The sequence below is a fragment of the Erpetoichthys calabaricus genome, chromosome 3 (genome assembly GCF_900747795.2).
Source record: "Erpetoichthys calabaricus chromosome 3, fErpCal1.3, whole genome shotgun sequence".
Classification (NCBI taxonomy): domain Eukaryota; kingdom Metazoa; phylum Chordata; class Cladistia; order Polypteriformes; family Polypteridae; genus Erpetoichthys; species Erpetoichthys calabaricus.
Genome location: NC_041396.2, coordinates 252,632,788 through 252,704,876, shown reverse-complemented (window position 1 = coordinate 252,704,876; position 72,089 = coordinate 252,632,788). Strand labels below are relative to the sequence as shown.

The window sequence follows — 72,089 nt, the reverse complement described above, 5'->3', positions numbered from 1 at the left end:
TGACAGTAAACTATTTTCAACCATTCTATGATCTGCTTCTCACAACTGAGGGCACCGAGGCAGATGTTAGCTGACTTGCTGGCCAACCATAAGCGTTACCTGGTAGATAACCACCCATACAATCAGATTGTGATTCAGACTACGAATGCCATGAATATATATATATATATATATCCATCCATCCATTTTCCAACCCGCTGAATCCGAACACAGGGTCACGGGGGTCTGCTGGAGCCAATCCCAGCCAACACAGGGCACAAGGTAGGGACTAATCCCGGGCAGGGTGCCAACCCACCGCAGGACACACACAAACACACCCACACACCAAGCACACACTAGGGCCAATTTAGAATCACCAATCCACCTAACCTGCATGTCTTTGGAATGTGGGAGGAAACCGGAGTGCCCGGAGGAAACCCACGCAGACACGGGGAGAACATGCAAACTCCACGCAGGGAGGACCCGGGAATCGAACCCAGGTCCCCAGATCTCCCAACTCCGAGGCAGCAGCGCTATCCACTGCACCACCGTGCCGCCCTATATATATATACTAGCAAAATACCCGCGCTTCGCAGCGGAGAAGTAGTGTGTTAAAGAGGTTATGAAAAAAAAAGGAAACATTTTAAAAATAACATAACATGATTGTCAATGTAATTGTGTTGTCATTGTTATGAGTGTTGCTGTGTTTTATATATATAAAATACACACACACACATATAAACATATATATACATATACATATACACATATATATACATATCTACATATATATATATATATATATATATATATATATATACATATACACATCCACATATCAACATATATATATATACACATATATACACACACACACGCTTTATGGGTGATGATTGTTTTACTGTTTTAATCTTTATTTTATTTTATTGTAGAATCAACTCCTATCTGCGCACAGCAGGGCAGCCGTGGGCGGATGCGTATGGTGTATTCACTCCATGTTATCGTGCATTGCGCTGTCAGTGGTATTTTGATAAAAGAATTTGAACAACATATAAGAAGCGTATAAATTATTAAACAGTAAAACATTAACATTTAAGAAGTAAAGTTACATGAAGTACTACTGCAGTGCCTTCGGGTATACCTCATTTTTTGTTTGCCCATTACATGCTTAAATGTATAAATTTTTTGGTGCACCTACCCGAGAACACGCGACATATAACCGAGCGTGGGAGAAGCATGGATTTTAAACACGCGTTGAGTTCATCTGCTGGTCTCCCTCGTGGAATAACTGGTAATGTTTGACTAAAATCTACAGCGAGTAAAACGACATTAGCTCCTATTTTTTTTTTTTACGATCTCTGAGATCTTGCTTTTTTCGGTTCAAGGCTTCATAAGCTCTTTTATGTTGTATGGTGTACTTATCCCAAACCATCATCTTTGAATGTTGCAAGACTTTCGCCTTGTATGTAGATCGGGGTAATTACATTCATTGCATTCCTAGTCTGAATCACAATCTGATTGTATGGGTGGTTACCTGGCACTGTAGGGTTGCCACCCGTCCTTTAAAATACGGAATCGTGCCGCGTTTGAGAATGAAATTGCGCGTCCCGTTTTGAATCAATACTGGATGGGATTTATCCCGTATTTTTTTTATCATTTTTTTTTTAAAGCAGCGTCTCATGCAAATCATCCCACACGCATTTTATGAAGATGCCTCCTTTCCTACTTTGGATTGGGTAATACTTGATGTCATCGTTAGTTTGATTGGTGTTTTTAACTGTCCAGTGAGTAGGGCGTGTCTTTTAAGTACAGTCTGCAAAGTGTTGGCACTGAGATGTGGCGTCAGCGCCATAGTTGAAGCCCCTAACGTTGCGGTCAGCAAGTCGGCAAACATCCGCCATGTGCCGTCTTTCAGTTGCGAGAAGCAGATCATAGAATGGTTGAAACTGTTGCCCCTAACGTTGCGCCACGGCGTGTGGTTCGTTTATACCTCGTGTCTTCTCATTAAAGTTTTATCTCGCGAATATGTTATTGCAATCCGCAGCGGGAGCGTTTCTATAAACTTAATTGAAACTTACGTTTTACACCGTGCTTTGTTTCCCTTATGAACATGCTTGTATGCTTAACTCGCTCCGTTCTCAATTGTTTAATTAATTTTTTGCTCTTAGCTGTTCGCGGCTCTTCCTCCATTTCCCCCTACTTCGTTCTTTTATCTCGCGAATATGTTATTGCAATCCTTAACGGGAGCGTTTCAATAAACCGATTGAAAATAGTTTTGCATTTACCTTTTTAGTAAAAGGCGAGCTTTTAAGCCTGAGAAATCACCCCGTAAATGCACACGTTTAATTGCACATGTGTTAATATGTATGGTTACACAGTATTAAAAGACAGTGAACAACGTCAGTTACCTTTGTTCCCGCGTTTGATAAAAGGTGAGCTTTTAAGCCTGAGAAATCACCCCGTAAATGCACACGTTTAATTGCACATGTGTTAATATGTATGCTTACACAGTATTAAAAGACAGTCAAAAATTAACGTCATTTACCTTCGTTCCCGCGTGTGACTCGTGCTGTAAATCTCTTCCTTGTTTTTAGTTCACGTGATTACGTAGGAGGCGTGATGACGCGATACGTGACTCCGCCTCCTCCATTACAGTGTATGGACAAAAAATATGTTCCAGTTATGACCATTACGCTTTGAATTTCGAAATGAAACCTGCCTAACTTTTGTAAGTAAGCTGTAAGGAATGAGCCTGCCAAATTTCAGCCTTCCACCTACACGGGAAGTTGGAGAATTAGTGATGAGTGAGTCAGTGAGTCAGTCAGTCAGTCAGTGAGGGCTTTGCCTTTTATTATTATAGATATATATGTGAATGTATGTATGTATGTATATATGTATGTCTATATTTATATATATATATGTGCATATGTATATATATGTGTATATATATGTAGATATGTATATATTTATGTGTATATATATGTACATATGTATACAGTATATATATGTAGATATGTAAATTTGTATATGTATATATAAATGTATATGTGGATGTGTATATGTATGTATATATATGTATATGTAGATATGTGTATATGTAGATATGTATATATATGTATATATGTATATATATGTTTACATAACCTCTTTAATACACTACTTCTCCGCTGCGAAGCGCGGGTATTTTGCTAGTTATATATATAGATTGTTGCTAAAGACCAAAGAGATAATTGATTGGTCGACCAGCATCCATCATTTCTTCTTATCTGCACTATTCCTACGACTCTTATTTCTTTTGAACTTAAAGAGCTGCCTGTGCTGTCACAGAACCACCATGGAGCCAATGATTTCACTGGTCTACAATATGTTTTGTTTGCTACTGGAAACTTCAGAGCAGCTCTCTATTAAGTTTTTTACACTGATTTCATAAATGAAGTCGGAATTAAGCTAGCACGTCAGGTTCTTGAGATACACATCATTGCTGTTTTGACACTTTTGAATATCAATATATCAACACAATATCTAGATTTTGAACTCTGTCCCACCAAAATTGTTTGAATGTGTTTATTCTGAAAATAAACCAGAAGACGATACCAGAGACACTTTAAAACATATTTATGTCAATTTACCTCAATATAAAAAGGTCAGTGCACTCAAAATTGTCTGAGGCACTCGCTTTTGCGCTTGTACTGCACATCCATCTCTCTTAGAATGAACCAACAGTTCAACAACCCATCATGCTCAGAGTGAATTTTTCCCAATATCAGTTTTCTATCACCTTTAATCTTGATGAAATCTTTCATCATCCTCTGACATCGCTTAGATTTGGTGGAAAAAGTCGAGATGAGAATGTTAAAAATGCGTCTTCAGTGACGTTCTGGCTCCCGTAAGCTAATATACTTTCAGCAAGCTCAGTATTATTCTCTGCTCTGTGACTGTCAAGAAAATTCTGGACAACCTGCACGAATGAGGGTGCTGATTCAGTTGGCTTCAGTTTCCATTTGAACTCATCGCCAAGCATCAGTTCACGAATTTCAGGGCCAACAAAAACACTTTCCTTAATTTTGGCTTCACTTTTCTCCCGACCAAACTTATTTCTTAAATGCTGAAACGCATCGCCTTTACTGTCCAGTCGCCCTAGTTGTCCAAGAACATCTGGAACATCATAACTAAAAAATAGGACGTGCTGGACAAAAACGGTTTTCAGATTTGGAGTCAGCAAGTGAAACTTGTTAAAGTACAGCTGAAAGAATCCCAGTAGCAAAATGCTTGTTGACCAGTGTTTACATCTCAAGCTCTCACTAGAATGGAACAGAAATATTCAGTGGAGGAGTGTGAGGTCCTAGCACGCACATGAGAGCTACCATTTGATCGACCTTTCGTGTTACAAACCGACCATTAGGTGCTCATTAACTTGCTCTCATTATGTGTCACCAGCCGCAGACTATTGAGATTATACCGTGGACATGAGCACTTCTTTACTCTCCCGTTCAATGCTTGAGTCTTCTTTATACATACTGTATATGTTGCACTTTATGCATGACTAGCTGTCCCCCGCGGCTCTGCCCGCGTAGTAGTGAAACATGACAAACTTTAAAAATCAATAAAAAAATGTAATAATTTGTATTGAGAGGAATTTATATTGATAGCGTTTGTATCTGAAGGCGTCTTGATATACAATATTTTTGGTTTTGCTATCAGGGATGAGAAAGTAGCTGTGATCTCTTTGCCAAAAATGTAAAAAGTTGGCAGGGTATCTCTGGCCAAGCGGAAGTAGGTTCATTCCAACATCAAGCGTTGCCACCATATCTGATCGTGTTCAGCACTGATGGGAGAGTGTCCCCTGTGTGGGGAGAAAAGCATGTGGCCGTGATATCTCTGCCAATGAGCAGGTACCCTCTAAAACACATGTAGCTCTGATCTCTCTCAAAAACGATACTCTTTAACAATCTGTAGATGATAATGTCTGCTGAACAAACAGGTATTGCTAGCTAAACGGAAGCAAATACGCTCCAACATGTGGCGAGAGGTAGAGCGACTCGAATGGAGGCTGGTGCGTGAGTGAGGAGGGCTCCCTACTCCTGAGGTCCCACCTTACCCGCCCCTCAGCCCACAGCCTGTCTCTTGGATTCATGCAAATAAATCGGTGCTGCAACCGAACTATGATATTAAGCGTGATGAGACAAGTTGCAAAAATAAACCGGAATGTTCAAACAAATTATAGAAAAAAAACTGATCTAAATCCATTAAGTAGTTCACTCGTGAAAAGTGGACAGACAGACAGACTTTATATATAAATATATATATATATATATATATATATAGAGAGAGAGAGAGAGAGAGAGATGTTAATGTTGTCTGTGGGAAATGTGCAAGTAAAAATGTCATTGTGCTGTTTTGTTTTTTTACAATCTATTTTTTTGTTGAAGGGAATAAATAAAAAAAACACAAAGGAACAGGACCTGTGCAAAAAGATCTAAACAGCTTGCCCTGGTTTTGGTTCTCACTCCCCACATCCTGACCTGTGGGGAAAATTATTATGCAGAAGCAAGATAAAGGACTCTGAAAGAGCCTACAAGACAAATCAAATAGAACATCAGTCCATAGGCAGACCAAGAAAGACACGGCAACGGGAGGATCAGTTTCAGTTGTCACCAACCACCAGCCACCCACAAGATTGTCAACCGAAAGCCATTTCCTGAAGTTGGGGCCAGGCAATCTAATGATCTTCAACAGTGAACACACAAAAAGAATCAGATTATAGATAGAAAGATTTTCAAATATCAAGCAAGGAAGTAAGTGGGGCTTTCCAACAAGATGCCAGTGCCAACATATTGGTGATGATACCCAGAGAAGAAAAAAAAAACAGCCTGAACTGGATTAGATCTAAAGAAAGTGTGGAAGGAAAATGGAAGTTGAAAGAGGGATTTGGACAGAGAGGATAAATAACAGACAGCTTGAGTCAAAAGAACATTAGGAAGTAACAGAGAGAGAAAGACAATCTCAAAATGTGTGTTCAACTGACCAAAAGGCCGCTTTTGGGGGGGGGGGGGGGGGTTGGGGGGGCGGTCAGTGAACAGACCCACTACAAAAAGTGTACAAGGGCTAAGATATAAATTATTTGCAAAATTGAATGGAGTACACTGGTGATTGGGGTTCCTGGAGAACATAAAAGATATTTTTAAAGATGGAGGATCATATTACCACATTGAACACAACGGTAAGGACTGGTAGGTGGCTTTGTGCAGAGCAGAAAACAAAGTGACAACTGTTTTTTGATATGTAACAAGAAGAAATGAGAAAGTACAAAATGATATGGAGGAATACGGGTGGAAAGTGACATACCATATACAGTATCCCACAAACTGATCTGAGATGAAGACAGAAGAAAAAACTACAAGAAAGCAGAGAGAACCTGTACCTTAGTGTCTGGATCCTTCACAGCTCAAAATCATCAAAGACATCACCTAGAGTGTTAACAGCTAAAAGGAATGGAGACGGGGCATCCATTGATACACAAAGTTTCATTGTGAAAAATGGAGGAATCTAAGGGCCAGTTGCATCTTTACTGGTGCCAAGGCTCCAAATTATAACGGATGAACAAACCAGAGTTTGAAAAAAGAAGCTTTAATCTTAAAGGGGTACTTTGAAGTGGTGGTCAAGAAAATGTTTTAACCTCATGTTTTCAGGCAGAAAGAAGAAAAAAATAAGTTTAGGATATATTGGACACCAATAGCGACCAATGCTATATGATGGCAAATTATAATAGGAAAAATGCTCGTGGAAAAAACAGACAAAAATCTCCCGTTACTCGTGTTACATAATCCATATCTGTTATACAGACACTGACTCTGTTGGCATGCTGCATGCTCGCAACACACAGGAAATATGAAACTGTGTTGGAAAGTCGTCATGGATTCATGTAATTTGTCATCCCTTGCAATTCTGAGTCGTGCAATTTGACATCTTCAAGGCAATGAGATCAGCAGCTAGAGTAATCAAGCAGGACATTTTGACATCTCCTCTGACTAGAGGTCGTGTAATACACTGCTGGCTTTAGTCAGTCAGTGACATGTTGTTTTGTACATATACATGCATAACAAGAAGGATGGGGCCCCTTGAAAAGATCTGCGCAAGGAAGGGCACGTGGTCTCACAGAAAAGAATGTATTGTGAGAGGGATGGGCCTTGAGTGGTACGAGCGTCACTGAGAAGTTGTATACAGGACATGGTGTAGGGCCTCATCATATACATAGGCAGCATAAGTACAAGTGAAGGCCTGGGGCCTCTCAGAGACCTTTATACAAAAAGACGAATGGGGCCAGGAGCAGAATATGCGACAAAGTGGAAGGGCCCTGAAAAGTGTGACTGAGAGCATCTCACCGAGGAGAGATTCTAGAAGGACGATTACATAGAAAGAGCAAAAGAATTGAGAATGAAAAGAAACAATAAGGACTCCTCGATACATCTGTACAGCCAAATGGCTTGGGACAATCAGAGAGTGATGGGACATGGCAGACTAATCTACATAATTAGAGAGATATTGTTCATTTCGTGTAGCTGGAGTACAGTGAGAGCTCTGTACAGGGAGGTGTGTAGGAGCAGAGTGTTGGGTCTTCAGGATGGGATTCTAGTGTGGAACACACTGTGGTGCTTTCATGTCAAGGGCCGTACCCCATAATAAAAACAGAGTTTCCATCACCAGTTTAATTCCTACAGTTAATACAAGTGCCCCAAAGGCAGTAACCCATAGGGAGGACTCACTCAGAACGTGAAGGCAGTTCAGCACAAAGTGTACGAGAGAGATGCAGATGCACAGGCAGCCTTGAGGAAGTGGAGCCGAGCCAATGCACCTGGCAGCCTGCCTTCAGAATATGTGGGACTTTGGGGAGTCGAAGCCCTCAGAGGAAACCCACAGACTTCAGTGATTTATGAGTTGACACCTTTATCTTTGTATCTAAATCACGCTGTTGTTAGGTTTCATTTCAATTTCAAAGCTTAGCCTGCAACAATAAAAGCACCTTTGAACAGAACAGAAAGGGCCTCATGGGGGCAAGCGTATGGGGAAAGGAAAGCCACAAAGTTGAATAACATCTCGTCAATATGTCTGAAATAAATGTGAGGACAGCTTTGAACTGATGGCCTCATTTTCAAAAAGAAAAAAACCTGTCGCTTTACAAACTAACCCAGTCCTCCTCCTCCTCCTCCTCCTCCTTAAAAGTCCACCCCAGCCCTTTTCCCTAATGGCTCAGCCTGCTGGTCAATACTAGAACTTGGCCTCCTTGGTTGGTTCCACTACATGGCTAAGCCATATGGACTGCTATCCAGAAGCACAGGCCCTGCAAAATCCTTAGGTCTAATGCTGTTTTCCATTTGGACTGGGAAGTCTTATTTTCCAAGTTCCTAGTGGAATTTTCAACTGGAACACCCCCACAAGTCAGATTTCCTACTCAGAAACTCAGGGCTTTTCTGCCAAGTCAGAGTTTTTCCAACTTATCATTATGACATTGCGATATACACCACGAATGTTAGCGAAAGCTGTAGTTTTATACTGTTTCTTAGCACTCTTGTCTATTTGTGTCTCATTAAATCAGGCGTACACACAGTGCAGTCCAACCTCTATCTGTGGACACATTGCTTGGACATGCAAAATACTGCGTAATGTGTTGATATCAACTGATATTTATTCCAATGGAGCAAGCATAACAGAGGTCTTCCTGGCGGCGTCCGTATTGTTTTTCTGAATACTTTACTAGAACCCGATCAACCTGGTTGTGACATCAATCCTAGCTCCGACTTCTGAGGTAAATGGAACGCAGCACAACATTCCAAGCAGTGGCGTCAATGGGGTTGCTGTCATCCATTGCGGTAACCGAGGCCAGATTAAGATCCCCCTCATGCCCCTGAGAGACTTGATGAATACAGCTCCTTAACAGAGAGTTGATCAGACCCTAAACAATGTAGCGCAGACACCCGGCTGTTCAGTAACTCACATTGTTAATGGCATGTGAACACCTCAGTCCCCCTTTCGTGATTTCAGCCTGAAACACTGCACACACATTTTATATAAAGTCATTTGAGTGTCACCCTCTCTGATGGTGATGGAGTCTCCGGGTGCGGTCAAAACCCCCCTAGTGTTGCCACCGACTCCAAGCCCTGCTTTGTCACATCATTCATTTGGGAAGTCTCTTTTTCGGCTGTTCGCAAGGGAAGCTTTTTTTGCAAACTGGGACAATTTTTAGAAATTTTGTTTTGTGTCAAATATATTTTTTTCCATTGCTGTGCTGTAGATCAATCGAGAGTCCTAACCACAAGGAATGTTTCTACGTCTGGGTTTTGTATTAATGATTTTGCTTGGGATAACTAAAATTAAATGTCAAAAATATTTTTTAAAGCATCATTTTGTAGCTTTAGCACTTTGTTACTGGGTTGCTTGGGCACACGGCACTGTCGTAAGGGGTCTCCTCCCAGGAGGCACTATGAACCTCATCACAGTGCTCTGCTTTATAGCCTACCTGAGCAAACAGTACAGTGTCTGAGATTACGGATTAACACCTCAATCAATGAATTAGTCTTGTGCTCATACTGTTAATGACTCACAGCATTTCCTTTTCTCAGTTTGGTTAACGGTTTTAGCAACTTGGTTCTGGAGAAAACTCAACCTTTGATAGACGACATTTCACAATTCACCTTCAGCTTTACTAACAGTTTTGCACTCTGCTTTTAGATAACGACATTTTACTGATTTTTCCAATACACCCGCATCTCTTGGCGCATTTAAAATCATTTTTGTAGTTGCTCCCTAACTCCAGCTGGACGGGGTCTATGCTGCAGTCCCGCCGAGCCTTTTTTGGCACTCGTGACAAGCAAAACATCTTTACTGCCTGCTCAAGACAAAACCATATATTTAAAAAAAAATGGGCATGCCATGCTGCTTAATTGTTTGCTGTCGTCCAAAATGAACGCATTCCTGAATGTGCTAACAAAGGGCTTGCTGGAGAGCTGCAAGGTGTTTAAACCAATTAAAGAAGCCAACTTCTTTTTAAAGGATAAGATTGGTATTTTTCAAGTTAAAGTTATTTCTTCACCATCATGGTATATATTAGTTTATCACTGTGCCCCAGTGAAATATATTTTTAAAAATAATTAGCCCACTCTTGCATTTCATAATGGAGCTTATGGATACTGGGATCCTACAATAAAGAAAACTTACGTAATACATCCATTTTTCAAGCCAAAAATGTAATCGATTACTGAAGTGCATCATTACACACATATTAAAAAACAGCATATCCATGTTGTAAAAAGTATCCAAGATAAGAAAGGAAAAAGCAAACCATTGTTGTGAGATGCAGCCATTTTAAAAGCTGACCAGCTCACTTTACAAGCCACCATGTTTTAGCTTTTTCCAGGTGGATTTACCTTGAAACGTAATTACCAAACACAGTTATTGACATTTTTGAATGTTGATGCGCAGGTGTGAATTGAGGTCACTGTCCTGTAGACAACTAGACAACCGTAATTAGAAAAAGGCACACTTACGATTGCTTTCACTACACAAACAGTTCATCTCTTTAGTTCACAAAAATGCGGCCTGCTGCTCCTGGTTTGGTAAAGCATGCGTGTGCTTCAGTGAGAGACGACACACACTTACAATACAATCAAGTGCCAAGGAATGAACAGACAATACAGGTATCCATCCATCTTCGTAACCCTGCTTATCCAGAGGGTAGCTGCAGCTGACCCCAGAAAGCACTGGAACAACTCCTGGATAGGGTACCCACATACACACAGGCCAATTTACAACCCCAATTCAAGCCAATTAAACTTAGGAGAAGTTTAGTAAATTTAATAAAAATGTTTTAGCATAGACAGAGTGATAACGCAAAGCTGTCATCCCTACCTAACAGCACCAGGGTCTTCATGGAGTCTGCACATTCACCCCATGTATTTATGGATCGTTTGGCATCAGTAATTTATTAACTCTAAAATGTAGTCCTCGGTTTTTTTATTACTATATGTTCAGCAAGACCAGCTTATCATGTATTAAAAAATCCAATGCTTCAGTCTGCTCTGGTCGCAAATTTCTGATTTTTCGTATTCTAATTTTTTTTTATTGTGCTTGTGTAATCAAGCCATGGAAAAGGTGATTTGACTTGTTCAAAAATTGAAGGCTTTTATTAAAAGTACAATGCAGTGTAATCAGTTCTGTTCCAATGTATTCTTATTTGTACAAAATACAATGAAACTCCTTTCAGTAGGCTACCACTCAGCATACATCTGGCTCTGTAAGCGACGTAAAATAAGACTATGGGGACAAGGCTTGGCATTGGGTTGTCATACCTCCACTGACTACAGCAGCTGCAAACACAAAAGTAAGCAAGAAATGTATCCTTACCTCGAGAAAACAGGACCTGTGAATCTGTGATTAAATGACTATTTCTAGTTTCCTTCCATTTTTAGAAAAATGCTTCAAACGCGGAGGAGTGTTTTCTTAAATCGAAAACTGAGCCACTTCAAAGTGGACATACTAGTTTTAAGGTTCTCTCCTTTATGTTTGGACCCTGGTAACCTACAGCACATTATAAACTGCAAAAACTGATAAGGTACTTTTAAAATTTATAAAAAGCATTTCACTTTAGAACACAATTTCAAGTAGCAAGTTAATCTATACCACGATTCTGAATAAGTAACTTAAACTTAAAGAAAACTTAGACAGGACTTGCTATTTAATTATATGCCATTGCTATTGTTGTGAAATTGCAACACAATCATGGTGAAAAGAGTGAAAGGAGACCCACAGATCAGACCAGAGCATTCACTGGCCTGCTTGGAGATAGGCCTCGCCATGGACAGCCTGATTCCAAACTCAAGCCTGCACAGGCCCACCATGAAGTTCAGAAAGTTCAAAGTCCAAAAATATGATTTACATGTTCAAAATACACAACATACCCTTCAAAAGTGGGGATATACTTTTAATCTCCGGCTTGAGAGACAAGATAAATAAGGAATCTTTGTAAAATAATGAATTGATTTAAATAAGAAAATGAGACATGAAAAGAAACAAGAATAACAGGAAAGAAGGAAAAAAAGTAAAGTCTTGGTGTTCTAAAAAGATAACCCAAGGCTAGCAGGTCCAAATCAAGATCCAAACAATGAATCCAAAAAACAAGGCAAAAAATAAAATAAAATAAAAACTCAACAAAAACTCTAGACGTACTTACACAATGAAAAACACTCCACAACTTCTCGATGAACTTCTGCAGGCACCATCTCCTCCATCTGAATATAAAGGCAGGGGGTATCCCAGCCGCAGTGACATCATGGTGGCCCTGCCTCTTGTGACTCCACTCACAAAATACAAGGCATGATACACAAACCATAAATAATATTTCAGTAAAACAATATTAACAAAATGACCATAACAACCAAAATCACATGAAACACAATAATTCAAAATGACAAACATGTACATAAGTCAGGGAAAAACTAAAAGCCAGGCTTGCCCTCAGCTCTAACACAGTAGGCCTCACCACCTCAGGCAGCCTGACCCCAAAATCAGCAGGTGGGCCCAGAAATGAGGCTAAATAAGGCTTATAAAGTTTAAAAATATATATATATCAGAATGTCTACAAATATCCAAAGGAATATAGGGCGGAGTGGTGGCTCTGAGGCTAAGGATCTGTGCTGGTATCCAGAAGGTTGCTGGTTTGAATTCCCGTCACTGCTAAAAGAGATCCTACTCTGCTGGGCCCTTGAGCAAGACCCTTAACCTGTAATTGCTCCAGGGGCGCTGTACAATGGCTGACCATGCGCTCTGACCCCAAGGGGTATGTGAAAACTAACAAATTCCTAATACAAGAAATTGCATAAGACGAAATAAAGAACACAAAAATAAAAAAGAAAAGAGGTAAAGACATGAAAACCTCTGGCCATGCTCAATGGAAGTTTCTGAAATAATTAAAAATGTATTGACAAAATCTACACGAGGAAAACATTTACTTAGCTGATGCCTTTGTCTTGCAATATCTGAGCTATAATTGGTTACGTTTATTTTGGTTTTCCAATTTGATCACAGACAGGTGAAGCAACATGCTTGTGGTCATACGGTGTCAGCAGCAGAAATTAAACCCACAACCTCATGGTTTCAAATTTAAAGCCTTAACCACTATGCCACACAAAAGACAGGGAAAGACACAGGACAAAAAATACGAGGAAACAAATCCAATAGCAAGATCAGAATCAGTACCTTTCATGACAGAAGGGTCCAAACCAGAAATCCAAAAACAGAAGCACAGAATGACAAGCAGGAGTCAAAGGACAAAAGCACAATGGCAAAGTTCCCTTAAACACTAGGCTGGGGTCAGGGATCAGATTTATAAAATTTGCGTTCACACAAAAAGAGGCCTGAAATGTTGGTTTAAATCTGTAATGGAACAGGAATTGTGCGATTTCTGCGTGATGGTCTTTGTAATGTAGGCTCCAAATCAGCACACAACTCTGAGAGGCCGGCCCTAGGAAGTCCGTCTGGCTCCTAACTCAGTCATAGTCATGAAAAATAACACACATACCATTAACAATATTTACTGTAAATGACAGAAAATGTTGTTTTTAAGTTTGTCTGTGTATTTGAATAATGCCAAAACAATCACTTTCTTAATTTAAGAAGTTAGAAAGTACACGCGTAGATTAACATGCAGTTGCGACTTAGTCAACAGATTTGAAAATTTGAGCGTGTTCTGTTATTTAACTGCTTCATCAAAAATACAGATATCACATTTTTGTTTTTTTAAAATATTTTGCAACAGGAGTGTGAGTGACGTGTGATGCAGAGTTGCTCAACCGAGAATGCCGCAGTTTGTACAGGCAGGCATAAGCGTCGAGCACCCGCACACTGCTGTTGAATCACTCGGGCTGACTACCGAGGATCTGTTTGCTGTGAAGAACGACTATCAGGCATGTAAAAGAGGGAAATACTGAAGACAAAACATTCAAGATGAAATAACCCCTCTCAGGCTAAATCTGAAGCAGTGAAGTCACCCGTAATTAAAATTACTCAGTGTCTGTTTTAATGATTAGCACCATGCAAGTTTGAGTTGCTTTGGGCAGGACATATTGTAGCATTCGTTGATTCACCCATTCATCCACACTCTAAATCAGTTCATCCAGGGCAGGGGGCGGCTATAGCCTATCCCAGTAAGCAATAAGCACAGGCAGGGACAACCCCTGGACAGGACGCCAGCCTATTGCATGTACACACACACACACACACACACACACACACACACACTAATTCATCTAACCTGCATGTCTTTACTCGGGAGGTTTGTTTCAGTTTCCACAGTCCAAACTCCACACAGGAGAGCACCAGGGATGTGAACCCCCTGACTCTTTACTACGAGGTGACACTACATTACCATGCACCTAATTTATTTATTAACATATTTACATTAGACTGTGGCCTTAAAAATTAAGGAAAAAATGCCCTATTGTAGTAACATATTGCAACCATTGGGGGTCATGCAGGCCCCCCCAGCCACTCCTTAAATGTTGACAAATGTCAATAATACCTTAAGTTCACATTCACTGAGTTTTCGGTGTTCTCTAGCAGTTTCAAAGGAAAGACATTAGTCAGGAACATGACCAAATGTATATGGTGTTTGGGTCATGAATATTCAAATAGGCATTTTTTAAGCCATATATGGTGGCTGGTGGGAGGAGACAAGGAGTGGCTGAAAACGTGTGTGAGCTCATAGTTTAACGTTCATTTGAGATTTATAAAGGAACGTCGCATTGGACCTGGCATATGTGCAGTTTATAAATACATTTTAGTTGTATGTGCGCCATTTTCCTTTCTTGCATAAGCAAAATTTTAGCATGGAATCTAAGCAAAATTTTACACAAGAGGACCCTGGTCTCTAGCTGCATGCTCAGGTGACTTTGCCTCCTTTGGCTCTACATGAAGGGGACAAGGCAGATAAAAAAGTACTATTAACACAATTCTACAATAATTAGTAAATGTCACAATACTTGATACCATAAAGACAAAACAAAACCAAAAACACAATTAACTGCAAAATATACCAAATATTTGTGTTGTATATTTACAAAATAAAATTCAAAAACAGCAAAAAAAACAACAACTTTAAAATGCAAGAGAACATACACGAGTCAGAGCTGACACCCTGGTGGTCATCTAACAGGCATTTCTCAGCTCTCAGTGGCGTTACTAATTCTCGTTTTCATATTTCTTACATTTGTGATGATTACAAAAATAGCAAGGAATTATTAATCTGGAAAATGCATTTGAGAGAAGGCCACACACAACTGTGAGGTGTAATGGGATGATGTGAAAGGTCAAATGAAAAGAGAGGACTTCACTACTGATGGAGGTGAGGGTGACCAGACGTGGATGGCAGAGTCGGTCACAACAGCTACAGAAGGCTAGTGATCTTGTAGCAATGGTAGAAAGCAAAGTGGAATCGAATGAGGAGACACAGCAGGTATGGATTTGGAAGGCCTGAAGCAGGATGTGATACTGATGCATTTTTCATGTGTTTTTGATTGTCGTTGTAGCAGGTTTTGTTTATTATTAGGATTATTTTTTGCTTATGGAAGCATCAAATAACTGCAATCATCTTATTTCTGACATCAGGGATGTGATGATATAAATATAGTGATGTCATCTGCTCACATTATTCCCTCAGTGGATAAAAAGTCCTTTGTAAAGACCTTTAGTGTGGTCAATTTGAATGCAAGAAGGCCCTAGTGTTAAGTTTGGTTTCAACTTTCACTTCTCATTGCATCCTTTTGTTCTTGGTTGCCAGTTTCCATCGATTTCCCAGTTCTGACCTTTTGCCTGTCCCGACTTCATTACTGCTCAATTTACATCTCCTACCTTTTTCTTCCCCTCACAATAATCCACGGCAGGCCGTGCCTTAACAATAAAGGGAAGGTGATGTGGATTGGCAGAGACTGTCCTGGAATAGGTGTCTGAAATTGGTGAGCACAACCTTGACGTGAGAAGCTGGTTGTGTAAACTTGGGAAAGCCCGTCTGTTCGGTCCTTCATGAACGTCTTATTGATAGTTTCTGATCTGTACACAAGGTTATCTAAAGCAGGTCCTGCTTGAGGGAGAAGGAACAAAACTAAAGATGGAAGTAGCATGAGAGTGGACAGCCACATGTGCCTTATTGATCTGAGCACCAAGACTGAACTCCAACCATGAGGCCAGAGGCTCAATAGTGCAGGCAAGTGGTCCAGTTTAATGGCACACTGTTGACATTGTTGACAATCAAACAGTTTATTCGCAGTAACAAGAGAACCCACTTAAAAATGAACAGTATTCCATGCTACAAGTTTTAGGTAAACCCTGGAATTCAGGCCACCGCACTCCATATCTGAGATAGAAGGAGCTATCCAGAGTAGAAAGACCACCTCTGCCAACTCTCAGATATACTGGAGTCAGCAAAGGCAACAACTTCAGTGCTACACTTCTGCTACCTTGCCGAGTACATAGCCCAGCAATTTCAGACAGCAAATGGGGGGACCTCTTATCATGGTGGTGGACTACACAGTGCCAATGGTGGAAATGGAGAGGTTGTTATACAGTCAGGTCCATACGTATTTGGACCGTGACACGATTTTCATAATTTTTAATTAAAGCGTAATGTCTGCACTTCAATCACATCTCAATTGCTTTGTTTCAAATCCATTGTGGTGGCGTACAGAGCCAAAATTAAGAAAATTGTGTCACTGTCCAAATATTATGGACCTGATTGTAGAAAGGAGGTGAAGTGTGTAACTTCTATGATGCAAGGGAGCAAGATGTGACCTGTGAAGGTAAAACATTGAAGAGAGATACAAAAGAGCAAAAGGATAGTCAGCAGGCAGATATTCCGAATTTCATGTGTGGTTGAGCTTAAGGATGAATCAGCAAGGAGGAGAGAAGTCACAACACCCAATGAAGCCCAAGACAAAATTTTCACCTACTGTTCAACTTTGATCCAGGATGCCCTTCTCTAGCTCAAGTGTAAAGTTGTCATCCTCAGGAACCATCGAAGTTCCTCCTTTTGCAAGATTTAGATGTGAAATTAGCAGACTGTCCACAAGAGGGAAGCAGAACATTCTGTAAAAAGGAAATCCTCCAAGAGGACTTTGGTAGCCGAGTGCATGCGTCACAACTGGATGAGTGACAAGAAATGTAAATGTGATCTTTAAGGGCAGACGCTGTGGTGCACCGATTAGCACTGCAAACTCACAGGTCCCAAGATCAAAGCAGGAGGCAGTCATCAGCTCCCGGAGTTTGTGTCCCACTGCTCAACAATGCACTGGCTAAGTTAATGGGGACCTGTGAATGGGAGTTAAGTGCCCTCTGCCAAGGACTGGCACACCCTCCTGTGTTGGCTCCTGTCCTGCAACTGATGGTGCCAGGATAGGATTGTGAGAAGCCATAGCTCAAAACTGGCTGAAGTACAAAGAGAATATAAAAGTGTCCATAAAAAGTTTAAGAAGTTTTCACATCGCTTGTTAAACAACATACAATCACAGTGGCTATAATTTGCTTTTGACACGGATCAACCGAAAGAGGCTCTTTAATATCAATGTGCAAATCGGTATACATTATGAATATAAAGCATAAGATCACACGAGTATTTATCCCCTTTAATAACTTCTTCTTTTGGCTGCTCCCGTTAGGAGTTGCCACAGCAGATCATCTTCTTCCATATCTTCCTGTCCTCTGCATCTTGTTCTGTTACACCCATCACCTGCATGTCCTCTCTCACCACATCCATAAACCTTCTCTTAGGCCTTCCTCTTTTCCTCTTGCCTGGCAGCTCTATCGTTAACATCCTTCTCCCAATATACTCGGCGTCTCTCCTCTGCACATGTCCAAACCAAAGCAATCCTGCCTCTCTGACTTTGTCTTCCAACCGTGGAACTTGAGCTGACCCTCTAATGTACTCATTTCTAAATGTATCCCCTTTAATATGATTCATCTAAATCATCGCTGGAGCAGCCAATTAGTTTTAGAAGTCCCAGGATGGTTTCATTGGAGATGACGTGTCATGGGGGGGTCAGTTGTGTGTTGTTCAAAGCACCTTATCTGGAAGGTCCGACTTGTAGTGAGTCAGTCTGGTAGCCTAACCTCCTAGAACACTCCAAGTCAGGGAACCGAATATGCCTTGAAGCTAAACCAGTCATTAAGTACTGAAAATCTGTCTAGAGAAAGCCATTCACAAAAAGGGAGTGATCGTGCAAGACGGCGAGGAGTGAGGGAGGTTACCAAGAGATCTATGGCGGAGTTACAAACTGCAGTTGAAAGGATTGGAGAGGCTGTGCAGATGTGATGTTGCGGGTTAGCTCCATGCTCCCACCCTTGTTTGGGGGCCTCTTGAACCCGCCACCGTCAATACCGTAACTGACGTGAGCCTAGCAGGTGAGGACACATACAGTACATCCAGACTAGGGGTGGGTGCATAAAGTGCTCAGTGCTTTTATTCAAAACCAAAGAAGACAGTGTTCAGAATTGTAGTGCAGCAAATGTTCATTCAATAAATAATCCATAAAACAAAAGTGCCATTGGAGGTTAAAAACAGTCAATAAATATTCCATAAGACAAAGTTAAAAACCATGCAAGGAGCTGTCCTTTAAAATCCCCAAGCCCTGGTGCAGCTCTCCGGCTTATCCTATTCAGATCTTGCAGCTTGGCAAGATGTCATCCAACGGGCACAGACAACCTTCTGATCCTGCGTGTGTCCCCGCTGCCCATCCCATGGCGTTTCACGGGGCACCACGAGCCTCCACTTCTTTGACTCCTGCTGCCTTTCCCTGCCCTTGTAGGGGAGTGCCTCCCATGCTCAGTAGGAGCCCCCTTTTCAGTGCCAGCCACTCCCTCCATCCCTGGGGCTTCATTCCCAATCCGCCTGCTGCCTTTCCACCACACTGGCTCTCTCCCGTTCCTGCCCTTCTTTTTTGTTAACCTTCATCCTTTGTCTGCCCGTCTGTCTCACCTTTCATCTCCCCCTTCTCTTTATCGCCCTGCCTAACTGGATGCAGGTGCGTCACACCAGCTCCACCCAAGGCACAATTGAGGCACCCGACTGATCTGCCTGTCTCCGCACGTGGCGCAGTCGACCAAGTATCCCATTTAACCACCGAGTGAAATGCACTCACACACACACCCACACCCGCTTCTGAGCATGCAAGCTACGCAGCACAAAATGATTTATTTAAAGAGTCTCCCAGCGCCACAAACCGCTCATCACAACAAACAACAACTGTTGTCCAGGCGCTTCACCAGTCAATGCATTATGGGGGAAATGGTGAAGAGAAAAAACAGCTATGACATTTTGGCTGGAGTTTACCAGAAGGCCCACAGGAGACTCTGAAGTCCACTGAAAGAGGCCTCAGTTGCCTGAAGAGACCAAAACTGAACTTTGTTATCTATCAGACTGAATGCCATTTTGCTGTAAAACAGGGATGTCCAACTCCGGTCCTGGTGGGCCGCAGTGGCTGCAGGTTTTCATTCTAACCATCTTCTTCATTTATGAGCCGTTTTTTTTGCTGCTGATTAATGTGTTTTGCCTTAGTTTCAATTGACGTGACTCAGACCCCTTAGTTGTTTCTTTTTCCTTACAAACAATAATGAGACACAAAACAAGCCGCCACATGACCAGATAACCTGAAAATAAAGAAAGGTGAAGGTCTCGGTCATGTTGGTCTGCTCTTGATGGTGGTCTTAGAAAAAACAGCTGAAAGAAACAGATACATTATGTGCCTCTTAAGAAAAAACTGAGCGGTGTGAAAGAGAGGCATTTAGTCTTCCCTAAACTGCTGAAACATTAAAGTACGGGTGTCGAACTCCAGTCCTGGTGGGCCGCAGTGGCTTCAGGTTTTCATTCTAACCATCTTCTTCATTAGCGACCAGTTTTTTGCTGCTGATTAACTTCTTTGCCTAGTTTTAATTAACTTGACTCGGGCCCCTTTGTCGTCTCTTTTTCCTTAATTGAGAAGCCAAACAATAATGAGACATAAAACAAGCTGTCACATGACCAGCTCCCCTGTGCCCATCACACAATATCTTTATATACAATATGCTACCGTGGCTGTCCGTTTGTATGTCCAGGATTTTAAATCACCTGTAGCTTGCAAACCATTTAAACTATTGACATGAATTTTGGTTCACATATACTATGTGACGTCTACTATCCACTTTCGGGCTGATGATTTTTATTCCTCTTCTTATTTTATTGTAGAATCAACTCTCGGCAGCAGCCAGCTGGGCGGCCATGCGGCACATGTGTACGGGCACCGTTCTCATCCCTAGCACCTTTGCCATCACTTCCCCTACCTCTTCATATCTTAAATCATTCTTGAGGCAGATTGAAGACTTAAGTGCCAGCTTAAGTGAAAATTTAAAGAAAACATACTAAGTAATTGCAACACGAACACTGACTTAATCAGTTTTAACGTGAAAAGATGCTGATGAAGGAAGAGAAGAAGAGGCGGCTAGGGTGGAGAAAAGACGAGCTGCTCAGGAAACAGCAAGCGCATCAACCTCTGAACAAACGAATGCCAAACATACAGAGAAAGAAAGAGGATGAAAACTAGGAATGCTCAAGTCAAGCAAAACATGCTTTGCGCCATTACTGGTCTGAAAATAAAGAAAGGTGATGGTCTTGGTAAGGTTGATCTCTCAGGTCACCAAAACATCTTGATGGTGGTCTTAGAAAAAAACAGAAAATCAACAGTCTGCTGTGGCAGAATGAGAGCAGCAACAAGTCCCGATATTCAATAACGGCTTTAATTAACAGCAAGAAATGGCTTCTTATTAAGAAACTGGTTGGAGTTCGACATTCCAGTTTAGCTGGTCATCTGTTGGCTCATTTCACGTCTCATTTCTGTTTGGCTGCCATTTAATGAAGAATCAATTCAGAGGACTGAATCCTTAAAAACAGGGCTTTTAAAATGAAGGGAAAAGGAGTTCATTAGCAGTGAAAACTGCTCACTGATTAGGAAAAGGGTTAGAATGAAAACCTGCAACCACTGCGGCCCACCAGGACTGGAGTTGGACACCACTGGTGTAAAACAAACACTGCACATTATCAAAAACACACCATCCCCGCCATGAAGCTTGGTTTTGACAGCGTCATGCTGTGTGGATTCCTCCCTGCAGTAGGAGGGTACAATGGGTGCAGCAGAATAGAGAGAAATTCAGGAGGAAAACCTGGGGAGGTTTGTAAGGGAGAAGATCTGGTTTTGAGAAAGACAATGACAAAAAGCATAAAGCCAAAGCTACACAGGAATGGCTTAAAAACAGCAATGTTAATTAATGCCGTGAAGTAGAAAGAGTAGAATCGACACCTCGGCACAACTGAGAATCTGTGGCTGCACTGATCCCTCGCAATCCTCGTGCCATCTAAACAGAACTTGAGCAGTTCTGCAAAGAGGAATGAATGGGGGAAAATGTCCAGATGTGCAAAGCTGATTGAAACGTGGGCTGCCAAAGGTGCACCTACTGCATACTGACTACTACACAATCAATTTTTTTCTGTTTTAGATTTGTAACAAATTTGGATCAATCTTTTGACATTTGTTTTCATTCTGACACCTAACCATTTTCAATGGATTGGTGTCAAAAAGCCTAATTGTTGTAAAGTCTGTGTGATTCAGTGCTGTAAAACATGAAGTCCAAAGGGTTGACACCTTTTTATAGGTGCTGTATACTCGCTAATCAGGCTGCCAGACAGTGGACTGTACTCTGAACCCCTGACGATGATGGCTCTATAAACCTGTAGGTCGGCAGGATTTACATCAATTCATTATCACTTTGACACTAAATAGTCTTTTTTTCTGATGATCGGGTCAAAATGGCTAATTAAATCCACTGGGAATCAAGTTTGTAAAGCAATAAAACATGAAAATGTGGCACCCTCTACAGGCCACGTACTTTTAAGCAGCACAGTCTTTGTCCAGGTCGGCCACGGCACCCATCTTTTATTTTTTATTCACATTATGTTCTTAATCAGAAAGCTGAAAATGGAGCCTGTCACTTAGATGGCTAATTCTTGCCCAGTGTCTCTTCTATGTTGACATCTACAGAAGTTTGTACCTGTAAAATGAAGTCTTTGGAGACTCAACAAACAGACACAAAACATAAAGAGAACATGGAAACTGTTCATGGAGGTAAGTGGAGCCTCATTTCATGTCTATTTGGTGAAATTCACAGAATAAGCCATTAGAAGCCGAGTAAGTTTACAATGTTATGAAAGGGTGACAATGCACAAGGGCAGTAAGAAGAACTAAAATGGCACCCGAGTCGGGTAACGTGGGTTTAAAATTGAAAGTAAAAGAGTCCTCATCACAACCTCGACAACGCAGTCACATAACGAGTACCACAATGTCACAAAAATAATGAAAAAGACAGTGAAAGGCTTAATTTCAATTCAAATCTTAAAATATAACTGAATTGCACCCAATAGAATGCAGAAAGACAGCCAGAGAACTGCACGTGTGAGGTAACCCAGAAGACACAGGGGGATATTCAAAGCAGAAGTTACAGTCAGTGAGGAAATGGACTCCACACAGCTTGTGAGGTCAGAAAGCATCCATCTAGTAGGCAGCACTGGGCGGACTGTGCTTATCACGTTAAAGGAGCAAACATAAGGAGAATGAAGAGAGAGAATTATACAATCACCACAGGGGTGTCTTCAAATAAAACAAAATTTGGAATATTCTCCAATCTGCTGAACTCTGTTTAGGGTCACAGGGGACCGAGGCATACAACCCAGAAACACAGAGAGTAAGGCATTATAACCTATCATGGACAATCTAATGGACAGCCCACCCACCAATCACCAATCAACCTAACTGAACATCTTCAGGGATGTGCAAGAAAACCTATGGAGATAACCACAAACATTTTCATAAAATATGAAGGAGTAGCTTGTCCTTTGTGTCAGTTTTCAAGTCTTAGAGTCTAGAAGTGCAAACTGATGGAAGGTGCAATCCAAACTGAAAAGGAAAGGAAATGGAAAATCTACACTAGGAATCTGAGAAGAAACAGAGCCACCTTGAATCATCAAGAGTAACACGTAATGAAGGAACTGCAGGCATGGTGACCCTTGGGGATGAGGACTAAGGTACCCTGCAGTACACTTTACTGTCACATGTACACAGTACAGACATTTTCACTTGCAAGTCTTCTGTAAAGAGTGCAGGCAAATGAAGTCACATCTGCAACAAACCACAAAACACTCCTCTGTGTGACAAATGTTTTATTACAAGATTTTAAACATACAATATTAGTATATTACTTCCATGTAAATCAGCAGCAAAAAGGTTATACAAAACAAACCTGTACAACAAATAATTTAATATATTAAAAATACATACACAGCTTTGATCAAACAGTTTACAAGTTAATTGTAGAAGGCAGATAAAACTATAAAAGCATCTGCGGAATTGACAGCAGCAGCAACTACTCAAGGAGCTCGGCCACCGGGGCTTGATAAAGATGGGAGGATGACAGGGCTTGAAAGCGAATATAACAGTATGGTTTGGTTGCAGTTTTACAACAGAGACCGAGGTAAAGACTAACTGACATTTAAAGCTACACACATTGTAAGCACACTTGTGGAAGAACACCAGACACTGTCCAAACTCTGCCAAGTCACTTAAAGGAATACTTCCACCAAGAGAACCATGTGGTTTGTACTGATGGCTGAGAAAACATTTTGAGGTCATGCTTTCATGAGAAAAACTTTGATAGAAAAGGTGACTATGGTGACCAACACAAACAATACCAAGAAGTCCACGGAGAGAAAAAAAAAAATCAACCATTATTCGTGTTGCATAATCCACATATGAAGTTATAATGTCATGTGCTCACAACATCCCAAACATGAGCCTTTCCTAAAATATTGTTAAATATGTCTTTCCATAAAATGATCTTGTGAACGAAAATGCAAAGCGCTCAGAGCATTTGAATTGAAAACCCGCCTCCCAGCTCATTCATTGGACAGGAGGCCAGCCCAGTAACAGCTTATTGGCTAACACTGCACTTCGCACTATAGCAACAAAAAATGTGCACTGAGAGACATGAAAAACTAAAAATTAAACATATCAGGAAGAGAACGTGCATTTCCAAGCTGAAGGACGACTCCACCATGCAGTTTCACAGACTGCCACTAAATAACCTAAGGATGAACACAAATGTACTGGAGACAGGTCTAGAATTCAAATGCTTGGTTGCATTTTTGATATTGTTCGCCGTTTGTCTCCATTCTGCATAAAATCATGAGTTACAAATTGTTCTCTCCCCTCACTACAAACGGTGAGTAACAGATTAAAAATATATATATATATATAAAATATTTTTTAATCTGTTACTCACCGTTTGTAGTGAGGGAAGAGAACAATTTGTAATATATATATATATATATATATATATATATATATATATATATATATATATATATATATATATATATACATATATATATATATATACATACACTGTATACACACACACACACATATGTGGGTGAAGTGTTCCTTTAAAATGGACAAGAGAGTTGAACAGCAGAGAGGTTAGTCTGCTCTTAGTGTTTACATAATATTGTCAAAAAGACTTCAGTCTATTTAATTTGACATGGTTACATCATTTTGTTTAAATGTAATGCTGTTGTATGATTTGTGCCTGCTGTGTCACAGGACCAGATACTTCATATTGTATTGTAGGTAATTAAAAGAGAACGGTGTTAGAGCACTATTAAGTCTTAAAATCTTTTTATATAGGAGAATGCAGCAATTACACCCAAACCCAGTCATCCCCAAACACAAACATACCAAATAATTGCCCGCTTTTAAGATGTGCGTATTAATACAAGTATCGGCAAAGGAAAAGTCAATTAACACCACTCATAAAACTGGCAAAAAATGTTCAAGTAGCATTAATAATGGCTGGTGGAAGGTGCTCTTTAAGAATATAATGCAGCAAGAGCAAGATGAGTTAGTAAATAAACCCCTTTAGTTAGCCAATAAAAGGTGTCATTTTGCTTGACTTTTCACTAAATAAACCCTGTGTTAAACATTAGAACCAACGTTAGAAGAGTGGCACACCAGGTTTGTGTTCATGTGGTGGAGCTGATGACATGAAAAGCAGTACGAGTGGAATGAGAGTTAATAAAATGAGGATAACTGGAAGCATGCTGACTAATGGAAATGAGGTGACAATCAAAGGTGGGGGTTTATTTGGACCTCTGGTGCTCATTTCCTCATGATGCCTGTCCAAAGGAAATATTTTTGATGTCACTTAGAGCTATGTGCTCTCAGCAGAATTTATTGAAATTTATTGTGAAAGCAGACACTGACCCAAGTGACATCCTGGCTACCTATTTAGAGGTTAAGATAGGCAATACAACACATTATTTTTTCTAATACATTTTCTGAATATTAATCTTGATGGGAACTTAGACTATCACTTTTTCTGTAAAACTTACTTTATATTATATATATATATACATATACTGTATACTGCTCTTTGCTTTTCTCAGAGGGGAAAAAAAAACATCAGCCCAAGCTAACATCCCATTCTCTTGGTTTAAAGGGCCAAAGAATTTGTCAAAATCTTCAGTATTTAAGAATGTTGCAGAAATTTTGGCCTTTTACAGTTTCTTATTGTAGATCTGCTAGAAGCTATTTTAATCCCTGAACTGTCAAAACAAAATATTTGTCCATATCTTATATACAGTACATAGTTCAGTAGAAACGTTGAGCTACCGGTTAGCTATGTTTAATTAGATTGTTATTTGTGAGAACAATGAGCTCCACGTTTTTTGACTCATATTTCTAGCTGCTGTGTGTTATTAATTTCTGCCTGTTCTCCAGACCCAGTTTACTATCACGGGGTCATGGGTACCCCAGTCTAGCATGGGAGGACTGGGCACAAGCTCTGGATGGGATGGCTGCTGATTAAGAGGAGCTTCATTTGATCATAGCAGGTCAATTTAGAGTCACCGATTAGCCTAACAGGCATATTTTTGGAGTAAGGAAAATACTGAAGCAGCCATAAAAACACCACATGAAATGCACAGAGACACTGACCTCCCAGCGAGTGGCTGAACAGAGACCACTGGAGCTGTGAGACAGCGGCACTAATGCTGCGACACCACATTTCCTCTTTTGTAACCTACTAGCAGTTTTTAAGGTTTAGCCATTTTAATCTTTTCTCAATATTAAAGGAGTTTCCTTTCCTTGCCTTGCTGTCTCTTTACAAATACTGTACTTTAACATTGATAGTCAAATATTAAATTCTGGAACACCTGCTTATGAATAATCATTCCATCCATAGTGTTATTTTATGGAATGGATAAATTACACAAATTGAAACAGATATTTTAAACAGAATAAATATTGCTTTACTTAGTGCTCTCTCCATTCGAAGAGGAAAAAATATACTGTAGTTCTTAGTTATTTGGATGGCTTTAAAACATACTGTAATGACCTCAGCCACCCCTTAATGTGCTGGGCAACTAACAACAAGTCAATTCTTCTTTTCTTTAAATCACTAGGCCACACACCTGACCCTTTAAACCCATATTAAATGTGTTTTAGACATTAGGCTGCAAACCACAATATTGTGAGCTAATTTCTATCCAGCGGCTCTGTGAATAAGCTACTACTCAGCCTGCCAGTGCTCCTGCTACAGAAACATCCGAAGAGTTGTACCATTGTGATATTTGGGTTACTCATGATCAAAATGGTTAAGTAAATAAATAAATAAATAAACAAACAGATGGGTGTAGATATCCCATAGCTACAGTATATATTATTACACATTGTGGAAAAAAAAAGAGCATTGTGACTACATAATGAAAATCCAAGTTTTCAAAGTTTTTTTTTTCTTTTCTTCCACAGAAACATAGAAATGAACCAGTGCTACTATAATATCTCTATAAACACAAATTCATTACTACAAAATCAGCACATGAATCTTAAGGTCACTTTAATACACGTAAGTCAACTTCCTGGACAGTATTAAATAGGTACTAAGAAATCACAGTTGTTTGGATGTTAAGGATTGTGAAAATGTAGTTTCACAGTGCAATTGAGTTTTGCCTAGGATTCAAATCAGTATTACCTCAGAACATTCAGATGAAAATGTATTTAGACATGGATTACCTGCAGTATTTTCAAAATCAGTTTTGATGTGTTAATTCAATGAAAGTACCAGCAAAACAATTTAAAAGTGTGTAAAGTAATTCTGCATAAAATACCTCTCTACTTTTCAATCTTGAAAAATCTTTTAGATTCTTGTCATGAAAAAAAACCCAAAAAGTATTCTATATCTTAAATCTAAATGTAAAAAATTACAATTCTGTGACAAACATCTACTCAGTTCTTAGAGATGGTTGCCTTTTACAAAATATATATAAAAATAAATTTACTAGCAACACTTGGTGTTCAGAAATTCACTTAAGGTCACTGGATTTTAATATAAAATAACCACTTTAAACTGAATTAGTTTACAGCCCCATGTTTGCCTTGCTAAAAGCATTCCAAAGCAAATGGAGAATCACATTGCAAGCTGATATGATTTCCATCCAAATTTCTAATCAAAAGAAAACAATCGATTTAAATTAAACTTCCTCTCTATACATTCTCACAAGAAAGCAATCGTGTCTTTTGTTAATTTGGACTTTATATATTATTGCAAAAGGATGTGAACTAAACTACAAAAGCAATCCATATGATACTGCTACTGTTCCCTCCAATCACTTACTTTGCTTATTTAATAACTTTAGTATATTTATTGTAGAATGTTGTAAGTGCAAATAAAAATACTGTGCATAAGGGCAGCTGTTTTCTTTTGAAGTTATTTATGTATTACCTTCTTATACATCAAAGCCTACATAAAACAGTTGTTTATCATATGTATGTTGCTATCAATATATTAATAAACAGATGCAAAATCTTGCAGATAAGGTCAAACAAATATACCTACTGTATGTAAACTACACAATTTACAAAGTCTCTTGCAAAATATAAAATTCTAGTACTAAACTTAATTGAATAATTTTAGTTAAACAGACACATTAAAATGTCTAAGAATAAGTTTCATATTTCCACCAGGATAACAAGGGGAATTTTTAATGCTCAATATCTGAAAATACTTATCTGGAAAAAAAAAAAAAAATCCTATTATATGACTTTTTGTCATATTGTACTGCAACACTTTAAGGCAAATATAACATGAAATGCATTATAAAAAAAGAAATTGAATTATGAAATTGGTGGCCTATCCCAGCAGCAACATATGAAAGCAGTGACAAAAAAATGAATAAAGTGCCAATCTATGATGTGACACCGTCACACATACATGTCCCTTTAGGATATGGAAGGTACAGTAATCCCTCACCTATCGCGGGGGTTACGTTCCAGAGCCCCCCGCGATAGGTGAAAATCCGCGAAGTAGCGACCTATATTTATTTTATTATTTATACATATTTTAAGGCTTTATAAACCCTTCCCACACTCTTATAAACCTTTCTCACTCTCTTGTTAACCTTTCCCACACTCTTATAAACACTTCCTATGCTCTTAAACACTTTCTACATTCTTAAACACCTCAGACCAACACTGCACACTACACGCAGCGATCAGACGTCAATGTGTCTGCACTCGCTTTGTGAAGGGGGACAGCTGAACTCACGCTGAGCAGAAATGGACTTTGTGCTGCTTCTGCCAAAATGCCTGCTTGTCGCTCTGCGTGTTCGGAAGGAGGAGGAGTGTGTGTGTGGTTTTGTGAGGGCTGAAAACACGTTCGCTCAAACCCCCCTCCCCGGAGGCGCAGTTCGCATTGTCAAGGGGGTGGGGAGCTGAATGAACGCTAAGGAGAAGTGGACTTTGTGCTGGCTTTGTGCTGCTTGTCGCTCTGCCTGTCAATAATTTAAAAGCCTGTACATCACCAATTTTCCTGTCTCACTGTCTTGTCTTGCGTGAAGTTAAAATGTTTTATAATAGTGAGATGTTACTCATATCCTTAGCCCGACATCCACATATCATATGTGTTAACAAAGTGTGTTTTATAAGTTTACATGTGTTTAAAGCATGTGGGATGGGTATTTTAAGGCTTAAACTATAAAAATGTTTATTTATATGGTCTTTCTATATCGCGGATTTTCTCCTGTTGCTGATGGGTCTGGAACATAACTTCCGCGATAGGCGGGCAATCACTTGTATTTAAAAACCCGCGAAGTCGTGAATCCGCGAAAAGTGAACCGCGAAGTAGCGAGGGATTACTGTAAATGAAGGAAAATATTTCACATTTAGAAAATTAAGGAAAAATGACAGAGTGGATTACTAGACATTAAATTGGGAATCTGTCAAGAGTATGATGATAGGCATATGCATACTTAATGTGCATGAGGGAAAACAAGTTAGTGATCTATTCATGGTTTTTAAGCTGGATTAAATGAGACAGAAAGATTCCCCTCTAACCCAAGTCCCACCCACTTCCCACGTTGTGAGTGGAATGATCATACTCCAGACGTTTGTCCTACATGGCTTCAGGGTGGGTAAACACATCTGTAAATGGACTTTATTTTACCCATACGTAGCAGTTTATCATGACCTACAAAATTTTGCTTTCTGAAGTTTTCAGTTTAATAATAATCACTGAAAATGAAAATCTTCTCAGGTTTTCTCATATGTCAGGGTTAAATACAACACCAACAGATCTACCTTCTCAAAGCAGAGTAAATTCTATTTTAACTGCTGCCATACTATTACAATTGTCTAACTTGCCCTCAACCCCCAGTACATTTCTGTACCATCCCAAAAAGAAAAATGAGAAGTGTAGTGCACAGCCACAAAGACATCATCTCTTCCCACTTCAGATGTGCCAAACTGTCCTAATCATTTGGCCTGGCCTGCCAGGTTGCTCGTGCAGCTGTAGTTCAAGTGCTGTATGATGTGTCGCTAAGCAATGATCAACGCTGGAACCATCATCTGTTATCTCCATTACAACTAGCTACATTTCCATGTTATTACAAAGTTTTTTGCTCAAACATCTATTCAAGTTGTGGTGATCAAGAAAATTAAGGATAGCAAAAGTTTCTTCCTTTAATTTGAGATCTCCAGCCTAAACAGTAAACCATGAAAGTACTGAATTTACAGAATGATGCCAGACAACATGACCCAGGGAGAAATCCACCAAATCCACCTTTTGCTACACCTGACTGACAATTTCAGCATCTTCTTCCTCATACCACTGGATTGGTGTGCCATCTGGGGCTCTGTGCAAGATTAATCTCTGTGGAACCTGCAACAAAAGAAAAATCAGAACTGTTAAGCATCACCAGCTCGTACAGGTTTGACAAGAGAAACCTAGAGCATTATTGTAATGTACATTGTTCACCTAGTAAAAATAAATGAGAAAACAAAACTGCACTAAAATCATTTTACCACATTACATAATTTCAGCTACCTTTTGCACAAACCATTCTTACAGCTAGTCGTCTGGTAGATGGTATCAAAGTATCAAAACCCAGAAAAGGAGGTTAAAGAGGGACGTGTCACAAATATGCAGGGCATTCTAATTGTGTGGCTAGTCATCCAACAGCGGTTCCATCATATTTTATACTTTAAAATATAGGTGGTGCTGAAGATGACAAATAAGTTTTATGACAGTTTAAAACATTTTTGGTCAAATATTAAATATTGATATCATTTTTTTAACAGAGTTAGAATGGTAAGTAAAGTAGGTGCCACCACCTCTGTTGAATGGACTCCAATAAAAGAACTGAAGTCAATAGAGGATTTGGTCTTTTTTATAGGTAAGCTTAAGAAAAATGAGTTTGAAAGGGAACTGAACTAAAAGTGACTGGTAAATCCTACTCTATGGTACATGGTAATATGCTCCATTACAAAGATGGCTGCTACAGCCTCCAAGTCCAAAATGGTGTTAACATAACACTACACAAATGCTGACTTAAAATTTAAAAAGTCAACCATGTACGCAAATCTCCTGTACTCTCCAAACTTTTGACTGCAGATGAGGAGATGGGCTTTAGTACTAAAAGATATTTAGTACAGGACTACCTTCACTGCAAACTACACTGAAATGGGTGTTTCTTTGCTTTCAATCTTGCAAGTAGTACAATTATTATAATGCTTGTGGCTATTAATTTAAAATGTGTTTGAAAAAACATGTGCCATGACAACCTGGCTCAGTTGATTACTGCCTATTTGATAATTACTTATTATGCAAGACAGCTGCTGCAACATTTTGTCTAGCTGCTTAACATGAATTTTTGGAAATACTGAGAGATGGACACAAATGGATAATGTTAAAGAATTTCCTTGGAAAGGATGCATTTACAGTTATTGGTTTCGAATACTTCACATTGTTTCTCAAAACAAATAAATGAATCCACTAGTCAACTGTCATAATCACCAAGTGGCATAAAGAAGTATGCATTACATTTACATTTCAGATTTGCATTTACATTTAATTTATTTGGCTGACGTCTTTATCCAAGGCGACTTACAACATTTATGATACAACTGGTTACATTTCTTTTGGTTTTTCCACTGTGTGACTTGCTCATGGTCACACAACATCAGTAGCAGGATTTGAACCCAGGATTAACTTTAGCCTTTGAAAAATCAAGAGTGAGCAGGTTGGGATTTTTATTTTAAACCAGCAACCACGACCCTGTATTACTTTAACCAGATTTGAAATACATTTTTACCCTTAAAAATTAAGATCTGAAACACACTTTAAAACCTACCCTTTTAACTAGGATATTTTGTGAAGTCAAATAGAATTTTACTTTTAATTTAAGAGATTACAATTTGAACAACTGTGTTCCTCACAAAGAAAAGTTAAAGAACTCAAGCATGACTGTGTGCATATCCTTTAGATGTGCCATCAATTAATTCACTCTGAAAAGAAATCACACAACAACTGCCAAAACTCCCGCTAAACAAACATCTCCAGCTGCTATGCAGTCAACCAGCCTGAGGCTAAATGAGAAACAAACAGAACAAGGGAGGCATGAAGCGGTTAGTCACTGCTGTGACCTCAAAGCGAGTCACTTGCACCATTCACTTAATGGGTCATTGATAGGCCAGCAGCAAAGCCAACCAGTCCACTGACGTGTTTATTCCTTATAAAGTGTTGGTCCCCAATCAGCTGCAAATGTTGAAAGATGTCTACCATGTCAAATTTGGAGTTTACACCTACATGAGACTTTGATTAATGTCTTAGTTAACTTCATCACATAATAAAGGAGGTGGTAGAAAGCTACTTCCTTATCATTCATTCATTCTTAAATAAAGCACTGCATTTCAATTCATTCTTTTAAAATCATACTTCTCTCTACTTCCTGTCTTATAAACTTCTGTCTCCATGAATAAAGCAATAACTACATACAAAAAACACCTTTTCAAAGGGTATCCCATAACAGCCTGGGGAAGGATCTCAGAAATAAATATTAGATGATCCGCCTTTTATTAAAAAAAAAGTTCCACTTTTATTTGAAATACATGGAGAAATAAAAACTAGAAACCTGTACACAACTCTAACTATGACCAAGCTGCTATGATAAAACCAACATTAACATCTAGTCATACACTTAGTGTACTTAATCTAATTTTAGGGAGTCCCTTAGTAACAAAGGACAATATATAGATTAGAACTTTGAATACAGACTCCAGAAAATGTTTATTTTACATGAGACAATAAAATATTGACATTATAAAGGAATATGGCTAGATATAGAAGTTTGGACAGCTGAAATGGAGGATTGCAATATTAAGTGAGAAATGCAACTGAATGCTTAGAACACAACAGCTATGGGGGAAAAGCAGAATAAACACAACCAGTGCAACAAACAAATTTAAACAGTTATAATAAAAGAAAATTAGAAAATGTCAGATGAGAAAGGGCAGTGTGGCCCAGCAAAGCTCACCAATCATATCCACCTAATTTCTCTGAAGTTTTGTTGTGTTTTGAAGATCCCTAAAGTCCTGCTCTTTACCACACTCTTTTATAGAATTTTGTGTGTCGTTTAGTTCTTTGTGTGAAGAAAAGCTCATGACATCTGTGCAAAATTTACCTTAAAGATGTTCTCAACTTTCTCCCTTTCTCTTGCTGAACTCAGTTTAAAGTAACATCTTGGATGCACTGTACCAGGTCTTTCGTAATTTTAAAAATTCTGTTTGCTTAAACTGGAAAGGCTCCGCTCCTTCAGTCTCTCCTTAGAGCTCATGCCTTTCAATCCTTGAATTGGCCTAACTGCTGTTCTCCAGACTTTTTCTAGTGTTGCTGTTTATTTTGGTAGACTGCAGACCAAAACTGTACACAGTACTCGAGATTAAGCCTCACCAGTTCATTATAATGTGTAAGCATAACATCCTTTGAATTACACTCTACACAATGTACAATATAACTTTCTGTTAGCCTTCTTAATGTACACTGTTTGGAAGTTGATAATGATTAGTCCAACACGACTCCCAGGACCTTCTCTAGAGAGAACTTTACATGCCCCAAGGAAGACGTGTGGCTTTTTACAAATCTCTTTAAATAAAATTACATTTTATATATTTATAGCATACATACATACATATATATTATATATATATATATATAATATATTATATATAATATATATATATATATATATATATATATATACATATATACATACACACAGGGTATATATATCTGGATACTGACCACATGGAACCATCACCTAACTAAGCTCAAATCTTGATTTAGTCTCCTTAATTAACCAACTCTTACCATGTACTGAGATGCTAATCTCTTAGCTGTCAAGGTCACAATATCCTATTCTAAAGTACCATAAGTCTTATTAAGAGCATTGAAGGTTTATTTTTACCCTTGCCTGTAAGACTCCAGAACTATACACTCCTAAACTGAAGTATTCCCCACCCCCGAGTTTCTCTTAATTATAATTCACTGCTGAACTGTATCCTTCAGTATGCAATTTTGTTATAGTTCATAATTTACCATGAATTAGCACCTTAATTTCCTACACAGTTTTTAAAGCAATTCCCTTTTCTGAAGAGAATGAAATTGTCACTTTGTGCAACAATGGTGGCTAGTAACCCCTTCAACTCACCAGCTGTAGTACAGTATATATTTATTGTTAGAGAAAAGGTGAAAACTTTATATTTAAAAAAAAAAATAAAAAAAAACAAACACACCACATGAATGTTGCAAAGTACCATGCTGCACGCCTAAACAGAATAAATCTATAATTTCTCTTACCACCTGGTAAAGTGCAACACAATGTGGAGGTTATGGTAATCCTGTTTTTTTTTTTTTTTTTTTTTTTTAACGATTGTTATTCATGCTAGTGTCTCCATCATAAAATGAAAAAATGAAGTTCCACTGTTTCCATAGTATTTTATACAAATAAGAGACAGACCCAACTCTCATGGTAAGAACACAACAAGTGACTGCAGCCGCCACACCTTTGGAAGTTTCTATGACTATTGGAAGGATGCCAGCAAGATTAGCAAAACCGAAACACATCTGTCACATTATAATACTCTGGGTTCACCACAGGGTTATATGATGTGCACTTCAAGCTCAGACTAGCAGTCCCTTTCTTCCTAGCAGATGCGAGCCTCTGCTTGTTTGAATTGCGTGTCCCTGCCCAAATGCCTGAAAGGTAAAAACAAAGGACTACGCACAGACAAGAAGAATCTTGCAAGTCATAGCAGAGGGATACATAACCCTTGAACTGGGAGCTGCTGATGGGGTTTTTGTTCGGGCAGAGCCTGACAGGCAGTAACATTCAAAGATTAGAGTTTTTCCTGAGAGAGAGAGAGAGAGAAAGGCAGAGGGAAAATATAGACAAGTCACAAGAGTAGGGGAAAGAGAGACTTGGAAATAATTTTAAAATACTGTAATGCTCTCAAACCCATTAACCACCAATTCAGGATCCCAGGGTAGAGCCATCAGTGGACATAAAGGCAGGAAACAGCCACTAGTCCAATGCAGTGTTAGTTTAGAGACAACACTTAACCAAACCTATACATCTTTACTCTTTAGGTATGGTGGAGTAGGAAACCCCAAACAGGAACAGGGAGAATATTCAAACTCCAGGCTCCAGGAATACTGAACAAATGAAAGAATTGTGTTTACCTTCACTACTGGACAGGGGTGAGATGAAAAAGTAAATTGAGGAATTAAGGATATCATCTTGCTGTCCACTGCATGCTGCGGTTTTCTGATTTTGACCCACTACAGATAATTACTTTAGCTTTAAGGGTAAACTGCACCTTTAATAAAATGAAAAGGGAACTTAAATCTGGTTATCAGACACTTTTGGTTTGCCTTCCATGAAAGAGATACTTCTCATTTACAGTGAAAAGTGCTGCTTTTTCTGCTAAATCAGCAAAGAATGACTGTGTGAAAACTTAAGTTTTCACATATGCCGACTGTTCAGACTCACTCAGATTAGATGGAGACAGTAAGTGAATCACAATATTCATCTCCTACCATATATATTCCAAAAGGAACTTGCTCAAAAACACACTTAATTGGATATTTATTTGGATGTTTTATAAATAATTCTGTGTTAAGCTTGTACAAGAAAGAGCATAGTGTGGAGGTCAGAAGATGCATAGTGGTAAAATAAGACACCCTGGAGAATCCATTATACTTTTTTTCACACAGCGTGGTCAATATTAAGTGTTAGCCACTATATGGGCAGCACGGTGGTAGCACTGCTGCCTCGCAATAAGGAGACCTGGGTTAGCTTCCCGGGTCCTCCCACAGTCGAGTTTGCATGTTCTCCCCATGTCTGCATGGGTTTCCTCCGGGTGCTCCGGTTTCCTCCCACAGTCCAAAGACATGCAGGTTAGGTGCATTGGTAATCCTAAATTGTCCCTAGTGTGTGCTTGGTGTGTGGGTGTGTGTGCCCTGTGGTGGGCTGGCGCCCTGCCCGGGGTTTGTTCCTGCCTTGTGCCCTATGCTGGCTTAGATTGGCTCCAGCAAAGCCTGTGATAGGATATAGCGTGTTGGAAAAGAACTGACTGACTGCTTTCAAAAGTGACTTTTGTTTTCCCCACTCTTCTATTAAGCAAACATTTGGGACTTCTCACATCTGATCAGTAGAAGGCTGCCAGATGTGGAGTATCATTGGTTTCTCTGATCTCCCTTAAGGAGAGACTTCTTTGTTCAGATATTTAGTTTTAGATACCTTACATGCAGACTTGAATTTACTGACATCAGCGGGTTGGATAATGACTGACTGACTGAATTTTTACAGCTTCTTCATAACAGGCATTGAGAAATTGGTAAAGCTTTGTACTTTTTCCCCCCTGGTTGGCACTGGAAATTTCCAATAATCATACCTGTAAGTTGTTAGGTATTTTACTAAATGGCCATTTATGAGGCTGAGATGTACTGTACATATTCTGAACTCATGAGAAACAACATAATTTGCACACAAGTGAACTTCCTGCACCTTTTTGGGTTCTTCTAAAGACAGTTAGTCACACCAGACTCTATTTGGGTGTGTCAAAACAAAACATAGTGAGCAAGAACTTAAGCAATTAGTCATTTTCTGTTAGTTAAAAAGTTTGTCAGTAAGAGTTTCCTGCAACAATATCAATTAAATGATAAATGTATTTAGATTCACTTTTGTTAAATGATAAAATGTGAAGTCCACAGAGGTGGAATAAATAGTTGATAGCCACAGCAGTTATGAATAAAAGTGTTAAAGAGCAGTTGGCTTAGGAGAACGGGACATTGCATTTATGTATTGTACAAAACAACAAAACTTCTTGAAACAGTAATACTTGGTACATTAAACAATGATAGCCATTTGTCAAATTAGACTACAGGCTGCATATTAACAAAAAAAAAAAAAAAAAAACCTTCACATGCAGCACAGGCGCTGCTACAAATTTAAAAATTGGAAATGTGCTTAAATATAAAAGACATTTTCTAGTTCATAAAAGAGACCGGTTTTGAAAGCATTGCAATTTTGATATTTTCATTGTGACACACAGCTCTAAGTACCAGACACCCATGTAGCTATCTCAGTGAGTCTAATACCTTGATGTCTGTAAATGTCCTTCACCTCTGATTAATAATGCTAGAATAACTTCTCACTATACCTACACCCTTGCAAAATTATACCAGTGTCCACTATACCACTCTTGGAATCAATCCTAAAAGAAGACTGAGCCTGGCTTCTGTATTCCACATACTGATTTCTTCTGCAGCCGAAATTTTTATCATTAACATATCCTTAAAGGAGTCAAACCAATCACTCTAAATATCAGATTCTGAAGCACTCTATGAATCTTTTCTCACCTCAGTGATAATGTGTAAAATGTCTTCCTGTACAATGTATCAAAAACACTAAGCAGTTTCACAATACAACTTCCAAAGTCTTGTCATAATGTATTATATTTACTACAACTTCAAGCTAGGACACCAAAACTATTAAGATATTTGTATAATTTATTAAAGCCTTTTATTGGCTAACTAAAAAGATTACAATATGCAAGCTTTTGAGGCAACTCAGGCAACATCTTGCCTGAAGAAGGGGCCTGAGTTGCCTCGAAAGCTTGCATATTGTAATCTTTTTAGTTAGCCAATAAAAGGTGTCATTTTGCTTGGCTTTTCTCTACATTCATAATGGCCAACACGGTACAACACCCTAGTACTATAATTTATTAACTAAGCTGTGTGAAATGCTAGAGACATTTTTCCCAAAGGTTATTACTTTCAGTTACAGCAATACCAATAACCAGAATGAATTAATTAATTTTCAGACCCAAAGTAGGTATACTTACGGTGTGGTGGGTGTAAGCGGTGCTATGTCCATATTTCAACAGGGTCAGCTTTCTCCTGCACACACTGAATAATGTTTGGCATGCTTTTCTTATTGCAATGCACTACTTCTTCATTTAAGTTGTACCTTATGCTTGCAGACAGTACTTCAGTTTGTCTTTTGAGGTTTCATATTTAATGGTCCTCTTTAGCTACCAAAAAACATACCAAAAACATCTAATGGGGTGTCACTGATTAGTTGACTCTGTTCTTCCGAAAGGCAAATATATTGCTTAACGCATGCAAAGGGTATCAAACTTAATCCCCATGGGCCAAATCCATCCCTTGGACCTTTTTAAAGCGACCCACATCATCTATATTCAAAATATATTACATACAGCTTCTGATGACAGTTTTCTCAAAAACTGCCTTTAGTATGCGTTACATATATAGATTCTATCCATAAATCACATTTACACTTGGCATTCAAATGCCTCTCTGGTGGTTGGCGTGTTTATGCAAAGTACAACACACCACAATCACTAACCTGTAGCTAGAATGAAAACAGGCTGCTTATCATGACCCAACAAGAAAAAGTTAAAAGAAAGCGATACGCTACACTGTGTTTTTACAAGATGCTAAAGAAGTGACCATCTCATAAAAGAAATGCTACCGTGATTTCACACGTACCACTTTAAAGCTTCACAGGGGTCAATGCTAGCTACCAATCCTTCCACTGCTTACCTTACTTCTGACACAGCCCTACACAATTCTACTGTCTTTTCCTTTACTGGATTGTCCTATGTGGATAGAAAATGCATTTCATTTTCACTTGTGTTAAATGAATATTGTCTGTGTGCTCCATCACCAGCACATTTACAAAACGTCCGTTTTATTTTGTTTTGTTTTTCTAAAACAAGGTGTACCTCATCTGCTAGAAATCAGATATGTCATCAGTCAATCTTTATAGCACAAACTTTTTAAATGAGCTTGAAATAATTATGAGCCACTCTGCAATGTTTGTAAATTAAAGGGTTTTTATACCAATTATGCTGCAGAGAGTTTCAAGTACCTTACTGCAGTACATCAGCACAGAAAATTAATATTTTTAGGCCCGGGTTTTGTTTTATATAATAAATAAATCCTGTATATTATTGATGGGTAAACCATAGTACCTGATGCTGATGAGAATGGTACGTTGGACGTCTGGTTAATGGAGACTCATGTCCTGGTGCACTCCTTAGCTTAATAGCGCCTTGACGGTCTAGTGAGTGGGGACGCCTGTTCCTGAACCTTGATCTCTCATGCCATGATTTCAGTTCTTCTGATACCAAATCTCTAGCCAAAACTCTAGCTCCATTCTGAGGGTATTCCCGCAAAGAAGGAGTTCGGCCCAGTCTGACATGAGTGGGAATTGCCCTTGGCATTCCCTGTGGCATCCTTTCTTCCTCATAATAAGCATCACCATATAAATGTTGATCCCAGGAAGGTGAAGGTGTTCTGGCCTTTGTGTAAAGTCGTTCTTGGGGGAATGAATTATCACAGTCACCCTGAAATGCATTTAAGCAGCCTTCCCCACAGTTATATGGTCTAAGAAAATTTGGAGAAGATTGATTCTGCCTATTCCTGTAAAAAAACTGTACTTTTTGGCCGTTGTTCAGTACAGGGGGTCCAGGATAAGGTGGTGGAGATGGTTTGCAGAATTCAGGTAAAGCTTCCCGGCAGGGAGAACTAGTGTATGATGGAACAGAGTGTTCAGAATTGCTATCCTCCGAGCTGGAATAGTAGATAGGGTTTGACATTGTAACTCTTGGCAGTGGAGAGGAGTATTCTGGGGAAGTTACAGTGTAATTTGTGGGGCGCCTCCTAGGCAATCGGCTACGTCCTCTCAGCTCTGGAGAATCTTGTGAAGGATCAGCATTGGTCAGCCTATAAGAAAAGGGGAAGACAAAAAAACAGTAGCTGAAAAGGGGGACAGAAGAGATTTATCAATGCTGAAAAAGTAGCTGTTTAAAACTGAAAAAGCAAAATAATCTGCAAATCAGTACATAACCTATATACACACACACAACATGATCCAGAGCAAGTCACAACTTGTATGTAGTCAACAAATAATAATTTCAGGAAACAACTGGGTGATACTGTTAAAAATTTCATGACTGTGATGGTCATATACATGTGGTATATAGTGTAATTACCAGACATTCTTAAATAAATTCAAAACACATAAAAGTGAGGTCTTACTCTAGAACAGATTGGATAACCATAATGTCCCAAAGCTTTCTGGGATTAATATAGTAAGTTTTTATGGACCTTACCGCATTGACTGGCTGTGCCCCCTGCGACCTTGTATTTCTGGAGTGGATGGTGCACTCGTTGAACCGACCTGCTGCAGGGACAAGTTCTTGAAAGGAGTCAAGGGAAGTGCAATTGATAGTTCATGCTGGCCTTCCACTGGTGTAAGCACTGGAGTCAAGCAAGGACTGCTGTAAAATGAATGATCACAGAAAAATTTAGAACAAAGAAATATTCAAGATTCAAAACAATGGCTTAGGATATTGGCTGCTACACTGCTATACAGTATATTACTATAAAACCTGAAATGTAAAGTATTATGAAGAAGCTTAGATTCTAACAATAAAACATACACAAAATACAACTTTATATTACGGAAATTCTGTCCTGCTTAATGAATTACTAGTTCACTTAAAATAAGGCCGTCATAAAACAAGTGTTATGATTCAGAAATAAAAAAATATAATGGCATACTATATTTCTGGGGTGGCAACCTAAGGGGGAAAAAAGGGGTATATTCTTCTTACCCATTAACTTCCCCAAGAGTTCAGATAAAACTGCAGTAAAACTGATGTCTCATAAAAATCACACATTTATATGCAGTCAAATAGTGTATTTCTTCTGACTGTTGCTAGATTTCCCACACATATGAAATAATCAGTCTTCTGGGGCTTGTGATCCAAGTCTTAAAACTCCAGAAGCATAATCTCCTCATACAAAATACACAATGCTATTTAATGAAATTCTCTGAAGGTAGAGATACATTTAAACAGCGGTAGCAAACACAAGAATGAATTGCTTTTCTTTAGATTTTACAGCACTTCAAAAAGTATTATTAATAAAACAATCAATCATTTTTAGGAAATGTTTCTGAACATGCTGAATTATGCTTGCTCCATAAGAAGCATGAACATTAGGTTGCATCACACCACCTGCCGTCCACCTCAGATAACAGAATCATGCCTCTTTTCAGTAGTCACACACATACACACTTACGTTTTTTTAAAAAAATCAAAGGAACACAAAGGTGATGTATTTCTTCTTGCTGATAAAAGAGTTAAGAGCTTGAAATGAATAAATCATCTTCTACTAGCAAATGGTGGAAATGTAAACAGTGTATGTTAAAATAAAAAGCAACCCTAACAAAAAAATATCTAGTAAAAATGTAAAATAGGCAAAAGCAATTATTAAAAAAAATATTTATATATATTTATATATATATTGCCCAATACAGACAAATATCTGACTAAAGACCTAAATCTGTACTTATTCTCTGCTATGGTTTCTTCTTTCTGCTCTTCATGCAAGACAAGAGTTATGATGTAAAGGCAACAAACTAAAAAGGGGCAATTTCATTTTTTAGGCCAGGTTTTAGGTCTAGGATCAAGAGATCTTGCTTTTAAACATTAAGATTGGAGTTACCTGGTCTGACTGCTCGCTGTAGATGATGAAGCCTTCTTTGTCTTCTGGTAGGGCTGGTCAAGGCTGGACTCATGCCAGGCAGTGTTCTGGATGGGGGCACGCTCGTACTGTGAAGGACAGTATAAACCCTGTTTGAGCCCTTCAAGTGTCTGAGGGGGATGTGGAGTGGGAACTGGTGAGCTGTAGCGAGGCACTGGACGCATAGGAGAATTGTTTCTGGAACCAGGAATGTGACTAGATAGATGCCCTTCATCTGAAAAACATGAAAGAGACTTGTAATTATTTCATGATAAAACATACCAAGTATAAAAACTGTTATTTGTATGTATTTTTTATTTTCACAGTATCTATCAGGTTAGGTGGATTGGCGATTCTAAATTGGCCCTAGTGTGTGCTTGGTGTGTGGGTGTGTTTGTGTGTGTCCTGCAGTGGGTTGGCACCCTGCCCGGGATTGGTTCCTGCCTTGTGCCCTGTGTTGGCTGGGATTGGCTCCAGCAGACCCCCGTGACCCTGTGTTCGGATTCAGCGGGTTGGAAAATGGATGGATGGATGGATGGACAGTATCTATCAAAGTAAACATGATCGAGCTCATTAGCAGTATAAATGTTAGGTGCAACCATCACCTTCTTTTCAAATTTAAAAGGGGAAGGAAAAAAAAATCAAAAAGAAGAAAACCTTGATGTTCCAAAGCTTCCAATAATCACTAAATGCTAACCTGAACAAAAATTCTCTCAGAGAAAAAGTAAATACAAGGTCCATGTCTTATATAGTATAAGAAAGCCTAAAATCCATTTTATCTTTCTTACCATAATTGATAACTCAGTATGAAGATCTAGCAAGCTTCCATCTTAAGTTTTTTTGTTATATTGTTGATATGCAACATATTTCTTAAAATAACCACCAGGCAAAGTGTGGAACTGTGGTATCTTACATTAACTGAAAAAACACAAATTCTACATTTTTCTGTTTTAAGGTAATGTCCCTTATTTGAACAATCTCATAAAAAGGCCATTAGCATTGCTTAATCATTCAATCTATGTTATGTATAAAGAGTGTCTAGAAAATGTAGTGAACCTAAAATACTTTCATATTTTATTAATTGTGATTTTAAATTTGATAGATATAAAATAGGATGTGCCTCTCCATCCATCCATCCATTTTCCAACCCGCTGAATCCGAACACAGGGTCACGGGGGTCTGCTGGAGCCAATCCCAGCCAACACAGGGCACAAGGCAGGAACCAATCCCGGGCAGGGTGCCAACCCACCGCAGGACACACACAAACACACCCACACACCAAGCACACATTAGGGTCAATTTAGAATCGCCGATCCACCTAACCTGCATGTCTTTCTAACCTAAAAGCTTTGTATAACATATTGCATTAACAAGATTAAAAACCTAATCAAAACAATAGTACAGTAAACAATTTCTTAAATGTGCATAACTCAAGAATTTACCACAAAAATGGAAATAATCCATCAATTTCCTTCACCTATCAAGTCTAAAAATTTACAGAAAATGAACGAAAAACAAATCAATTTGGGGAAAGAAAGTATTCATGTTTTTTTTGCAACTATATGCCTCAGTATGGGTAGGAAATGAACAAATGTCTTAGGAAAAAGTACACTGCAGTCCTAGAATCAAGAAGTAGAACACAAATACAACATTGTACCACCGTACCATAAGGACACTTCTTAGGAAATTTCTAAAATGTGTTGTAGTTGAAGATATTGACATATCTTAAGGCACTGCACAAAAAGGGCTACAATGTTATCCCTTGTTTTGCAGTCTATACAGCAAATTTGTTGTTGTTCGTGAACCTTACCGAAACTGATCTTGGGCCTAGTTGGCACCAACAAGACATTAAAATATGTAAGAACATCTAATTCCCATAACTGGGACAGCTACCCTTTTCCTTCCATGGTTTTCAGCAATAAAACTAAATAAATTCTGCAAAACTGCCAGATTTACAGTGCGAACAAACAATTAAGCCTACCAACGTTTCATTTATAATGCTACCTGAGCACATCAAGGTGTAGGTTCAAAGAAACCAGGTATCCCATCTGACCACTCATTAAAGACACTGCCTTACTTATACAGACAACAATACAAAACCCTTTGAAAAATATGGACAATAAGGTCAGTCCAACTTCAATGAGGTGGTGGATGTCAAAAGGAAGAAAGGTTAGGTATATCACTATGAATATTGTGTAAATATCCACAAGACAGAAATTTGAAAAGAACACCATAAACTACAGAGAAGACTACATAATATCAAATTCTAATTTTTTTCTGAACCAATGAAAGTTAAACATCCACATGTACATTACACTTTTTCCCCTCCATAATCACTATGAAAAGTACTGTGAAATTTACTTAATTAGGTACGTTTTTCTGCACATTACTATCATTAAATTCAACAAATCTGCCATGGGCAGAACCTTAAAACACAATAAGAGTAATGCACTAGGAGATAATGGCAAAAAAAACAAAAATACAATGAATGCACTTTTGCATTCATGTTCAGGACTGCAACGTTCCAGTCACATAATTATACTGTAAACTTTGGAAAGCTGCTTAAATGACTTTTAAAACACCTTTAAGCAAAATACTTTGTTTCAGACTTAAAAAAAATGTATTCTACTAATGGCTTCTCTACATGAATATTTAACCATATTTTTCTATAACCACTTGTACATACTGTAATAATATTTAAATAAAAAAAACACAAGTTAGGTATGTATTAAGCAGATGAAATTGTTATTAGTACCTTACATGTGTATACATATTTTAGAATCATCTAAGTAGAGTTAATTATCCAATTAAAAATTCCTTTAAAAGGCACGACTTTAGTATAAACAAACTCATTAGATAGTTACTTTGTTCCTCCCCCTATTCTAGAGCTGGCGTGCTGCTTCTTGAAAGAAAATGTCCAAAAATGTTTAAAAAACAAAATGGTGCATTTTTTTTTTTTTTACAGCAAAGACAGTTTCATAAGAAACTTAACAGAAGCTCACCTTCCTCAAGAATGGCCACATCTGACAAAGAGCTGTCATCAGATATATTAGTACCTAAGGTTTGAGAGAAAAAAAATGTATGTATTCCTTTATAAATTAAATGGTACAAACATTACCCACTTGGTGGATGTATAGTAAATACAAACATCTACAGAGGTGAAGTCTGAAGAAATGCAAAACAAACACATTATAGTCAATTAAAATGGTTATGAAGCATTTGATTTTTTTTGTTTGTCATTCTTGAGCCTCATCAAGATACCATTTTCTATTTTTCTCCCACCACCCAGGCATTGCTCTTTTTTTACACATTAAATATAGTACAAAAATTTTATACAAGTTTCATTTAATTATTAATCCCTTTATACTTCCTCTGCTTTAGACAACTAGCTCTTTTTGTGAACTTAGATTTTCGATAATGACTTTTATATGTTACTGAAGATGCATTATTTCTCAGTCAGAAGGTCCTCCTCTTAAATGTTACTTGTAAACCACCAGAAATGAGGTGTTTTTAAAAAGGGTTAACAGAAGGACTGTTTTTTGGATTCTTTTAGACTACTTATTTACGTTGGTTTTGGAAAAGATGGTTTTATGCAGGATCACAGTTCAAGAGGCCAAGTTCCAAATTCAGCAGCACGATCCCTGCCTATGTGGAGTTTACAACTGATCTGTGTTATTTTAAACTGGCACAATACAATTAATTAAATATGAAAGAACGTGCTGGTGATGAACTCGCATCTCATCGAGGATTATTTCCTTCCTCACATTGATGCTAATGACATAGTCTCTGGAATGAAGGAATGGTTTCATGAAATTTTAGTTATCTGGAATCCCTGGATGTTAATCAATAATCATTTTCAAAATAATATGAATCTTCATGAATGTACCTTGTTACATCTTGGTAAAAAGCCACGTAAAAAACTGGAGAAACTCCAGTTCTGGAGAAACTGATACAATGAACAAAGACATCCTCATTCAAACCTGCTCGAACGGAGAGGCATCTTGCTCCCAAATACTAAGACAAGAACTTAATTTTTATCAATAAAAATGCAGACCTGAAAACAGTAATGCCAGTTGGGTGAGTCAAGTAATAACTAGACTGAAATCGCACCATTTCATTAGATGCATCAGGAGTTTAAAACACACACACACACACGTCACATGAATGCGCACTTTGACATATTACTGCCATCTTTAACAAATGTTTAGTTTATTCTGTCCAGAAACAAAAACTGAACTGTTAACTTATCCTACGTATTAATTCTACTTACAGTAAGAATCATTTATTTATTATTTAAATTGCCAACAGATATTTTAGACAATAAATACATCTCTTTTCAGCTTTCACATATTTGTCCTATGGAAGCTGTACTAAAACACACCCTGGTAATAATGTTACTACAGCATTTCTTGTTGAATAGAACAAATAATACATTCAAGGATGGTTTGTCCCCTTGGAAGTGCCAAAATAAAATGTTTTGTGCATACTGCAACCATTTATTTAAATACATTTTATGACAATGTGCATAGTAACAAAAACATAACAAAAACAGTAGGCTAACCAAACTGACTGCATTGTCCAGAATTTCTAAAATTACTTTTTATACCTACACTTAAGACTACAAATCTCATTTACAATGAAACACATACACCTGGTAAATGGTGAACATTTAAAATGCAAGTACAACTCACGAAAAACCCTAAGTGGGACAGATCCCCGATGTTTGATTTTACATAGACACATGTACCAGTCAGGCAAAACCCTGCTCTTTAGATTTTTATGAATTTGTAACTATGAACGACAATCAGATAGGGCCAAGACCATGCTCCTTGGAGATCCTACAGATGATCTTAGAAATGGAAATGCAACTGATCTGCAGACAGAAGACAGGACCATGCTGGCCACTAATAGAAAGTACAGAGCGGGATTACAGTTGATCAGTAACGATTACTTAGCAGTATAACAATCAATAGACTGCGCACTCATTTCAGTTTATCTGTACCTGAAGAGGTGGGTATGCTTCTGTGCACTTTCAGACTGTAATTAAAAACCTTAAAATTGTCATCTTTTGAACTCCCATTATAAGTTAAACCAGTTCATTTCCAATTTCTTATTAACACACAGTAATTTGTTATTATTATATAAATTAGTATTAATAGCTAGATGGGGGTCTTTTTTCAGTGGCTTTTCTTCTTTTAATAGGGTAATATTGATACTGATTTTATGCTAGCATTGGTCATTTTGTATTAATAGTTATTTTTCAATTGCTAATTACTGGACACTACTCTACTGGATATAGTTTCAAAAATGTTATGTTTAAGAAATTGAACAACAGTTAGTCAGAGACCCTTTACCACTAACATACATCAAATCAATGTCATTTTCACATCACTTGATCCTGTTTGTGCTCTATTATTAACTCCATTTTAAAGTGCTTTAATAAAGCTTGTATTCAACAGAATCTACTAACACATGTAATTACATTCAATTATCACTATTTCTTTTGAATATGATTTATTGTTACAAAATTATATGATAACCAAATAACATAATAACTGACTCTTGGATGAAGAAATAGAAAATGACAGTTGCAGAATGCATCTGAATGTTACAACACGAGTAAACTTTCTAACTTTTTAGCATGATTAAGATTTCAATCTAGTTCAACCAAAATTTACCAGTGAATACAGATATAATGCCAACAGAGATGCATGTCATATACAGTAAGTACAATTTCCAAAGGGAACATTATTTTATCAATGTCTCCAATAGGCAAATGTTTATATTTTTTAAGTTCTTCTTGTGAAGAATCTTCCCTTCTCATAACATTTCTGTTGCTTCTCAAATTATAGCAAAGCAGTGCAACTGCATCATCCACTAAGTCACTGTACCTTCTACAGTTCATAGGAAATTCCAGGTCAAAATTATAGGAAACACCTCAGACTACTCTTCCAGTGCAAGTAGTTTTAAGTAGTTTAAATCAGGCATTATGCCAGTGGTAAGAGAACATTAGCAAACTATGTTAAGAATAGATATTTCTAAATTTGTAATGATCAGAATTCATTTTATCTTTTAAGTTCACAAAACAGCTGAAGCAAGTACAAATTTAATTGACTGGCTATTTAAGATTTTAACTATGTTTGCCTACCTTCAGAAAGCTTGTCTGCCATTAGAAGTGGTGTACAGCCCTCTTTCAGTCGATACTCATTCACAGCCTGCTGTAGGTCCTTTAACTTTTTCTCTTCTCTTTTACATTGGTTAATTCGATTCTTTTTAATCTGTTTGCTTATATTCTCCTCCAGGGACAGTCGCCGGGCAGCTTCATAAATCTGACGCTGCAGAGCAAGGTCAGCTTCCAAAGAGCTTAGAACAGGATCCTGCAAGTGGCCAGAGCGGAAATAAATATTTAAGAGTATCATTCTGTCCCGTTTTTGTAACCATTAATTACAAATAAATGAATTTAACAAATTGAAAAATGCTTTGTCAGTTTATCTGAAAATCTGTTTTATTCTAGCTCATGGGTCTCCAATGCCAGTCCTAGAGCACTACTGTGGCTAAAGGTTTTCATTCTATCCCTTTACTTAATTAGGGACCAGTTTTTACGGCTAATTACCTCTTTTGCCTTAATTTTAATTGACTTACTAATTAAGATCAGACCACTTTTTTTTTCCTTAATTAGAACCCAAACAATAATGGGATACAGAACAAGCCAACAAGCGACCAGCTAACCTGTGTCCATCACACAATATCTGAAAAATAAAGAGAGCTGAAGGTCTCGGTAATGGTAATCTGCACAGGTCCACAAAACATTTTGATGGTTTTCTTAAAAAAAAAAAACAAAACAAAAAAAAAATCAACAGTTTACTGTGACAGAATGAGAGCGCCAACAGGACAAGGAACTAAATAATGGGGTTAATTGGCAACAAGAACTAGCTTCTAATTAAGAAACTGGTTGGAGTGAAATTGGTCAGAGTTTGAGACCCTAACTTAACAGGTCATCAGTTAGTTCACTTCACATCTCACTTCTTTCTGGGTGCCATTTAAAGAAATAAAATGAAGCATTTCAGAGGACTGAGTCTTAAAATAATTTAATTTAAACGAAGGGAAAAAGTCAATTAGTAGCAAAAAACGAGTCACTAATTAAGAAAAGGTTGGAATGAAAACATGTAGCCACAGTAGTGCTGGAAGACTGGAGTTGGGAGTCCCCTGCTCTAGCAGAATAATACCTATAAAACCCAATAATAAAGTGTGGTTATCAACAACATTACTAGAGTCTAGTTGCTTTAGATATTATTCAACCTGTATCTTTCTTTTCAAGGTAACTTACTAATTGCACACTAACTTATTTGGTCAACCCATGTTATGTCTGTATTTGCACATGCCTCCATATCTTTATTTCTTTCACTTGTTTTGATCCAACAGTGGACATGTTCATCTATCATATTAGTTCCAATTTCATGCAATATTCTACTTTAACTACGGCTACAAAGCGAACAATTATTAGTTGTCATTCTTAATACAATAGCAGTATAGTTGCCTAGTTCCATGTTCAAAAGTAAAATTCAAAGATGGGTAAATAAGTGTTCTCATATGAATAACTTATGTTGATGTAAAAAGTGTTACAATATGCCACTTAAGAGCAAAACAGTGCAACCTTAGACAAAATACATTATTTTTTCAGGGTTAATTTGGAGTTATCCAAGCTACTCATCACATCTCTGTTATGTGGAGGATGCAAGAGCAACCAAACAAATCCATGTAAGCCCATGGAGAATGTGAAAAGTTCTCATGATCTAGACAGGATTCAAACCCTAGACACTGTGATACCATCAGCACTAATCGTTGTGCAGTCAAATTCTTCTTTCTTGAGCATTAAATGTCATTATACATAAATCTATAGGGTGGTGGTATGGCTTTTTGAAAAAAATAAATACTTCTTGTAAAAATGCTACACCAATAACAGCATACATGTCAGACTGTAAACAAGGAAACTTGCCACATAGAAACATACATTAACCACTGGCCACTATGAAGGGGATAAAATGTCATTACCTCGCCTCCACGTTTAATGCTGTGCTCGTCCAGTTTAAAAGCTGCACCTATTCTGCGCCTGATGGTTGGTGGCTTTTCTCCTGGTTCCAGTGGAAAGTCCTTGGGAAGTTTTCCAGTCAACTCCTGTGAATAAAAAGAAACTGTCTTACCCTGCAACTTTAGATCTTTTACATCATTTGTACATATCAGATGAATAAATACAAAAATCAATTATCCAGCCACATAACTCTTTAGTCATTCCCATTCCAACTCCAACTAAGAGTTATTTCTTTATTGTACTCTCTCACAACAAAAACCCACCACCAAATGTTAAACCACTGCAAGGAATAAAAGAGAGAAAACATCTCATGTAGGAAAAAAAGAAAGAATTGCAAAGGGGAATTTCTTCTTTACAAATATTGCATTTAATTCTTCAGCAGAACACGTTATTTTTTTTTTCAAAAACAATTGCCAAAGGAAGAATGGGAAAAAGCTTTTTCAATTTCACAATATAAATCAGCATACTATACTTGCAAGTTCTGCAGATTCAAAAGTTATCAAAATTCATATGGCAAACACTATTTACAAGGAGGACAAAAAGGACAGAGAATACACAAAGTCAGGAAGGAAAAAATAAAATGAACTGTAATTTTAGACAAAAGATCAATTTGCATAATCTCAATACAAGTTATTCTTGCATATTAGCAGTGACCTTGAATGAAAGATTGTACTCACAGCCTCTCGCACACACAAATTCTTTAGCTCCATTAAGCATGCTTTTAGCTTCTCTTCTAGTGCTACTTGCCGTAGCTTTACTGCTTTAGTGATAGCAGTCAAATCTTTCATCGGGGACAATGGGCTATCTGGGCCTGGATCAAAATAAAAACCCAGTAAATAATTCATATAATAGATAAATTGACAAAAAAAAAAAAGTAAAAATGTTAACACCTGAATCAATATTTTAAAGCATTACTACAACCACAGTAAGTTACAATAATCATAGTTAAAACTTGTCAAACTACCTAATGTCATCTAATCAAAGCAGGCTGGGTTCATTTTTAATGACTGTCAAACCACATACTTTGACCAGAAATGGAGGTTAGGATCAGAGAGTATTCACAAAAATAGTCTGAAGTAATATTTTTTCCAACCAAGTCATTAACATATACATCAATATTGATAGTGATCACTATTACAGAAAATTAACCAGAAAAATTACTGAAACGCTAATTCAGTCAACATTGGCACATTAACATTAAACACTGTTAAAAGATAATTGTTGTTGTTCTTCCCATACATTTGGTAGTGTGTCCTAGTAGTAAAAATTAGACTTAAAGACTAGTATACAAAGCAATTTTGTTCTTTTTCTGACAGGTCTTTTGTGATCATTATATTGTTCATAAGAAGTTACTAATACCTTCAGTCACTTACTTATGCCTCTCAAAAATAGATATAGTGTAGACATGTGGCAGAAAGACTGTGCCAAAAGCATCATACATTGTTCATTCAATGAGAAAACTGTAAACCAGTTTGTTAATTTTTATCTAAAAGTATAAGGATTACCTTATATCACCCTTCAAAGCAGCAGAATACAAAATTGTGGCCCACTAAACAGCAACACGAGATAAAATTGACCCCTATAAATTTGGCATTAAGTTAATTTATTCTATGTACTTAACTATAAAACCTGAAATCAAAAAACACATTTTTCTTTACTTTGATTCTGACCTGCATTTCAATTTTCAACTACTAAAGGTTTGATAAAAAAAAGTAAAATTCCCAATTCATTCAATTATATGAATGCTCAATTCATTAGTATTTTTATAAAAGTTACAACAACTCAACACAGATGTCAATATAAATTTTTAAAATATGGGACTGCTGAGAAATAAAAATAAAAGCAAACAAAGTTAACATTTTGTGCTTCTAAATTTTATATTTAATGATTGATATTAACCTACAAGCTGCTACAGGAATTTAAAATAAAATTTTGTAGGGCTCAGGGGGCTTCTTTAACCACAGAACAGTGTCACTTTGTTCAAAAGCCTCTCTCAGGTATATTCTATTTTCCCTATTTTTCAATTGGTATAAGAGTTGGTTACTCTACAGTAGTAGAGTGTGAATAACCTCATTAGGAGTTTACTGACAGCTAAATATAGATTACTTGCTGGACCACTATGTAATCCTGTCATAGTTCAGAAATAAGCCACTCAATTGTTATTATAGCCTGGATCATTTTATTATCCCAATAAATTCTCTGTAACATCATATCAATATGGGGTAGCACAGTGGCACAGAGGTGTTGCTGCTACCTCAATCACTTCACAGGCCCTCTCTGTATAGAGGTCGCAAGTTCTCCCCATGTTCATGTGGGCTTCCTTCAGTTTTCTCCCCCAGTCCAAAAACAAACTGATTGGGTGGAATGGCAATGTTAAACTGGCCCTAGTTTGTGTGTGCATGTATGTCTTTCTGTATTCATTTTGTGATGGACTGGTACCCTGTCCTAGGATTGTTCCTGCCTTGAGCCCTGTAATTGGTGGAACAGGCTTCAGCCCCCAGCAACATTGCTCAGGATAAAGCAGTTTTTGAAAATGGATGGCTAGATATAATTTCAGTGTGTGCTGGAGTAACAAAACAGACAAACTGCCCCCTTAAGGTTTGATTATTATATTTATTATTATATCCTTATAATACTCAGTTGTATTTATCAAAAAAAACAACGATAGTTAATGGCATAAATGATACATCTGCACTGATAAGGTGAAACTTTTGTGCTTCAGTTCACGAGAAGTTAGAAAAATTTAGTGGGTGTTTAAAATACTTCCATTTATACACACATGCTTAATAACTTAGCTTCCTTACCATATAGTATGTACACTGTGATCTCAAGATACAGACCTGCTTAAAACTACAAGGAGAAAACATAGCTTTTACCTAGGGGCCTACAAACTCGGGAATGACGTACCTGTCATTATTAGGAAGGCTCATCAGTCTGAGTCTGAGCATTAAAATAAAGGCTAACAATTCATATTTTAAGTTTAGCATAATGTTGTTAGAGCCTATGTGGAGAAAGCTTTTCAACAATGCACCAGCTGATAAAATAGATACAGTACACTGTTTGATTTTTGTGGTATTTTACTAAAGTATTTATTATTTTAGTACAGCATTGGGCATAGCACACTGTTTGCTATGAGATATCATCCTGACTGATAGGCAGTATTTGAAATATGGGAGTAGAAAATCACTTTCTCTGTTGTAATTTATACTGTAACAATACTTTGAAAATGTATTCTAAAATATTTAATGCTCAACTGTAACAAACATACATACTGTATAGTATAGCTACTAATATATTCTAGTAGAAGTCAGTGGGACCTTTCTCCCTTTAGAAAATGAACTGACAGCCTACTGGTGCTTTGAACTTGTTTGCACGTGGCGACATACCTGAGGAAGTTTACTAGCATTTTAATAACTAAACAAAATTAATTTACTTTTTTAAAAATATGAATGAGTTAATTACAGACCCACAAATATATTGTAATTTACTGTAATTTTATTTTTAACAAAAATAATTTATTGCAACAATAAATATATATGCATTACTGAATGCCTATACTCTAGACTCCTCCAGAATTTACCCAAACCCCAACTTCATCTCCAGCCACAATCAGCACTGTACATATTCTAATTTACAGCAGATCTTATTAGCCTAAATTTGAATGCAAGGTACAAGTTGTATGTAGTCTATAAAAACCTAGTAAACAGACATGTCCATATTACAAAGTTGAAAGTTTGCCCCCAGCACTAACAAGAAATTACAAAATTGGTCCCTTGAACTAAAGGTTTTCAATAAGACTATCATCTGAACTTTGCACACCAACAAAATCATCTTTTATAGTTATTAATCAGCTTAAAGAAGCACAGGAACAACTACATGGACTAATGCTATGTTGTGACTGCCTCACGTTAATTTTAAATATATATATTTAATTGTCATTAGGAGCTTATGCTGGTTATAAAACCACTTATTTCTACTTACTTTATCTTACACTAAATATTTAGTTACATTTCACCATAGTTAAACAGGAAGATGGATGTACCGTTGAAATACATAATATAGTAGCTAACTGGCATCTCTCATTTAGTGAAAGACCACCATTATGAAATACAAAACAAAGCCAATTGCGTAAGAAAGTATTATGCAGTTTTATGGAAAACCTTAATCTACTGGCAGCAAATTGGGTATGCTTGCAAGTGCAAGTTTTTTCTACCCATTTTCTCACTGCACCATTTATTCTCAGTTTTTGCTTGAAACACCAACATTCATTAATTCAGTGGAATGTTTTGTCCTGCAGGCTCCCTTAATTTGTACAACATTTTACATATAAATAAACTCAGAACTACATGTAATACAAAGCATAAACCTATAACATCTATGTAAAAGATGAAAAGACCTGTTTAAGTTCTTAATTCAGCATTACGAAAGAAGAATGTTCTCTCACCAGACTGCAGAATGATCCCACTGTCTGTGTCACTGGTTTCTTCTTTGCCCTCCATGGTGAGAAAAGGACTGAAAAAGTCACTTCTGACTTAAGAGGCAAGAGGCTATAGACCTGCAAAAAGAAGATACACATTTTTTCTCTCTCCTACACAAGAACGCCAGAGTGCTCAGCCTGACAAAATATGCATGTCTTTATACAACCAAGAAAACCAGAGAAAATTATCAAGTTGTATAAAGAGTCTTATCTACAAAACACACCCTTTATACATAAAACTACTAGAGTATCAGACTTTTGAATAACTAACACAAAACTGAAAACAAAAACCTTAATGTATCTTTAAAATTTATGCTTACCAAAATGCCACAACATCCTTTTATACTAATTAGTTCTCTTACAAAATTCACTACTTAACATTATAAAAAAAAAAACACACACACACACACACACACACACACAATCAAGGTTTACTCAACGCAAACACCCTGGGCTAGTTGATGATGTCAGAAACATTCATTTACGACTTGGTATCTCTGCTGAATCATTCTGTTGTTAGGTTACACAAACTTTTGGTTAAGTGCGTACATGTCTGTACTATTTCCTTGGGACAGTCTGGTACATGAACAAACACATGATCATCCACTACAAGTAGAAGGATGTGAAAGTTTCCCAAGGTTTTAAAGATTATCTTTACTGGGCAAAGTCTGTCTAATCAACAACAGAAAAGGAGAACACACCCTAGAGCAATAACGGGACAATACTAAGCAGTTATGACAAACAAACAAACAAACAAATAAATAAGAATTGGTAAGCATTTCTTCTTCAGCATGAAACAAAAGTTCAACACTGTGGTTGGGACAAAATGTGTTCCTTGGTGTGTACTGGTGGGGAGGTATCATGAATGTAAAAAGGGCAATACTGTACATTGGAGATTAATGAGAAGGCAATCATTTTCAAAGGAACCTACATCCAGACACCTATCAAATAACAAGAAGTGCCTGAAACTAAGCAGAAACACAAGACATTTACAAGAACATAGTACTGGTTTCACATCTGGTCAGACAGATCAGCATTCCTATTTTAAAATCTTAGGGTAAATGTGGTGCTGTGTCTTTTATTCTCATGAAATACTTGCAGGCTCACCAACAGATGTTAAATATTCTGATATTTTTAGCCTCAAGTGGTCAGTTATATTCACAAAGCACAATATTATAGATATTTGTGTAAGAAACAAATACACCAAATAGCAGATATTTTGAGCATCTAGGTCAGGGATAGGCAATGTCGGTCCTGGTGAGCCGCAGTGGCTACAGGTTTTCATTCCAACCCAATTGCTTAATTAGAAACCAATCATTGGCAATCTCAGACCTTATTTAATTTTATGGCTTGTTAGTCTGTGCAATGTAAGGCTCTTATATCGTAGATCTTTTTCCTTTCCGAGGATATCATCCAAAAGATTTGAAGCCTAAAACAGATCATTTTCAGTCTGTCTCATTTTTCTATTAAGTGTTTTATTAAATCAAACAGTGCATGATGAGCACACACAGATGTAACTGGAAAAAAGCTAGCTGGAGAACTGCTGGCTGCTTTGTCTTTTACATCTTATTGCTAATAAGGAGCAATTAAAACTCCGAATGCAGCAGTTTAAGATTGAAATAAGCAATTAAGGTGGGAGAACCTTAACAAGCGAGACCACTAAAATGAAGCATCAAAATGTCACTTAAGCAATATGTGCTTCATCAGCAATAATGGTCTAGCACAGGGGTGGGCAATGTCGGTCCTGGAGAGCTGCAGTATGTGCAGGTTTTTGTTCCAACCCAGTTCCTTAACGAGAACTCAATTATTGCTGATGAAGCACATATTGCTTAAGTGACAAATGCTTCATTTTAGTGGTCTCGCTTGTTAAGGTTCTCCCACCTTAATTGCTTATTTCAATCTTAAACTGCTGCATTCAGTGTTTTAATTGCTCCTTATTAGCAATAAGATGTAAAAGACAAAGCAGCCAGCAGTTCTCCAGCTAGCTTTTTTCCAATTACATCTGTGTGTGCTCATCATGCACTGTTTGATTTAATAAAACACTTAATAGAAAAATGTGACAGACTGAAACTGATCTGTTTTAGGCTTCAAATCATTTGGATGATATCCTTGGAAAAGAAAAAAAACCTACGATATAAGAGCCTTACATTGAACAGACTAACAAGCCATAAAATTAAATAAGGTCTGAGATTGGCAATGATTGGTTTCTAATTAAGCAATTGGGTTGGAATGAAAACCTGTAGCCACTGCGGCTTACCAGGACCAACACTGCCTACCCCTGATCTAGGTCATGTGACTTGAATATACTAAGGGAAACACTGAAATCTGCATTGAAATTTGTAGTATTTAATGTGAAGCTGTGCATAAGAAGTCATGACACGAATATACTCGTCTACGATGTCATTTTAATCATTTTCAGTGAATAATGGTCTTGCAATAACATTTTCTAAGCCGCTTTTCTTTTCCATGCTTAATCCAAACCTTGGAGGAGTGGGGCTGGAGCCTATCTCAGCTAGCACTGGGCACAAGGCAGGAAAAAAAAACCTGGACAGGGAGCCAATCCATCATATGTATAACACACACACACACACACACACCTGCATATCAAACACAAATACTAGGGCCAATTTAGCATCGCCAATTCACCTAAACTGTAGGTCTTCAGACAGTGGGAGCAACCTGGAGCTACTGAAAGAACACAAAAACACCATGCAGGAAGGACCCCCAGACGCAGACCCTGGTCTTTATAGGCAGCAGCACTACTATTGTGCCACTTAAAATGAAAATCACTTCTGTTTTCATTTTAGAGGAAATCAACAGGGCACAAGTACTGCTGCTGACTTAATGTTACTTATTTGCAGACCAAATTGATTCTGATTATTTCAATAATAAAACCCTAATTTTCTAATTAAACAATGAAATTGCGAAAGACAGAAACTTCTGACATCAAACAACACCTCACTTCCGACCCTCAATTCCTTAATGTGGTTAATGAAGAGGGTGGGGGAAAAAAAAAAATAGTGGTGAGGCATGTACATTGCTGCCACCAAAACAGTTCCAGAACATATTGCCCAACTTAATTACACACTACTTGTTCACCTTCAACACTCACCTCTTGCTTTCTCATCAACATCAAATGCTACCTAAGGAAAGAGTCAGCAGTCAAGCAAGCATTTTAATAAAGTTACTACCTGTAATTGTTCCTATAGAGGCTGACACTAAGATGTATTACTATTAGTTGTTGTTGCCATTGTAACATCTAAATAATAACAATACAAAACTGGATAGCTTTACGGAAAAGGACTGCTAAAGAGATTATCACAAACAATTCAAATCAGGTTATCTAAAGCTATGGCCACACTACTAATATTTTCAGTTACAAATACAGACCTTAGTCTCTGTTTTTACCTTCAATCCAACTATCCCAGTGTTTTTTCCTCCCAAAAACTGAGATATATGAAAAACGCTCTCCAGTGTTGTATACTCCTGAAAATGCTAGCTTGGCATTGCAATGTGGATGCGTAAAAACAGACTTTGGAAAAAGCAGATTCTACTTGTGCTCTACTGTGTTCAGGCTTATTACATAGCCCTTCCCTGATTGGATCCTTCTTTTTACATTGCAAATAATGTAATAACATTAATTATATATATATATATATATATATATATATATATATATATATATATATATATATATAGACAGAGAAGCTTTTAGTTTAAAAACATCTTTAATTGTAAATGGAGTAGTGTGGATGTGGCCTCAAATCATACACCTGTAAAACAGGAGTGGACATATTTGCATATTAGGTCTGTATATCATCACCTATTCAAGTACCATGGAACTGCACATAAAGGACTAGTAAGTTATACATCTTACATAAAAGGAAAACCAAATGGAGAGACAAAGTAGTGTAAGATTTTAACTACCATTTTGACTGGCATATCTAAAGGCAATATCAAAATCATATTTAACATAATTCATGCCCATGGTAGAATATGTATTAAAAAATAAAAAAAGGGAAAAATGTTATAAAAATTGGTGTGCTATACAACTGCATGCCCACAGCATTCACATCCACACATTCATTGTCTCAAATCCAAAAATAGCTTCTACACAATATATATATATTTTTTTTTGAGGTGATCCAGTTTGAATACATATACTCTTCATGGTAATTTGTATTGCACACTATTACTTCTTGAGTCAATTGAAATCAATTAGTTGGTTAAATAAATAGATAGATAGATGCAGGTATCTCTTCCATGATGGCCTACAGCCAAATAAAACACAACCTATAAAAAGGGACATCAAATCCTCAGCAGCTGTCTTACAACCATGTGCCTCATATTTTATACTTCTTAAAATACTATATACCCATTATATTAGCAAAAAATATGGCACAGTTATTAACTATTTATAGAATAGATGTAAACAATTTTTAAAACTATAAAGTTGATTAAATTCACTTTTTCCCCAAACCATAGTTATACCCCAAAATGTGAATTCTTTTAAAAAGGACAGCGTTACATTTCATTGGATAATGGGGCAGGAATACTAAACACCAAAGAACAAAAGTCAGACTAAAATCCTTCCTAAACATTACTCCACTAGGTTATTAAGCTCATAAAAAAAATATAACAAGCATGTAGCTCATTGTTTCTCAAGTTGTGTGTGGAGGAGAAATGTGGCTGAAAGTTTTTCTTTGAACAAACCTGCGCTCTGTGACACAGTGGCCAATTTAGAGAGAACAACCTAACCAGCATGTTTTTGGGGATGTGGAAGGAAAATACAAATAAAAAACACAGAATACCCCAATGAAAACTCATGCAGACAAAGGGAGAACATACATACTTTACACAAACAATGACCAGATGCAGGATTCACGCTCTCAGTAGTGCTAACCGATGTGATACCACTCCTCCTTTACCAGATGAGTAGATTAATAAAAGTTAAAAGGATATGGGCCTGTTGAAGTTTCCATACATTTGCTCTGCCTGACAAAGGAAAATCTTTAATAATTAATTTGCCTTCTCACCATTATAGTCTTGCCAGATAAATATAAAAATGACAATACACTTATACTGTACAGGCCAAATTTACATCCCTTTAACTTCAACAATAATATTATATATAAGGACTGCTGGAATCATTTGAGCTTGATTCATGAGCACAACACTAAAAAATGCATCCACAACGAAACACCAAAACTTTGACACAAAAGTTCATTTAAAAAAAACCGTTATTTATAATAAAATTATTCTATTAAAATTTTCCTGAAAATAGCAAAACCACAAAGTTCCTTTGTATCTGGACACGTTAAAACTGCTATTTATTTTTTAAACAAAAATAAAAAAAAGTATAAAAACACTATGCTGTATATTGTAGTAACGCAACTAATTAAAACAAACTTAAAATGTTTAAAAAAAATCACGCGAAGATCCCCTGCGATGCATTGGCTTTGCGTCGGTTGTTAGTTCCTACCTAGCGCCAAGCACCCCGTAAAGGCTCCAGGCTCCGCGATCGTTCATCTAGATTAAGCGGATTTGAAGCACACTACTGCAACTATTCCCACTCCAACCGGGATGAGCACCGCATACAGTAAACGTTTTGAGCCGCACAGCAGAAAATAAACTTTTAAGCTTCCTTCTTACCTTTCATATTATTACTCGTTATGATTAAGCGCAGCCTTCATGCTCCATTCAAGTGCTTTTTTAAAAGCATACTGTAATTTATTAACACGGGTTTTCTTCGTGGATCGCTGTTCTACAGCACGTAAGCACGGCGCACCCAGCAGTGCATGGGTGAGGCAGAAATAAATAATACCTCCCCTTGAGCCTGCTCAGGTGCCCTACCGTCCACAGATCCCGCCCACTCCAACAAAACTCAAAACTGAACTTTCGTTACTAAGAACAAAACATGTGAGGTAAACCCGCAATGCTTATTCCCCGGTTAATATATAGGCTTGTTTAGGAGATGGATGTACATGAAATGTTCCACACTTGTAAATAATACCCTCCCGACATTCGAGTTTCATAATGAAACGGTGTTACCCAGCATTAAATTCTTGTGTAAAAAATTGAAGATGCAAGGTTTGTTTCTCAAAGATAAAAAAAAAATAACACACAGAAGGAGGACAAGGTCTTATGAAAGAAAAAGGCTGCAAGACAATCAACTTTCATGTCATTTTTAGTTTCCTTGTAGTACTAGGGTGTTGTACCGTGTTAGCCATTATGAATGTAGAGAAAAGCCAAGCAAAATGACACCTTTTATTGGCTAACTAGAAAGATTACAATATGCAAGCTTTCGAGGCAACTCAGGCCCCTTCTTCAGGCAAGATGTAATCCTTAGTTTCCTTGCAAACTTTATTGGACCACTGGAGTGTCTTATAAAATAAACAAAACAATTCTAAATGAAAATAATTGACACATGGGAATTACATATAAACAGATATGTACATTTAATTGTTCTATTTTTTAAATCCCATTTATCTAAGGTGACTTACAAGGTCAGGATTCAACTGTTCTGATTTTTTATTTAGAGTTCAAAAGGTTAATTTGCTTGCTCTGGGTTATAAAGCAAGTCAAAGAGAACCTGAACCAGAAACCTTGTGGTTTAAAATTCACCACCTTTTTCACTGCCTTCAATGTACATTCTCAAATCAACCAACCTATATTGTCAAAGGGAATGCAAACTCCACACAGAATACTAACTACCAGTAAATACTGTAATTATTTAGCAGGGATAAAATAACCAATTTAGAACTGACAGTAAAACCTCCTCAGATGACTAGTCACAAGAAAACAGTCTAAAGTTGTACTTTTTCAAAATTCCACCTTAATTGCCTTTTGAAATCTATCTGCAAAATAAAGTAAGCTTTCTTTTATATAGCAAATTTCTATAGTGAACACCCTTCTCACATAGGCTGTTCAGTGTGGGGAGAAGGGGCACCTCCCCCAAACCTCCAGTGGCATGAACCAGAATTATTTTACTATTAGTTGAAAGTGTCTAATTTTACTACGTTAGTGAAAAGAATGGCATGATTATGGTTAAACTATTATCTGGATATTTTCCTAAAAAAACTTGTTTTCTTGGGTTAGGTATGGACAAACATCTGTTCATCCTACAGGTTGCACCACCCCAGTCCTAGTTTGTTCTCACACTGTTCTTGTTTAGCAAGCAGACACATTATCTCTTTGCTAATTATGTATATTCAATATTTTTTAATAAATGTGACCATATTAATCCTATAAAACTATAAATTCAAAACCCCAGCTACAGAAGGTATCACTTCTGAGAAACAGAAACTGGTGCAATGTCTCAGGAGTTATTTTCAGATATTGCACTACTGCACAATGCAAAATGAAATGACTAAGAAGAAAAGGCAGACATTTACACCTCTGGGAAAATGAAGCAGCCTCTAGTTCAGTATTTAAGCTATCTATTTTTGCTTAAGATTATACTGTTAGTTATCTTTTGTTATGAATACCTGTTAAAGCAAGAGCAATGTAAATTATCATAACAGTTCATTACACATAATGTTTTTGTATATCCATACGTAAATGCCTTTATATTAACAGTAGTGTCTGCTGTGAAGCAAAACTGACCTACATGTGAATTATAAAAATAGACTTAAAAAAAAAAAAAAAAAAGCCAATATCTGTTTGACCCCCCTGGTAAAAAAAAAAAAAAAAACTGAAACTATGGTAATGAACCTCTGAGCAGACAGTAAGTCATTGAATTAGATCAAAATCTCTATTGAGCTAGCAGGTTTTAAATATCTTATTCAATACTTATGCTACTATGCCTAAAAATAAACACAAAAGTTGTTCTGTATTGCTTGAGATAGTGCTCACTGCGATTAACTTTAAACAAAGATTGTACATGAGATTTTAAATAAAGTGCACATACCTGACAGCCTGCAACATATAAATGGCATGTACACTAAGCAAATACCCAGCCACAAAAAAGTTTTCCCTTATTCATTCCAACTGTGGAATACTGATATCCTATCATAAGTGCTCAGCTTCTGTGACTACAACAGTTAGTATAAGGAAGCACATCATACAAAAAAAGGAAAACTGGTATTACCATCAAGCAATTTAGTCAAGCTAAACCACAGTGCACCCCCACTCCTTGAACAGTCTTGTCTCACATTTGCACTTTAAGACAGAACTCCCTTTTAATACTGTACTATGCAGTGATCATATTATATAGTTTTTTAGACCAAACTAGAACAGAAGACCGTGGAGTTGTAAGTGGGACCATAAAATTGGGTCTTTGAATCCAATAAAGACTAAAACCTTTTAAATAATTTCCACAGATTAGTGTAGATCAAGGTAGTAGAATAAACCACACAAATCTCATTCAACAGATTACATGCACAGCTGAAGCTGGAGTTATGGGGGTTGTTCAGGAGTCAAAGCCAGTGAAAAGCTAAAAAATATTCAACCTCTGGTTAAAGAAACCAGCCACATCTTTGTAACCTTCAGCATACCTATCCTAATCTCAACAAACTTCCTGCATTTTTTTTGCTAATGCCTAAAAGTTTATACTGCTGGTGCAAACATTATCTGATATTTGGTCCAGAAGCAGATTGAGGTCTTTTGTGTGCATATGGAGAACTATTTACAATTCCCACCTCTATCTGCACAGCTTTCCTTTTGCCTAATCTGTTTCACCCAGAACAGCATTGTGGGACGCTAGGCTACAGCTGGAATTGGGTGAGGGAGAGAGAGAGAGAGAGAGAAAACAAAACAAAACACACCTAACAATACAAACTAGAAAGGGTGTTAAGTCTCTTGCAGAGCACATCCACACAACTAACTATACTCATTTGTGTTCAGAGTAATCATTTAACCCTGCAAAGTTTTCAGACTGCAGAAGGAAGCTCCCATATGTATCATATGCACAGTGTAGTATAAAAATAGCTATGAAACCATGAATAACCTCAAATCAGTAATTACACTCAAACATTACATTTCAAATTTATAATCCTCACATCTGTCTAAAGATCAAAACAAAGAGACACATCTTAAAATGTGTAAATACATAAACAATGCCTTAAAAATGCACTACATCCGAATTTTGTTGCTGAACTTTATAGGTAGCAAGATAATAAGACAGGAAGAAAATCAAGTTATATGTCAACCAAAACATTGAGCCAATCAGTAGGAAGAAACAAGAAAGAAAAAGCTCCAATATGCACAATAAAGTTTTCTTGAAATAACAACGACCTAACACTCTTTCACTAAAGCACTGCACGAAAATGACTGGGATGTACAGAATTTCTAGGCTTGTTGTGAACTGCCTAAAGAGTGGCAGTTGGCAGATCTTTTATCTGAAATAGTCTTGCAGTTAGTCAGCAATGCTCAGCATGCCTGCCAGCTGATTATTATCAATGTTCATTACGATAAACTCAGCACATCTTCAGTGGGCCAAGTAAGTGCAATTTGTCAACTCATGAGGTTCTCATGGGTATCTTGAGCCCAGCTTGCCACAAAAGTCAGACATGTCAGAAAGCATTCAGAATACCTGAAAAGAAATATACACAGTGCAAAAAAGCAATCATTTAGAAAATTCTGCTGGGAGGGGAATTCTTTAAGCTTCAAGGAACAATGAAAGTTTAAAAAGAACAAAACGAAAAAGTGGGATTTTTCATTTATGATTAGACAAGTTTCATTTAGAATAATTTCACATAATTCTGAAACTTTACTATCTCCAGGATATATAATTTTAAATTAAATTGCTGACAATAAAGGAGTGTTGTCTGACTTGTCTGCCTAGTTCCCATCCTGGTATGGCCTAGTGGTTAAGCACTGGTCTATAAAGCATGAGATTATCAGATTAATTCTACTGCTGACTCACTAGGTGACCCCAAATTACTTTATCCGTCAGCACTTCAATGGAAACAGTTGTAATATGTGCTGGTAATTTTAAATGGATTTAAAAAAACATGACAGCCAAACAATTAAAATGTAATGTAATCTCATCACCGAATTGAAAAACAAAAGTAACATCATAAACTGTTACTGGAGTGAAGAAATAACAAAGGACCTTGACCTACAACAACAGAAGTTTAAACTTCATCTTAAAATGCAAAATCAATCTCTAATGCCAACATACCGTAGGAGAGACTTGTTTAAAACTTTTTTTGGTGTATGAACGATGTTTCTTACCACAAATACACCCAAAGCTGTTCACTCTCTTTCAAGTAGATTCTGTAGCATCCATACTTCAATATTCTATGTGCTATAAAAAAACTGCAGGTAAATTAAAACACTACTTTATTTGTTGTACTGGCTCTATACTTGTTTGTGGCACACTCAGTGCTACCTCAGCACCATCTATCATAATAAATAACCAGCCTAGAATGGAATAGATGCCCATTGTACTAAATAATCACATGCATACAGTCATGGCCAAATGTTTTGAGAATGACACAAATATTGAAATTTTCACAAAGTTTGCTGCCTCAGTTTTTATGGTGGAAATTTGCATATCCTCCAGAATGTAATGAAGAGTGATCAGATGAATTGCAATTAATTGCAAAGTCTCTCTTTGCCGTGAAATGAACTTGATCCAAAAAAAAAAACATTTTCACTGCGTTTCAGCCCTGCCACAAAAGGACTTGCTGACATCATTTCAGTGATCCTCTCGTTAACACAGGTGAGAGTGTTGACCAAGTCAAGGCTGGAGACTACTCTATCACGCTGATTGAGTAAGAATAGCAGACTGGATGCTTTAAAAGTAGGCTGGGGCGCCAGCAAGCAAGTCCAGCAAGCGCCTAAAGTTGATTCAGCTTCGGGATTGGGGCACCACCAGTGCAGAGCTTGCTCAGGAATGGCAGCAGGCAGGTGTGAGTGCATCTGCATGCACAGTGATGCAAAGACATTTGGAGGATGGCCAGGTGTCAAGAAGGGCAGCAAAGAACTCACTTCTCTCCAAGAAAAACATCAGGGACAGACTGATATTCTGCAAAAGGTACAAGGATTGGACTGCTGAGGATTAGAGTAAAGTCATTTTCTCTGATGACTCCCCTTTCTGATTTTTGGGGCATCCGGTAAAAAAGGCGAGTGCTACCCTCAATCCTGTGTCATGCCTACAGTAAACCATCCTAAGACCATTCTTGTGTGGGGTTGCTTCTCAGCCAAGGGGGTGGGTTCACTCACAATATTGCTTAAGAACACAGTCATGAATAAAGAATGGTACCACAAAATTCTCTGAGAGCAACTTCTCCCAAACATCCAAGAACAGTTTGGTGACAAACAATACCTTTTCCAGCATGATGGAGCACCATGCCATAAGGAAAAAGTGACTTAGTAGATCGGGGAACAAAACATCAAAATTTTGGGTCCATGGCCAGGAAACTCCCCAGACCTTAATTCCGTCGCAAACTTGTGGTCAATCCTCAAGAGGCGGGTGGAGAAACAGAATCCCACAAATTCTGACAAACTCCAAGCATTGACTATGCAAGAATGGGCTGCCACCAGTCAGGATTTAGCCCAGAAGTTGATTGACAGCATGCTAGGGCGAATCGTAGATGTCTTGAAAAAAGAAGGGCCAACACTGCAAACATTGACTCTTTGCATAACATAAACTTAATGTAATTGTCAATAAAACCCTTTGAAACCTATGAAATGCTTGTAATTATACTTCCGTACACCATAGAAATATTTGACAAAAAGATCTAAAACACTGAAGCAGCAAACTTTGTGAAAACCAATACTTGTGTCATTCTCAAAACTTTTGGCCACAACTGTATATTGTGGGTAGTGGATCATCAGCCTAACATCACACATTCAACCTGGCAATGTGAAAAAATATTCCAGCATTGGGACACCATACAGATCTTACAAAAATTACACCCTACCACAGTCAGGGGAAATAAAACCCTAAGGGCCAAGTGTTACATCATTGAACCATTTTTTTAAAACATGCATGATATTTTACTATCACTTAGACATAATATTAAAGCAATGTTTTAGTCAGTTTGGGGTGGGGGTTGTCTCAGTGGAGATGCTCTTGAAAAGACAAAACAAACATTAAATTATTGGAAGAGTTTTGAATTCAGTGCCATAAGGCTAAAATCAAATGCCCTTGATAAAGTACAAAACAGAAAATATTTGAGGAACTTTAACCAAGGAAAACATTCACTGTAAACTATTAATTAATAAGCCAGCAAAGAATCAAAAGGAAGCAGACAGAGAGAGAAAGTAGAAAGGCAAAGAAAAAAAAATTCACACAACAATGTATAAGGAGCAATGTGACTTTTGTGCTGTAGCATTTCATGCTCATGTTCAGCAAGTTTCTCCAGATGACTGATCTTCAAAACTACTAAGCAGAATATGTTAAGAATGACCCAACTATTGTCCAGGCTTTCACATTACATTTGGAGAGATTGGGTTTTTGAACAGTTGGTTTTTATCAATGGTCACTACAACAATTTCCTTAATTAGATGCTAATTCCTGCCTTGAATAGAATTCCTTAATAGCATTTTGTCTCCCCCCCCACCACATTTTAATGTTGGTCTTTTACACTATCTGAATTAAATGCAGGGTTTTTCATTCTTAACAAAAGGACTAAAATCAGGCACTTCACACAAATCTTTGCAGTCTTTTGGATCTCTATTGAAAAAAGTGCAAGTGCTCCAAAAGAAAATCTGTCTAAAATAAATCTTAAAAAAAAAAAAAATTAAGCAATTACAAAAAAAAAAAAAAAAAAAAAAAAAGGGATCAGCTCACTTATTGTCCCAATTCATTTATTCACTAATCACATGCTTGAAAGAATGTTGTTCAACAAAAATAACACAAAACTGTATTAATATTTAGAGGTGTTAAAGACCTCCTGCATGCACTGAAAGTGAGTTTCCATGCTATATTTTTTGAATAAACAAAATGAGTGAACACAGATACCAATTCTCCTTTGTAAAAAAAGCAATAAGTTTAATAAAAGTAGAATGGAGCCTCTGTTTGGTGTACTGATTGCAGTGTATAGTTAAAATAAATTAAACCCTCTTCCATTTTGTACAGCATATTTACAAGTTAAGATTATTTTTCCATATTAGTTTTTCCATTGATAAGCAAGTCGGTGTGGTTGTAACCACGATTGACTAACTTACATTTTAAAGTTGCCACAAACCACACTTTCCAGCATTAAAAATGAAGGGCTATAGTTAAAGAGAAGACGACAGACTATGCACCATAGCTTCATTTTAAATCTCAAAGAAATGATGAAATTAAAAAAAACAACAAAAGGTGAAATGGTTACTAGAGCAAAATAAGGGAAAAATTAAATTAATTTTAAAATACCGGCAAGCTACACCTCAAATAAATTAGTTCTTCCCCCATTCTTTTGTTTCCTGCTTCTGCACCCCACAGAGCACGGATCAAGCACAAAAATCTAGAACAAAACAAAACAAAACCAAAAAAAAACTAATCCCGCAAACAGCCCCTTTGATCGAAATCTATGGTCACGCAGAGGAGCAAAAGCTTCAGATAAGCCAGCAAAAGTGGATTTTGCCTGAAGTTGAGCTGTCAGAGGATGGAGACATTTAAACTTCTTAACCAACCAACCCCCACCCACTCCTCCCACCAATCAAAAAGAAATTCAATTCCCAGGGGTTTAAGATAAGCTTTAAAAAGTAACAAATCATTCTGATACCTAACATAAGTCAGATTTTTTTTTTATTACTAATAGTGCTTTGGTTGCATGAAATACAAGAGAAAACATACCAGTTAAAACAAACATTGAAGTAAATTTTAAATATTCATATACAAATACACAGTATACTTGTTTATTTCCCAGATCTTCATTTACAACATGAACTAAATATGATCTTGCATTGGGATTTTGCTTTAGTAAGTGGCCAGTAAAGCAAAGTCAAGGTTGCGTTCCAGTTCAGTTCCAGGCATGACGGTTTTCTTTATGGGTTTTGCATCTTGCCCCTGTAACTTTGTGATTTTGTTCCCTTAGTTAAGCTAATGAATGCTCTACGATGGCCTGATATCAAATCCAGCATTAGCCAATACACACTGCCACTCTGTGTAGGTCTGAACTGATTCTGAAGACTTATAAAATTAATGATCGACACGCCTATTTAGAAATCTCCATCTCAATGTGCTTAATTCTAACAGGTGCTTTAACAAAAACATCAAGAGATTTATGGACACTGTGGGGAATATTAACACAATATGAATGAGCAAGCAACCCACTTTAACACCACTGCCTCATATTAAACTAGAAATGTGACCAAAAAAAAATTCGAACATGAGTGTCAGTAGGCTTTGCGCCCTAGGAACCAACTTATCCAAACTATTCTATAATATTTCAGTAATTATTTACCGCTCTGATGCTGAACTTTCTGATCATAAAATAGGTCCTTATAGTAGCAATTGACAAGAAGTATTCATAATTAATTGCAGAATTACGGTATTTGAGAGTTCCTCTGGAGTTCCTCTTTCTCTTGCACAATTTGGCTCAAAAACTAATCAGCACATTGTCATGTCATAACAGGCTTAGGTTTTGAGTTTGGTATTTTTCCGTCCAACCGTTTTCTCTCTACACCGTCCTCAAATAACTGTATTGCACAGACACACACCCATCATCAAGATATCAATGTTTTTGGTAACAGGGACCCTAAAAAGTTGAGATCCGTCAAAAACCAGAGATCGAACTTTTGACAAATATAAAGCTTTCACTCCATTTTCACAATCCAAACATCCATGTTCCTTCTTTCCTCAGGACCTCTATCAATGCATTATATTTTTCTAGTGAGTGCTCATTAGTTGTCAGTTCTCGCATACACACAAACCTACCCCGACGGCTGTTTGATTTTTTTGCTGCCCAGGGATGTTAAATTACACAACTGATCCCAACTTGCTAAGATTATGTAAATGAAGTCTGTGACTGAAAATCACTGGAAAGGTGATGTAGTATGACAGGGGCTTAAGGAGACTTGCTATGTCTTCACAAGTGCTTAGCAATTTCTGCTTAGTACTTGCCAAATGTATCACAGGCTAATTGTAGCAACCACTCAAAATCTGATCACAAGAAATTGCAAAAGGTTGTGAAGACGGCCCATGTCATTATGAGAACACAGCTACCACCAATTCAGTGCAGTAACAGAACACAGGGACACAGTTTTCTGGAGACTGCCTTTTAATTTTTCCCCTTCTACTTCAAAGGAAGTAGTACACAAATACAAGAAACTCCAAAGCCACGTGAATCCTAAACACCGATTACAAATACTTGAATATATATAAAACTTAAGGAGAGGAGTCTATTTATGAATTATACTAGTATGCCTTATGATGCCTCTAAGATATTAACATTCGACTTCTTTAGATATTTGTGCATGAAGATACACACATCATCACTTTGCTGAACAAAACATATACACCAGTAAGCTTAAGCTAACATTTATTTTTACCTTCACCATAAAAAGGTACATGCATACTGGGAAACGGTTATTCCCATGCTTACCACTGCCATAGTTGCCGCACTAAGGATGCCTTTCAGGGCAACTACCATTGAGCAGCCATGAGATAACATCAACTTGATGACACCTAACTAACTAACTAACTAACTATTCCCATACTGAAAAGAAAAAAAAAACTTGAAATGTTGAATACCTTTCTTTTTTTCATCATTCTTCTATTATTTTTTTGTTTTGCAGAGACACAAGAATATGAACTTTCATCATGTATATACACATATTGGTACCTACTATTAAGCAGCTACTGAGGATGGGGGTTCAAATCCCACTGCCAGCTGTATGAGTGACCATGAGCAAGTAATTTTATCCACACAAAATTTCAGTGTATAAATACTGTTGTAAGCTTCAGGACATACTCAAAGACTATGGTAAGTTATCCATCAAGAATGATGTTAGAAGTAACAAATCAACAATGAACCAAATAAAGCTAGACGATCTCAATAAATAAAAAGAAAACCTTTACCATGAGCCTCTAAATCAACACCACAGTCATAGTCTTATGCTCCAAAAGACAAACTTTGCTGCTACTCAGTGTTACATTGTGCATATCTGAACACTTCCTGGCAACCCAGTCATCATGACTCTTATGATGCATTTTAATACATGTACTTGCGTTTTTCAATCATATTCAAAAGAAGTGTGGCACAGAGGATGGTATACTGCATTTCACTGTGCAAGTGTGCCTGTTCAGAAGATATTTCTGAGCCCTTGAATACAACTAAGCTGGTCAGTACACATTCCTGAAGTCCAGTTTTATTCTACCCTCAATCTGCTAGTGACCTTAGGTAAGTCATCTGCTATACAACTTAAGATACAGCTTAAGAACTGCACTCTGGACATACAGTGTAACTACGTACAATCGCGCCACAGAATGTTCGTATTATACAGTTGCTGTTCCAGTGCCCCTTCACAAAGCAAACAGGAGTACTCATTCTTTCTGAGTCTGCATTTAAGGCACAAAGTAAACGTCCAGACGGATTGTCTTTTATATGCTTACAGCTTTTGCTCAATTTCCAAACATTTTCTTCGTACTTACATTTAGTGCAAATCTCAAATTATCAAGGTATAAAATGCATGATTCGTAGAAGAAAGGATTGCAATGCAGCTATTTTGGGAAATGTCAACGATTGGCCCCTTAATTCCCATTCATCTAATTATGGGTTCAGCTTGGCGTGTTAAACAGATTTGTAATGATTTTAGTATTTCACGACTACAACTTTTAGCAATCTAACAGGTCTATCGACTTTTTTTTTTTTTTCTAAGTCCCCAGTCCTCGTTTTACGTGTTGCTGTACTCTAACAAATGGCAGAAGCCAGCTACGGACGAGGCAGGTACATTGCATGTTATACTCACGAAATGTTGTTTAGATTGTGGGATTATCCCAGGTACTAACACACAAGCAACAGAACAGAACGGTTCAACAACCCACATAACCCAATCCTGCTAAAAATCAAACCGTGGGCCAAGAGTTTGAAGACGGCAGTGCCACCGGAACGCCCATAAATGTCTAACGGATTACTGTAATTTAAAGCACCGTTGGCATGAAACGCTAGAAACTGGAGGCGATTATGGTACCGAAAATCTTTGACTAAATACTATTTACGAGAATAAAGATTGTAACATGAGGTTAACTGGAAAACATATAAACTTACCCGAATGCGTTGTCTTACCCCGTTTTGGTGCCAAGCCAGTGTTACGACGCCAACACGAGTTCTCTCGCTATTGCGCCATTTGGCGCTAGACTCGTACGAAATCACATAGTTTAAAAGTAAAGTCAGTGAAAATGTGATGAAAGGTTTCCTACAGTTTTCTGTGAACAAGTATTACACACAACAAACAACAACAGTTCTTTAGCAAACTATCACAAAATAAGTAAGAAAAAAACTAATGTATCGGCTAACGAACCCGCCTCTGTTTTATATAAACACTTTTGATGCTCCTACCTGTTCAATTCCCACTCGAACTGTACTTTCATTCAGTAGCTTCGTCTACCTGTTGCCTTAACCCCATACACTAACCTACCAACTTTGTGGGCAGTCCAGCCGGCAGCTGCGCCGTGATTCACGGAATGTTACGGCCCGGGCCATCTGTCTGTGGGCTGTACCATTCAGAAGAACTAAGGAGAGGGGTAATGTTTTTTGTGACGATGGTAACTGGTGCATCTGAGAGAACGCATTTATACTAAACCGCCTTGTTCCGTTGTTTAAATATCAGAACTTTTACTTTTATTGAAAAATGAAGGTCTAAATTCGAGTTTTTATTAGTTTGTATTAAAGCTGTGTACTCGATTTCCCCTTTCCTCACTCAGGCGCCATGTACCAGTCAGGATTTGTTTCTCGAGTGAATGAGTGCCTTTGGAGCCGCACACGGCGCACTGCAGGGGAGGAGGGGGTGGCTTTTGTCCCTTTCGCACTCAGAGCCCGAGCCGGCGAGAGCGCTATCAAAACGTTTATTCAAAGCGCAAGTGTGCGCGACAGCTGTTCCAAA

At 37.6% G+C, this 72,089-nt stretch overlaps 1 protein-coding gene across 3 annotated transcripts; it reads right to left on the bottom strand.

Annotated features, from left to right (window-relative positions):
• Positions 1-29,155: 29,155 nt before the first annotated feature.
• Positions 29,156-71,646, bottom strand: inavaa (innate immunity activator a). Of its 3 annotated transcripts, none has more exons than XM_028798076.2 (10): positions 71,546-71,646; positions 54,075-54,185; positions 50,308-50,441; positions 49,594-49,716; positions 47,690-47,918; positions 44,544-44,597; positions 41,524-41,776; positions 40,125-40,292; positions 38,982-39,735; positions 29,157-30,306 (listed from the first exon to the last, which is right to left on the bottom strand). In XM_028798076.2, the coding sequence occupies exons 2-10, from the start codon at positions 54,127-54,129 to the stop codon at positions 30,214-30,216; spliced, it is 1,863 nt and encodes a 620-aa protein (XP_028653909.1). In that variant the 5' UTR covers positions 54,130-54,185; positions 71,546-71,646; the 3' UTR covers positions 29,157-30,213. The 3 variants fall into 3 exon arrangements, with proteins under 3 accessions (XP_051780279.1, XP_028653909.1, XP_028653911.1); XM_028798078.2 differs by lacking the exon at positions 71,546-71,646 and adding an exon at positions 68,536-68,696; XM_051924319.1 differs by lacking the exon at positions 71,546-71,646 and having other exon boundaries at positions 29,156-30,306; positions 54,075-54,157.
• Between the last annotated feature and the right edge of the window lie 443 nt (positions 71,647-72,089).

What these genes read in the sequence shown, in the direction of transcription:
- inavaa (XM_028798076.2), bottom strand. Translation starts at nt 54,129, where the DNA reads ATGGAGGGCAAAGAAGAAACCAGTGACACAGACAGTGGGATCATTCTG. An exon ending in GGGCACAGCCAGTCAATGCG is followed by an intron (nt 39,736 to 40,124) that starts GTAAGGTCCATA and finishes CTTTTCTTATAG; the next exon opens with GCTGACCAATGCTGATCCTT. An exon ending in ACCATTCTCATCAGCATCAG is followed by an intron (nt 30,307 to 38,981) that starts GTACTATGGTTT and finishes CTTTTGTTGCAG; the next exon opens with GTTCCACAGAGATTAATCTT.